This window comes from Phocoena phocoena, chromosome 20 (genome assembly GCF_963924675.1).
Source record: "Phocoena phocoena chromosome 20, mPhoPho1.1, whole genome shotgun sequence".
NCBI lineage: Eukaryota > Metazoa > Chordata > Mammalia > Artiodactyla > Phocoenidae > Phocoena > Phocoena phocoena.
The window spans coordinates 1073606-1142630 of NC_089238.1; the positions used below are offsets into that span (position 1 = coordinate 1073606).

Sequence of the window (69025 nt, forward strand, 5' to 3'; positions counted from 1 at the left end):
GGATCAGACTCTCCAAGCCTGGGTCAGGCAACCTGGGTTTGTAGCCCAGATGTTGGATTCACATCCTGGATCCTGTTGCCTTGACTCACAGATAAATGAGTCACCTACCTTCTCTCCTCCCCAACCCTCTGTAAACAGGGATAAGGAGCGTCTTGTCCCCTGGCCTTTAGATGAGCTGCAGAGCCAAGGCTCCCATTCCCCGTGAGGTGGGTACACCTGTGGTGACACACCGAGCCCAGCCACCCTGCGCTCCTCCTGACTAGCGGCCCGAGCTGATGACGTGGAGCCACCCTCAGGAGGCCAGTGCTGCAGGGCACTGAGGTCTCACGTGGGTTTCCCACCAGAGAATCTTTAGGTGACTTGTTGGAACTCCTTCAGGTTCAGTTCCTGACGGATGTACAGGCAATGATGGCATTTAACTTGTTCTTTGTGAGGACCAATAAAAGGAAGAGACTGGCACTTCCCTGGAGGTACAATGGTTAAGACTCCGTGCTTCCACTGTAGGGCGCACGGGTTTGATCCCTGGTCGGGGAACTAAGATCCGACCTGCAGTGCGATGCGGCCAAAAAAAAAAAGAGACCAAAGAGGCAGACCACTCAATATAAGTAGGTGGCAGTTTTAATGGGCAAGGGAACTTATGAGGCTTGTCTTGGGTCTTGGCTACAAGATGTGTGGTTTTCCCCATACACCCACAAGATCTTTCTTTTTATTCTTCCTTTCCTTCCTTCTTTCCTTCCTTTTTTTTCATGCATGCTGTGCCAGGTCTTAGTTGTGGCATGTGGGATCTAGTTCCCTGACCAGGGATCGAACCTGACACCGTGCATTGGGAACGCAGAGTCTTAGCCACTGGACCACCAGGGAAGTCCCCACCCACCAAATCTTAAAAGTTAGTATGGACGCCCTAACTGGATTCAGCCACATACACTGTCTAGATAGTCTCAACACCACATTTCTGTCTGAAGGCTGTATCCTTGGAGCAGCTTCTGGAAGTGGAGAAGGCAAGTGAATGCACATTACAAGGACAGCAGAGTGACTGAGGGGCCTCCTGTTGCCCAGGTCCAGTCTGGGGATCACCCAGCAGTCACGTCTTCTCAATGACCTCCTCCTACACTACCCACCACCCCGTGACCGGCTCTGCAATCTCCCGAGCTCCCCTCTTCCACAGCTTGCCCACATCCGTCGGCCATGGCTTTCTGTTGCATGGAGGTGGCTCATTTGGCAGATACCTGGCTGTGCTGAAGGCAGATACCTAAGCAGCAGTAGAGGCACAGGCAAGAAGAAACAGACTGACAGTGTTTCCAAACTCAGTGTCATGTTTTTCCACCAAGAACTCGTGAAAGTTGGCCTCTGTCATCGTGTGACTTCAATATGACGTTAGCCGACTCATGGGGTATGAACATGCCACATTCTGTAGTTAATGGTGCACGCGCCTCCTTGAGTGGTAGTAGTAACGTCCATGGCCTTCCTACTTTGGAGGACAGCTTTTCTGTTTAGAGATATTTGAGTTTTCAATGAAGACAGGCTTTGTTGGCTGTCATTTGAGGCTGTCTGGGTGGATTTTCTAAGAGCTGCTATGTGTGCTTTAACACCTTCCAGGCCGATGGAGGCGGATCACACCAGTGGGAAACAGAATGTACCCACCTAGAATTGTGGAGAGGGAGGTTAGCAACTGTTCCTGTGGGGTGGATTCTCCCCTGTGCCCAGGGAAAACCCAGGGTACAGCAACCTGCCACCCAGGTGGAAGCCATGGCCAAAGATTAGTGCCACACAACCATCAGGTCCCATTTAGGGCCACCCAGTGAATACTTGGCCAGTGCAACAAGTCAGTGACAATCTAGTTGCTGTACTTCAATATGATGGAGTGACTGCACAGTTCCAGTGATATCCATCCCCTATCCCTGGCCTCATTAGGTTGGTTCTGTTTAGATTTTTCTGTTCCAGCATAGGGCTGTCTGGGTGCTCAGATGTCCATAACCTGGGGTAAGTCACATAAACCCCTCCCATTCTGCACACAGCCACCCATGGCACTAATAATGTGTTATTGTTGTTTTAAATGATACTTGCAGTCGGTTTGACAGGCTGCCTGTGTAGTTTGACAGAAAAAGAATACTCTTACCCATTGTCATGGGTCGTGTATGCCAAAGTCCAGGTCTCTGAATCAGTATTGATAATGTCAGATTGTTGACCTGAAACAAATAGACTGTCAGATATTTCTTCAATAAAGATGGGATTAAGGACTTCCCCGGTGGTCCAGTGGTTAAGAATCCACCTGCCAATGCAGGGGACACAGGTTCGATCCTGGTCGGGGAACTAAGATCCCACATGCCACGGGGCAACTAAGCCCGTGCACTCTGGAGCCCCCAACACCACAATTAGAGAAGCCCTCATGCTGCAGTGAAGATCCTGCATGCCACAACTGAGACCTGACGCAGCCAAATAAATAAATTAAAAAAAAAAAAAAAAAAATAAAGATGGGCTTATTTGGGATCAGCAGAGAGTTACAAATCAGGGTCCATAACTATGGCAAGGCACATGCTATTTCCTGCATGGCAAGGGCAGGGGAACACTGTTTTAAAAAAATTATTTTATTTATTTTTGGCTGCATTGTGTCTTTGTTGCACATTGTGTGTGGGTTTTCTCTAGTTGCGGCGAGCGGGGGCTACTCTATTGCAGTGTGCGGGCTTCTCATTGCAGTGGCTTATCTTGTGGAGCACGGGCTCTAGGCACACAGGCTTCAGTGGTTGTGGCACCTGGGCTCAGTAGTTGTGGCTTGCGGGTTCTAGAGTGCAGGCTCAGTAGTTGTGGCGCACGGGCTTAGTAGCTCCGCAGCATGTGGGATCTTCTTGGACCAGGGCTCAAACCCGTGTCCCCTGCATTGGCAGGCGGATTCTTAGCCACTGAGCCACGAGGGTAGCCCCGGAACACTTTTATAGACAGGAAAAGGGTGTTGGGAGGGCTGTAGTAAACAAAGAGTCCATGGCTTTTCATTGGCTGAGTCTTTGCCAGGAGAGGAGTCTTTCTTCTTCCTGTTGGACATTGCAGGGCGTGACAGCTCCCCTTTCTGGTCTCCAAACTGTATTTAATTAAGGCTTCTGTTTATTGTTTTACATTTACCTGTTTTTTTATGTTAATTTTTTTATTGGAGTATAGCTTCTTTACAATGTTGTGTTCATTTCTGCTGTACAGCAAAGTGAATCAGCCATACATATACATATAACCACTCTGTTCTAGACTCCATTCCCATATAGGTCATTATAGAGCACCAAATAGAGTTCCCTGTGCTATACAGTAGGTTCTTATTAGTTAACTTTTATATATAGTAGTGTGTACACATCAATCCCAATTTCCCAGTTTATCCTCCTCCACCAGCCCTTTCCCCTTTGGTAACCATAAGTTTGTTTTCTACATCTGTGACTCAATTTCTGTTTTGTAAATAGGTTCATTTGTACCATTTTCTTAGATCCCACATATAAGTGACATCATATGATATTTGTCTTTCTCTGTCTGACTTACTGCACTCAGTATGACAGTCTCTAGTTCCATCCATGTTGCTTCAAATGACATTTTTTCATTCTTTTTTATGGCTGAGTAATATTCCATGGTATATATGTACCACATCTTCTTTATCCATCACCTGTTAGTGATTTAATCTGCTGCTTTAATACTCCATTTTTCCTTTCTACCTGCTGCTTGCGGGTTACAGGGAAGATAGAATCTCCACTCAATGCCAAGTTCTTTTGCTCAGTCTTGCACATCACGACCTTTGAGATGTGACCCCTGATCACCATCTGTTGGATTAGAGTATGCATGCATGTGACTCAGCCCCTCCAATTCCCTGCTAGTGGGCAACTGGTTTCCCTGGCACCAGGAGGCAGCTTGGGTTAAACCCGACACAGTGTCCACACAAACCAAGGTGTATTTAGAACCTTCACTCGCACGGAGGAGGCCAGTGTTATCATTTGCCAGCCACTCCCTTGTCGGCAACTCCATAGACGGCCCCAGACTCCTTTGACAGTTGCCTTGGACGTTGTTTAGAACACTCTGAGAAAGCCCTTCCTTTTTCCTTTCTGTTTCCTCCTGGTTGTCAAAAGAAAGCCTCTGTGTGATGCTGAGTCTCTTATGCGCCCCCCCCCGTTACTAATTTCCCTTTTCAGCAGAGGCAGCAGGCTTAACAAGACCCGTGAGCTCCCTGAGATGGTGGAGCATTATTTTGATTTCATGAGTATTTTCATGGTGAACTTCATTTGTGAGAAGTCAGGCTTGTTTCCCTAATTAACAGAGAAGCAAATATGCTTCTTAGAATACAATCTAAAAAAAAAAAGAATACAATCTATTTAAGACGGTGTACATCAGTTTAAAGAGAATAAAATTAGTAACGATTATCACAGCTAAGGTCTCCTTTTCCTTTCAGCTGTCATACTGTAAACAATGACCTTTCTGTGATCTATTTAGTACCACATTAATGCTTTTTGGTGGTGATTTCACTGTTGAAAATGGCGCTTAAGTGTAGTGTTTATGTGCTGTGTGGTGTTCCTAACCTAAGCACAAGGCTGTGATGTGCCTTAGAAAATAGGTGTTAGATCGGTTTTGTTGAGTCATGAGTTACAGAACTGTTGACTGTGAGTTCAGTGTTCATATGACAACAATACATAGCAAGGTGTCTTTGGATAGGAACACGCATGAAACAATGTTATATATTGATCAGTTGGCAAACAAGCTGTGACCCAAGGTTCTTGGGAACCCAAATTTGTATTTCCTCTAAAAGCAATGGTTTTCGATGCAGAAATCGGTAGTGCAAGCTCTTAATTAGTGCAACGAAAAGACTGCTTTTGAGAACATAACTTCCGTGAATAATGGTAGTTTTATAAAACATAGCTACCATGATAATGAGAAGTAACTGTGCTTTTTCTTTGGCCTCACCACGTGGCGTGCGGGATCTTAGTTTCCTGACCAGCAATCGAACCTGCGCCCCCCGCAGTGAAAGCATGGAGTCCTAACCACTGGACCACCAGGGAAGTCCCTGACTGCACTTTAATACTGTTTTTTTTTTTCTTGGCCACACTGCTCAGGTGGTGGGAACCTTAGTTCCCTGACCAGGGATTGAACCTGGGGCCACAGCAGTGAAAGCGTGGAGTCCTAACCACTGGACTGCCAAGGGATTCCTGCTAATACACTTATTTTTAAAGCACAGGTGATTCTCACCATTTCTTATTCCTAATCGTTATATTGTGTTTTACCATTATGTATGTTCCTGAGGTTTTGACTCCCGAATCAGGGAACAAAATACCAAATTGTGTTTCTGCACATCTCTTTCCAATTCCATGTTGTGTGATGTGACAGCTTGAGATGGGCCCTGGAGGGAGTATTTACATGAGGGATATTGACAAACACTACCAACCCGGGCTTGTTCTATTGATGTTTAGACTTTAGAAAGTGATGAACAATATGTTAATAGAGCAGATTACACTAAAGTGTACGATGTCTGTGGCTGTTACGTTATGAATAGAACAAAACATTGAGGATATAGTCTTCAGTTCTCAAAAACAATTGTTATTTAAAAAAATTGTTATAGACTTGTGCCCCATGGCCCAATATATAGTTGAAGCTTTAACCCTAATCCAACTGTATCTGGAGTTAGGGCATTCAAAGAAGTAATTAAGGTTAAATGAGATCATTAGGGTGGGGCTCTAACACAACATAATTACCATTTTTATAATGAAAGGGAAAGACACTAGGGAGGCAGTCACACAGAGAAAAGCCACGTAAGGACACAGCAAGATGGTGGCCATCTTCAAGCCAAGGAGAGAGGCTTCAGGAGAAACCATCCTCTGTGGCGCCTTGAACTCCGTCTTCTAGCTTCCAGACCCAGAGCCAGTTTCCTCTGTGCGTAGATGCACAGAGAGAGCGCTCTCTGCTGTCTCTTCCTCTCCTTATAAGGACACTAGTCCTGTCAGATCAGGACTTATTTACCCTGAACTACCTCCTTAAAAGCCCTATCGCCAAATATAGTCAAATTGGGCATTAGGCCTTCAAATAAGAATGGTGGCAGGGGAGAGGAGAGAGATAATTCAGTCTATAACACAGTACAGTACTAAGGTAAAGGCCTTTACCCCATGTGAACATTCTGATGTCTTAGGGGGAATTCCCTGGTCGTCGGTTGTTAGGACTCTGGGCTTCCAATTTAGGGGGCACGGGTTCAATCCCTGGTCAGGGAACTAAGATCCCGCATGCCGTGTGGCACGGTTAAAAGAAAAAAAATTGACGTCTTAGGAAACTGGAGTTGGAAGCAAAGGATTTGCTACAATCCCTGCACTCATAGGGCCTTTCTCCAGTGTGAACCCTAGTGTTTAAAACAAATTTAGGCTCTGTTGGGACTTCCCTGGTGGTCTAGTGGGTAAGACTCCGCGCTGCCCATGCAGGGGGCCCGGGTTCGATCCCTGGTCGGGAAACTAGATCCCACATGCATGCCACAACTATTTGGTGCAGCCAAATAAGTAAATATTTTATTTTAATTTTTTAAAATAAATTTATTTATTGACATATGGCCGCGTTGGATCTTTGTTGTTGCGCGTGGGCTTTCTCTAGTTGCAGTGAGCGGGGGCTGCTTTTCGTTGTGGTGTGCAGGCTTCTAATTGTGGTGGCTTCTCTTGTTGCAGAGCACGGGCTCTAGGCACACGGGCTTCAGTAGTTGTGGCATGCGGGCTCAGCAGTTTTGGCTTGCCGGCTCTAAAGCACAGGCTCAGTAGTTGTGGCTCACAGGCTTAGTTGCTCCATGGCATGTGGGATCTTCCCAGACCAGGGCTCGAACCTGTGTCCCCCGCATTGGCAGGCGGATTCCTAACCACTGTGACACCAGGGAAGTCCCTAAATAAATATTTTTTTAAATAATAAAATAAAACAGATTTAGGCTGTATATGCAAGAAGGGCGAATGCCTTTCATATGAATTTCAAACTTTCTGTGCCTCAGAGGGGACAGTTTGATGGTGGAAAATAGGTTCCCAGTTTTGGACAAGAATAGGTTGCTGTTCATGGGTCTCCTGGGAAAGAGGGCTGGGCTTTGTGGTCCTCTTTTGGGGCCTGGATGCCATGAGTTTTAGAAGACTCAGAGGAGGGGTCAGTGTGACAATCTCAAGTGCTTCTGGGAGCAGCATGAATTTCCCCGCTTGTTCACAGGGCCTAACAGCACTGATGAGGGGAATGTCTTCTTCAGGTCTTGCCAAGAGCCGTGTCCCCTGACGTCCAGAGTTTAGCAGGTGATGTTCACTGGTTCTACGATCACAGGGTCATGGGCAACCATAATTGGTACAGCAACAGGGGAATAATAGGGAGTGAAGGAAACTGCAGCCGGTTGGATATAATGAGGAAGATGTGGGTGAAGGTTTTCAAAAGATACAAATGTCCAGTTAGAAAATAAATAATTCCTGGGCTTGTAATATACAGCCTTGTGGTTAGAGTTAGTAACACTATATGACCCAAATGTAAGACTGGAAACCAGAAAACTCCTAGAAGAGAACATAGGTGGAATACTTTGACATAAATCATAGCAATATTTTTTTTTGGATTTGCCTCCTAAAGCAAAGGAAATTTAAAATAAATAAATAAACAAGTGGGGCCTAATTAAACTTAAAAACTTTTGCACGGCAAGGGAAACCATTGACAAAACAAAAAGAAAACCTACTGAATGGAAGAACATATTTGCAAATGATATGACCATTAAGGGGTTAATATCTAAAATATATAAACAGCTCATACATCCATTTCAACATCAAGAAAAGCAAACAGACCGATTAAAAAATGGGCAGAGGACCTGAATATGCATTTTTCCAAAGAAGACATACAGATGGCCAGGAGGCACATGAGAAGATGCTCAACATCACTAATTATTAGACAAATACAAATCAAAACCACAATGAGGTATCACCTCACACGGGTCAGAATGGCCATCATCAAAAAGTCTATAAATAATAAAGGCTAGAGAGGGTGTAGAGAAAAGGGAACCCTCCTATACTGTTGGTGGGAATGCAAATTGGTGCAGTGTGGAGGTTCCTTAAAAAACTAAAAATAGCACTACCAGATGACCCAGTAATTCTACCCGTGGGTATTTATCCAAAAAAAGAAGACACTCATTCAAAAAGATACATGCATCCCTTTGTTCATTGCAGCACTATTTACAATAGCCAAGATATGGAAGCAGCCTAAGTGCCCATCAACAGATGAATGGATAAAGAAGGTGTGGTGCATATATACAATGGAATACTACTCAGCCACATAAAAGAGTGAAATAATGCCATTTGCAACAATATGGATGGACTTAGAGGGTATTATGCCAAGACAAAGAAAGACAATATGTATGATACCACTTATATGTGGAATCTAAAATATAAAACTCAGGAATTCCATGGCAGTCCGATGGTTGGGACTTGGTGTTTTCAATGCCAGGGGACCCTTCTTCAATCCCTGGTTGGGGACTAAGACCCCACAAGCCATGTGGTGGAGCCAATAAATAAATAAATAAATAAATAAAATATAAAACTCACCCTCCTCTTGTTTTCCAGAAATAATCTCTAGTCCCCATGCAGACAACATCATTGTTCTTACAGGTGAAATGATAATCGCTACCCATCAAGGCAGTGATTGTGGAATCCAAAACCTTAACCTCAGTATTCAGACATCCACTTTCCATATCTGCACATATGTTATCACTGCAGCTACCATCCTGGCAGCAAATGTAAATTTGGGAAGTGACCACTTTTCCCAGGTAAGTGTCACATTCTTGGAAGGATAGACCCTATCTCAGAAAATTAAATAATAAATGCTGTATCGAAAAACAATTCAGATTTTTGGATTTGGAACATAAATACTGACAAAGAGAGGCAGAAGGGATGTATTCTGAGGGTCCCGGAGGCATGGCCCCACCTCATCCATTTGCTTTAGGGCTGCCTAGTATCTCTCCTCCATGTTTCCTCTCATAACCTGTACTTTTCTGCCTCTTTTCACTGACTAAACACTGAACCTCATAACATCTATTTATAATAGCTTAATCCCACATGAAGTGAAGAGCGACTGTTTTACTTGTAATTTTTTGTGGACATGCAGTGTCTTTTTAGTAATAGCTGGCTGTGCATATTTTAGTCTTTTGGGTGGATGATTTTCAAATGGATCCTTAGGAGAATTTTAGTAACATGTCTGAAGAATGCAAGAGCAAAAACTTCCTGCCCCATTTTGTGAAAGGAAGAATACACCTAAACATGTGAACAAAAGAATGTAAGTTAAAATAGTAAGGTAAGCAGGGATGTAAAGAATCTCTAAATGTTACCATGTATGAAAACATATTTTATATGTGCATAGTATCTTCATTACTATTAATATTATGCTCCCTTCTCTCTAAAAAGATTTCTGGTGACCCTGAATCAATATAGATTTTTAATGTGTCATCTAGAAATCATGAGATGACTTATTCTAACAAACTTTATTATGATCACTCTCTAATGGGTATCTAACTCCCTAATGGGTATCTTCCTAATCCTTCTTGTGGAAATCGAAATTTTCTCGAGTCCCTTAGAAAATAAAGCACAAATGTCCTAAGGAATCTGTTGTAGCCAATGAATTAATTTATGTTTTATGCATCTCGACTGCAATTTTTTTTATCTCCTAGGGATAATAAGGACAATATTCACTCAGATTAGACCAAATACACAAAGCAACTAATTTCAGGCCTTGAACGGTGGATAGCATAGGGCTGTAACCTTGAGGGCTGTAATGAGAGGTCAGGTGCAGAAAGCCAGTGAATCCTAGCTTTCTCCTCCAGCAGAGGCATCCTCATCACTGGCCTCAGAGGCTGAGTCTCCACTCCTTCCTCCAGCGTTTGATACCCTCTGTGGCACCTGAACAGTGCCAACTCCAATGTCAGGACAACCTCAGAGACCAGTCCAGGACAGAACACAGCCAGGATGATAGGGCTTTTGTTGCTGCCTCCTGGACTTCATGGTGGGCTAGAAGGCCAAATGCAGCCCCGACTTGCATGACCAGATGGATCTGGATCCCAGGTCTTGGGACAGCTTCCTTATGCCCTGGACTTAATACCAGCAATACCTTGTACTGGGATTTGGCCTGGGGGACCTCGCATGCTGAAGAACTGGCCTAGGATGGTGCCAGGTGCCTCAACAGAGTTTCCCATAGCCTAGAAGAGGGACCTTGCAGGGAGCAAGGGGAGATCAGTTCTGGCCTGGCTCCTGCCCTCCTGTAGCAGCCATGGAACATGCGGACAATGAAATGCAAAATAGGGAATTTGAGGTCTACTAAGTGTGGCAACAAGGAGGCATCAAGTGTGAAATGAGGAAGTAGGCTTAGGATGTCTGAGATACATTGCTAAGTGAGAAAAGGAAAGTACAGATCTGTATACAAAATACGTATGACTTTGTTTTTCCTGAGCCAACAACTTTTATAGGAAAATATCTGAACACAGACCCACACAGAATGACACACATAAATGCAGACACAATTCTAAAAGGATAATACTATAGTGCAAACCTCAGCTATTCCATTTATTTTTGCAATCCTCTTTACTCTGAATGTCCTCTTTAACTCTTCCTCCAACTGGGATTTGGTCAATTTGGTTTTCAAGAATGAAGAAGGATCACAGTTTGGAGACAGACTCTTCAGAGTGACCATTCTTGTCGGGTACTGAGCTTAATTCCATGTCTTCTCAGACATCACTGCTAAAACACCTCGGAGATCTTAACTTTTTTCACCATTCATGGATGTTTCACCAGAACTGTTTCTGCTACCATCTTTGAATCACTACTTAATTGTTATTAATAGCTTTCTATAATTTCCATTTTACAGCTGCTTTTCTTTTTTTTTTTTTTTAATTAATTAATTAATTTATTTTTGGCTGCACTGGGTCTTTGTTGCTGCACTAGGGCTTTCTCTAGATGCGGCGAGCGGGGGCTACTCTTCATTGCAGTGCACGGGCTTCTCATTGCAGTGGCTGCTCTTGTTGCGGAGCACGGACTCTAGGCACACGGGCTTCACTAGTTGTAGCGTGCAGGCTCAGTAGTTGTGGCTCACGGGCTCTAAAACACAGGCTCAGTAGTTGTGACGCACAGGCTTAGTTGCTCTGCGGCATGTGGGATCTTCCCGGACCAGGGCTCGAACCCGTGTCCCCTGCATTGGCAGGCGGATTCTTAACCACTGCGCCACCAGGGAAGTCCCTACAGCTGCTTTTCTGAGATAATTTCAATTCCACGTGGAGGTCAGTCCCAGTAATGACTAGAAAAATCATCATTATTTTCCAGCAAAAAGATGAAATCATCTGTTTAAGATATTCCCAATATTTCAGTTGTTAAACAAAAGTCAGCTGAGTAAATTTGAAGATCTAATTGGCTTTATTAGGTGATTCATGTATTGGGTAGCATTCTATCTAGCAACTAGAAGGATGCTCTAAGGGGCTGCACAAAATGGAAGGTTTTTATAGGCAGAAGTGGAGTGGGGCAAGGATGTTGCCAAAAAGAAAAGGATTAAAAAAAAAAAAAAAAAAAGAAAAGGATTATTTTAAGGCTGAAATATCTTTGGTGGGGAAAGGAATGGCACAGGTTTTGTCATGCTCATTGCCTCTTCTTCCTCAGGGGGAATATAGAGAGGGCCCACAGATTACCTCATTGGTGCTGGCCAAGAAATTCCAAACTGGTTGATTATAATTACATTTTTCAGAAAGGTTGAAATTGCAATTAGGTTAGGTATTAAATCTAGTTTTGGAATTATGGTCTTTAGCACAAGTGATGTCATTTTGGGCCTGTGGTTTTTCTCTAACAAGGTGTTGAGAGCATGTTTTGCTATATGTTCCACATTTGTTTCCTTATTCTCTGTTTGAGATTGATTTCATATTCCTGAAGGAATTGAATATGTGTCAGGATATGGATTAAGAGGTATTCAGTAGATAAGTGTTTCATAATTGGATACAATTATTAATTATAATGGAGGAGAAAAATGTTTTATGCAGGAATCACTGATGGGGATCCATCTTTCCACTCCTGCTTCAGGCTGGTGAACATCCCTCTTCTATCCTCCATGTTCTGGCCCTATCTGGAGTTGTTTTTCTCTTGTCCCTGACCAAATGTACATGGACTGTCAAAAAATGAATCTAAAGCTTGAGAGTGCATACCTTTGAACTACAAAACAATAATGTTTATTAGCTTCAGCTTCCAGTGGAGTCATTTCATTTCTTAATTACTGTATGGAATGATACATGCCTCTAGATTTGTGACCACTGAGAGCATCTCAAATGATATTTTTAGATTCTGGGCACATGCTGGGCTGCTTCACTGAGTCTGAAATAATGTCTCCAAATGAAACTGAGTCCCCCTCAAACGGAGTTCCCTTACAAAGTTTATGATTAATTTCTCTATCCAAAACCTTATTCCCTTTCTTATCCCCTATAACCTCAATCCTGGGCTAAGTGAACACTAATCAACCAGAATCAGATGACTAAAATTGCTGTTGTCAATAACATCACCGTAGGCACTAAAAATGCTCTTATAGATATCATTAACATACAAACTCAGGTTGTTTATCTAAAGCAAGATTAGCTAACAGACCCCGGAGCCATGGACCACGTGGCCAGAGAATTATAAACCAGAAACATCCTGATTCCCATATCCACGATTAAGAAGTGTCACAGCACTTCCCTTGTGGCGCAGTGGTTGAGAGTCCGCCTGCCAATGCAAGGGACATGGGTTCATGCCCTGGTCCGGGAGGATCCCACATGCCGCGGAGCGGCTGGGCCCGTGAGCCATGGCCACTGGGCCTGCGCGTCCGGAGCCTGTGCTCCGCAAAGGGAGAGGCCACAACAGTGAGAGGCCCGTGTACCGCAAAAAAAAAAAAAAAAAGAAATGTCACAAGATAATTAATCCTGGCCTCTTCCTCTTCCCCTTTAAAAAATACCCCTAACTCAGGGGCTTCCCTGGTGGTCCAGTGGTAAAGACTGTGCGCTTCCAATGCAGGTACGCTAACAATGCAGGGGGTGCAAGTTCGATCCCTGGTGGGGAAAGTAAAATCCCACATGCCGGGTGGCATGGCCAAAAAAGAAAAACCAAACAAACAAAAACACCACCCCTAACTCAAAGACCGCATGGGAGTGGATCTGAGACCTGTCTTCCACTCCATTCCTTGGTGCCTTGCAGTAAATGCTGTTCTTGCCTTAACCACAACCAGGTGGCAGTAGATTGGCTTTGTGAAGCCAGCGGACTAAGTTCCGTTTGGTAACACAAACAGCAGCACTCCCACAGATTTTAGTATGGTCCTTTTATGAAGAACAAAATCTGTCCGTATAACTGGAGCCACTGTTTTCCTGTTTTCCAGCACCGCTCATTGTGGAGTTTAGAATTTTCTCCTGAAAAACCTGGTAGGTTCGTTCATCATATGAACTACATTACCCAGAATGCTCAACGGAAAAGGGCAGTATGAGTAACCAATGAGTTCTCAGGAAATAGGCAGTTTCCGTTTGAGGCGCAACTTGTAGGGGCGGGACCTCCGGCCTCCTCCTCAATACATTATTGCCCATTTTAACTGCTATGGGTCAGTTCCGGAGATCCGTGTTAGAAACGGGGTGACGGAATTGGGAAGGTCCGAGTGGAGGCATAGTCCCCATTGCACAGAGGCGGGTCTGAGGCTCGGCGACGCCGCCCGTGGGCCCCGCGCCAGGCCCGGGAGAGGGTCCGCCGTGCCCTGGTCCCACTTCTCCCGCGGCTCCCGGCGCCGCTCCGCTCACAGAGTCCGATGGCGGCGGCGGCGGCTCTTAGGCACCAGTCTCAGGTAAACGGTAGTCCTTCGGGCCCTCACCCCATCAGGCACTAAAGCCCCGAATGCTGGGCACCTGCCCATGCGCCCGCAGGCCAGGCCGCGGTGTCCAGGACGGTGAGGCGGTCGTGGGTGGGGCTCTGTTTCCGACAGTGTGATGGCGCGTGGGAGAGAGTGACAGGTGGAGGGACCCGCAGGTGCAAAGGCTTGGCGGTCGGATTGAGCCGGGAGGATTCGGGAAACCTGGGGTCCATCTGATGTCTGCAGGACACAAAGAAGGTGAAGCGGAGTCATACCCGGACTGTCAGGCTGAGGGTTGTATCTTCATTGTGAGGACCTAAGAAGGCATGGAGAATTTTGAACAAAAGGGGAACAGGATTTACATTAGCGTTTTAAATGTTTCCCAAGGCCCTTCAAAGGAAAAACAGATTTGAGGGGAGTGATGAGGACATGGAAGCACTAGGAGGTTGAATCTTTGTTCAAGTCCATACTGCTGGTAAAGGGTGATACAGAGCACCGAGTAACAGGGGTCAGACGACCAACCTGAAGTCGTCTGGCTCCAAAGCCAGGCAAGGAAGAATACAGGGTGGCATGAGCTTCAACGTTTCTAACCCACAGTTACATTCTTATAAGGCCTGTCTCTTCCCACAGAGTCCGAAGGCTGCAGAAGTACTTATGGAAACAAAACAGGTATGGTAGTGGGTGTCCTAGTACCTTACTGGCTCCAACCCTCACTCGGATGCTTTCTGGTTTGTGGTGTCCTGGGACTCTTATGTGCCATTTTCCCAGTCCTTGGGTCTGGGGACCCTAGAGAAACCCCAAGCCCAGGGTTCTGAGTCTATATCAGGGGTGATATGGAGGTGTTCCCATTTCTGGCGACTAGTGTAAACTAGTGTGGAAGGTTAACCCAGGAGCTGCTACCAGGTTATGCAAATACTTAGTGTTAAAACTGAGCTGGGAGTGTTAAGGAACCACAGGTCTCCCTTTCTGGTATGAACAAAGGAAAGGAATATAGGATGACTGCCTGAGAAATGGGGCATCTATTTTGGAGGTATTGGGAGGTTTGGATCAGAGGAGGGAGGTGATATTACCAAGATCTAAAAAGGCTCCATCTGACTGTAAAGTGGAGAACAGACTGTGGGAGTGAGGGAAGAGCAAGGTGGAGGCTACTGACATAGTCTAGGTGAGGGTTACTGGGCCAGGGCTGTGGTTTAGGAGATGTGATTGGAGTCTGGATGCATGTTCTAAAAAGGGGCAACTAGGTTTTATAGTATGGATGATGAGAGAGTGAAACAGAGAACTCAGGGATAACCCCAGGGTGTTTGGTCTTGGCAGCTGTAGGGATGGAAGCTCCAACTGAGATGAGGAAGTTGGTAGTAGGAGTAATAATCACTGGGGGTATCAGGAGCTTTGTTTTAACCATGTTAAGAGTCTGAGGTATTTCAGAGACCAGTAAGTGGAGGCATCAGATTGTCAGCTGGACTCACAAGTTGGGAAATCAAAAGAGGGGTTCAAGTTGGAGACATTCAAAAAGTGGTAGGTACTATGTGGACCCAAGTAAGTGACCTGTGGTCACAGGAGGTATAATCTTCATGTTACGGTCCTAAAGCTGTTCAGGAAGCAGGAAGTGGAGGATAGAGACTGACTACTTATTCTCTTGCTTGAGTACCTGAGTGATGGTTTTGGGTTTCTTAAGTGCAATTGAGGGAGGTATGTGGCCATAAAGGTAGGGTGTATCAGACATGAGAGCCTGGCAAGTAGCCAAGGCTTCCAAGAGAAGAGTAGATATGAGATGGATGTCAAGGCATAGGAGTGTTTGAGGCAAGATGACATGCAGACCAGAGCTATTTCTTATTCACCACACTATGGACTCACCAAGATTCTGTGAGGATTTTGCTGGGGCCTGGAATGTTTCAATTAGCCTGGTGGATATGGTCAGGGCAAGTATGGTCATTTGTGATAATTAATAGGACTGGGGTGGTTGGTAAGTGGGACTGGGCTTTGAATGAGGGTTAGATGGACAGAGAAGGCTGTCATAGCTGAGGGACAGCAAGAGCAGCACAGAAATGCAAGAGGGCCATGGGCATCCAATGTCGACAGGTGGTTCTGTGTGGCTTAGTCTTAGGCAAGGAATAGCCATACAGGGAGGGAGGCCTTCATAGAAGGATTAGACGTTTCCACCCGCAGTGGGAGCCATGGGAGGTCTAAGCTAATATTGAATCTTGTTTGAATTTGCCAGGCAACTCTGGGTGCTTTCTGCAAAGTTGTATTTTTTTTTTTTTTTTTTTTGCGGTACGTGGGCCTCTCACTGTTGCGGCCTCTCCCGTTGTGGAGCACAGGCTCCGGACGCGCAGGCTCAGCGGCCATGGCTCACGGGCCCAGCCGCTCCGCGGCATGCGGGACCCTCCCCGACCGGGACACGAACCCGTGTCCCCTGCATCGGCAGGCGGACTCTCAACCACTGCGCCACCAGGGAAGCCCCAAAGTTGTATTTTTAAGGCCTAAAATAAAGGCCCATTATCATATGCTACCTTGACATCTAATAAAACCTAGAGTGGCTCAAATGGCCTGAGTGTAAGTTCTCCTCTCGAATTGGTGATCTTGGATAGGGTCTCTCATTTTATCAAGGGGACCAGAGCAGTTCCTTCTCTTAAGAAAAACTCAACTCACATTGGCGGAAATTCCCTGACGGTACAGTGGTTAGGACTCAGCACTCTCACTGCCGGGGCATGGGTTCGATCCTTGGCCGGGGACCTAAGATCCTGCAAGCTATGTGGCAGGCCCCCCAAAAAAGAAAGATCAAATTAGCTTTATTCAACAATTCATGCTTTGGGTAGCATCCCATCTGGCAAATAGAAAGGAGCTCCACTGAGCTGTAGAAAAGGAAACGTTTTTAAATGTGGAAAGGGTGTGGAAAAAGGAAATTATTAGCAAAGAATGCATTGTCTCAGGCAAGGTTGCCCTCCAGTGGGGAACGAAAGGGGTCTATTGGGTGTATTACCTCACTAGTTCTGACCAGGAAATTCCAGGCTGATTAGTTAAAGGTTACTTTCCTGGAGGTTGAAACCGCAGTTAGGTTAGGTATTGAATACTAAGTCTTGGTTTGCTTATGTGGGGTTTAGCACAGTGATTCTGTTTTCACCTTCCATCTCCTTTTTAACATTGCTAATCTTTTTTGAAGTGGGTTTCAGTTCTCTACTGGCCTGCAGAGTTACTCAGAAAAGCCATTTGCATCGTCCTCTAGGAACCAGATTGTACCCCGACCTCTTGATCCTAAAAAACTTCCGCCGCACAACCCCTGGTGGGGTTTTTTCTTTTTTCCAGCGTACAACATTCATGTGGCCCTGTATGGTATGTGATGTCCTCCTCTCCCAGGCTATATCTCTAATTAATAAACTGTTGTTGATCTCATCTGTCCAGTGTCAGGTGTCGTGTCTTCTGCATCGCCATAACCCTAAGACAGGAATTCCAGTGGGGTAAAGAGGAGGTGATTAAAACAAAAATAACATATAGAGAGGCCAGGGAGATGCCTGTGCGCTGGGGCAGTGAGGCGTGGTGGCCATGGGCATGTGGCTGTGGTGTTGAGGGATGTGCAAGTCATGTGTACTTGGAGAGGGAGTGTGTCTGATGGCCCCAGGGCTCTGGTGTTGAGACTTCTGTGTCTTTGGTTGTATTGGGAATAGCTTGACAGGAGTGGGTGGATGCATCTTCCCCAGGCCCACAGCTTAGACACCTGTTTCTCCATCTGCCACTTGTTGCTGATTGTTGGACTTCATGACCAGTGAGCCCATAAGGAGACAACAGCACAAGTTGCACCAGGGCCTGGTTTGTCCCCTGAGTTGGGGGGCTTGGGAGAAGGATGGGCATGGGGTAGATGTGTATGGGATGCATTGTGGGTACTCAGAGAAAAGTTGTTTATGGTTTTATCTGTTCAGCACCATGAAAAGGCACTGTGACCTTTGAAGATGTGGTTGTGTACTTCTCCTGAGAGGAGTGGAGTCTCCTTTATGAGGTTCAGAGACACCTGTACTGTGATGTGATGCTGGAGAACCTTAAACTTAAAACCTCCCTGGGTAAGGTCCTCACACCCACCTCTGTACTGTGAGGTATTCCCTGCTCTCTCTTTTTATCCTAGAGCCTGATCTGCCCTTCCTACATCAGAACCACAGAAACTGCTTCCTTCCACAAGTCCTTAAGTAGGTGCTGTGGTTGGTTGGGATAAGGTGTGTGCACTGCCCTCTTTTCTCCTTGAAAAGCCGCAACACCTTCCCTGCAGCTTCACAAAGAATGATTCAGGGTCAGGCATCTACTGGTCACTATAATTGATCCTTTTTTTTTTTTTTTTTTTGCGGTATGCGGGCCTCTCACTATTGTGGCCTCTCCCGTTGAGAAGCACAGGCTCTGGACGCGCAGGCCCAGCAGCCATGGCTCACGGGCCCAGCTGCTCTGCGGCATGTGGGATCCTCCCGGACCGGGGCACCAACCCTTGTCCCCTGCATCGGCAGGCGGAATCTCAACCACTGTGCCACCAGGGAAGCCCAATAGATCCTATTTTGCTTGCCTTCTCCCTGGCCAGGTAACTGTCCAGATCTAAGGCACCCCTGTACCCCAGATCCTATTTCTTTCCTCTAGCTGACATTTCCTCATGCCTGCTTATGCCAGGAATTGCCATCACTGACGTGGTTACTAATTACGTGGACCATGATCTTTTCTTGCAAGACTCTCCAAAGTTTTCTGTAATAGTTTTCTTTCCTGTGGCCTGTTGTGTGCTGAGTTGTTCTGGCCTAGTACTGGCTGCACTTTTGTAATGTCTTTAAATACTTGCATCACGTGGTTGCCATGTATATTTGCTCATCTTGGGAGTAGGTTAGAGAGCCTTCAGTGGTTCACAAATGGCTATTAATCCAGCCACAACAAGATGGGTCAGGAGGCTGCTGGTTTTGAGTGACACCTTGGGGGGGACATGACGTCAGGGCTGTGTTCAAGTTATAGGAGAAACTCAACTGTGTTTGATTAGTATTTTGTGCCAGTTCTAGTGGCCACACCTCATTTCTGGTGTTCCTTCCCCATTCTTGACACTTCGCTGACTTGTCAACTCTACTTGTCACTTCTACTTTTACCTCCCATGCAGGAGTAATCCTCATCTCTCTGGACTGTTACCTGCTTTTCTTACTGCTCCGTCTGCAGTGTTCTCCAACATTGAGCTTTACATATTGTGTCATGGGTGAGGTGTGCATATATCTTTAAATAGTCCTTGAACACAGGCTACTCTATTGCAGTTGGATATTCTTGGTCCTGGACTTACCCTTCTATTTAGTGGTCATGTGTCACCAGCAAATAAGAACCTGTTGGAAGTTATTTGCAGAGAAACCAGTTGTAGGCCCTGCTGTCCTCCAGATATCCCATCCCACAGTTGTATCCTTCACCTTGTGAGACCTTCCCCATTCTGTGCTCTTTATTCCCTAGTACAGCAAAGTAGCCTGATCCTCAACATGCATCACCTCCCTTGTCCTGCAAACAATCCCATGGACTTGTCCTGAGTTTGTTAAAGACACTCTTGTGTTCTGGTGGCCCTCTCCAGCCACATACTGTGTTATCTACCATCATCTACAAGAATGCATTATAAAAATATACATGGCTCTGCAGTGTGAAGAGGCAACATGAGGTTTGCAGAAGGCAGCTGGAAGAGCAGAAGACAGAAATACAACTGCCCTATAAATTTTAGGTTTCATAACTATCAAAACACATATCCCTTCTTCTGGGTTCCACTAAATAATATGAAGTACAAAGAGAGAGAGAGAGAAGATGACATCTAAGACCTGTCTTGACTTCAGCTCAGTAACATTTCCTCTTCATTTTGCCAGGAGTAAATCCATATGGAGAAGATTCCAAGTCTGGGAAGCCACTCTAGATGGCTCATCATTCTCCTGTGTTCCCTTTTCATGGAAGTTTAGTACAAGGTCACTGCATACATTTAGTAAATTATCTGTGGCCAGGTATGTTCTTGGATCAGAAAGATAGAGAACAAACACATGGGGTAAAGCCAAAGAGAGTAATATAGCAAACAAAGGAGAGAGAAGTGGGAGAGAGAGAAAATGAGCTATGATTTATGGTAGAAATCACACATAGATGTCAGGAAGTGGCACAATTCTGAAAATGAGAGACTGTTAGAGTTATATATATGGTTTTTGAACATGGAAAGCATTAATGTATAATATTTTAAGTCAATTACTTCCTCAAGGTGTAGAGAATGAGAAGCAGTTCATTAGCAAGAATAGGGAGGAAGCTATATAGAGCGAAACTACAATCTATATTCATGAAAATCCAGATTCTTAGACAGATGGGACAGTATAATGTCTTCAACAACGAAAATTAAGAACTGACATAACTGCAAGTCAGGAACTGAAGGAAAGTACATTTTCTAACACAATTGAAGTGAGATGGACTTCAAAGGAGGATAATCAAAATAGAATTCTAATAGAGGTTTATTTTGCTAAGCCAACAAACTCTCCCTGGGCCATGATATTAGGAGAATTGATAGGAGCAGTGTTTAGAAGCAGTGTGAATTCACAAAGAGAAGAAAGTTCATTCAAAAACAGCAGTAATAGGAACGACCTGACACTGCTGTGTTCCATGATGGGGTGTTACTCTCTGAATCCCAGTCCATGTGGGCTGTAAACCTGGCATTCCCCCTTCCATCAGGACATCTGAGGTTCTTTTACTGTACAGAAGACATGGCAGGGCTATGCACTGGGGATCTCAATGTATGTGACTAGAATCCTCTTGCACCTTCTTTCTAGAATCATGAGCTTATATTCTAAAACTCTTCTTAGATTCAGCATACACTTGGATGACAATATTGCACCTTCCTGTCCATGAACATGGAATGTCTCTCCATTTATTTAGTTTTTCTTTGATATCTTTCATCAGAATTTTATAGTTTTTCCCAAATAGCTCTTGTATATGTTTTGTTAGGTTTATACCTGAGTATTTCATTTTGGAGAGGTGCCAATGTAAATGGTAATGTATTTTTAACTTCAAATTCCATTCATTCATTGCTGGTGTATAGGAACAACCTTGCTATAATTGCTTACTGGATTGAGGATTTGTGTTGTTTTGATTCAGATTTTATACATAGACATTTGTATCATTTGTTTACAGAGACAGTTTTATTTCTTCCTTCCCAATCTGTATACGTTTCTATTTTATTTTCTTGTCTTACTGAATTAGCTAGGACTTCCAGGACAATGCTGAAAAGCAGTGGGTAGCAGGACATACTTGCCTTGTTCCTGATCTTAGTGGGGAAGTTTTGAGCTTCTCACAAGTAATTATTATGTTAGCTGTTACATTTTTGTAGATTTTCTTCATCAAATTGAGAAAGTTCCCCTCTATTCCTAGTTTGCTGAGAGTTTTTATCATAAATCACTGTTGGATTTTCTCAAATGTTTTTTCTACATCTATTGATGTGACTGTGATTTTTCTTCTTTTAGCCTATTGATGTGATGGATTACATTAATTTGTATTTGACTGTTAAACCAGCCTTGCATACCTAGGATAATCCCACTTGGTTGTGGTGTATAATTCTTTTTGCACATTGTTGGATTTGCTTCTGTGCTCATGAGAGATATTGGTCTGTAGTTTTCTTGTAATGTTATTGTCTGGTTTTGGTATTAGAGTAATGCTAGCCTCATAGAATGAGTTAGGAAGTATTTCCTCGGCACATTTCATCTGGAAGAGATTGTAGATAACTGGTGTAATATCTTCCTTAAATATTTGGCAGAATTCACCAGTGAACCCATCTGGGCCTGGTGCTTTCTGCTTTTGAAGTTTATTAATTATTGATTCAAAGTCTTCAGTAGAAAGTAAGAATAGACAATCTGAATAGGTCTTTTTATTTTATTTTTAAATTCATTTATTTTTCTCTTTTGGCTTCATTACACAGCATGTAGGATCTTAGTTCCCCAACCAGGGATTGAACCTGTGCCCCTGCATTGGGAACACAGAGTCTTAACCACTGGACCACCAGGGAAGTCCCCAGCCTATATCTTTTAAATAAGTTAATAAATGCCAAAAAAAGTATTTGAGAAAATCCAACACCCATGCTCTCCTGTTTTCAATTTCATTAGTTTCTACTCTAATTTTTATTATTTCTTTTTCTGCTTTGGATTTAATTTGGATTTCTTTTTAGAGTTTTCTAGGATGGAAGTTTAGACTAATGATTTTGTATTTTCCTTTTATGCTGTAAATTTTCCTCTAGGCACTGCTTTCACTGCAACCTACAAGTTTTGACAAGTTGTGTTTTCATTTAGTTCCAAATAGTTTGAAATTTCTCCTTGACGTATGTGTTATTTAAAAGTATTTTTTTAAATCTCCATGTATTTTGGGATTTTCCAGCTATCTTTTTCTTTTTGATTTCTACTTGAATTCCATTCTGGTCTGAGAGCAGACATTGTATGATTTCTATTCCTTCACTCCTGACTGCTGGAGTTGTCCATTTCTGGTAGACGGGTGTTGAAGTCTCCCAAATATAATAGTGGATTCATTTATTTCTTTTCATCTGGAACTCTAGGTCCGCTTTCACACTCACAAAGCAGAATTTATCTCCTCATAGTTTCCATCTGACTTCCTCTATATTCAAGCCGCAACAGGAGATTGTCAGTTGCAGTCTTTCTTCTTATACTTCAGATCTGCCTGACTTCCACTTCTGTCTTAGCCAGAACAAGTTCTCTACTTTTAAGAGTGCATGTGATTACATTAGGCCAACCTGAGTAATCTCTATTTTAAAGTCAAACGATTAGCAACTTTAATTACATCTGTAAAGTTCTTTTACCATGTAACATAACATATTCATGGGAGTAACCCCAGGAGTCAAAGTTCACAGCCATCAAAACTCTGCCAACCACAGTCTCTTTTCCTAATTCACCTTTGGGTTTTATAGCAGATTTCACACTTTATCTTCTCAATAGTAAGTCTGACATTATTTTATTTATATAAATCTACTCATAATTTATCCACACAACTCAACCATGAGATAAATATCCACATATAACTGCAACTACCATTGTATGGCACAACTTGACTTAAACTCCAGGTTTTCCATGTTCAACACAATGTGATTAAGCAGCAGTTTGCTTGTAAGTACATCTGATGATCTCTGCTTTTGTTGTTTTGAAATTAAATGTATCATTTTGAGTAAGGTCTTTATTTTGCTTATTTATTTTCATTTTATAGGCTAATCTTTTGCTCTTCTCATGATATTAACCTGGGGGCTCACTCTCTGGGTCTGTGAAGAATTGATACTGATGCTGCCTGTGTGTTTAGGTCTTACTCTTGCCCCTCATGACAGGGACCTCATTAGGAAGAGACCTAGCACATAAGCCTAATATCTACCAATGTTCTACACGATGAATACTTAGGCGATGATGATGATGACACAAAAAAGTCTCCTACAGTTCTTGCTGTACAGTTATTAGATTTTCACACAGACACACATACATACACAACAGCTAGGTTTATTAACTGTACAGCATGATAGTTATTTACTATTCATTAAGTGGAAGTGGATTATCATAAAGGTCTTCATTCCTGATGTCTTCATGTTGAGTAGGGTGAGGAGGCGGAGGAAGAATCAGTCTTGCTGTCTTGGAGTGGCAGAGGTGATAGAGGGGGAGGAGGTGGAAGGGGAGGCTGGAGAAGCAGGCACACTCAGTGGAACTTCACAGAAATACATCATTCCTGTCTGACAAATATTGTATGATTTATCATTTCACTTTACATGAGGTCCTGGGAGTCATCAGAAAGTAGAATTGTGGTTGCCGACATCTAGGGATATGAGGAAATAGGAAGTTATTGTTTCATGGGTACAGAGTTTCAGTTTGGAATGATGTAAGAATTCTGGAGGTGGATAGTCTTGATGGTCGCGAAGCAATGTTAATGTACTTTCTGTCACCAAATTGTATATTCAAAATCGTTTAAATGGTGCATTTTTCATTATGTATATTTTACCATAATAAAAAATGTAAAAATAATAATTACTCAAAGATGACTTTCTAAAATGTGTGTGTTATTTACTAATGAAGTTCAGGGATTTCCTGATAATACCATTTAGGAAATTTTCAGTGTTTTGGAGTTCTGAGTTTGGAAGTGTTGTGGAAACATAATTATAAATAAAATGTCCTGTTAACCCAGAAAACCTCTGCACATAAATAGAAGAGAAAGAAAACGTTGTTTTCTGTTGAATAAGCATTAAAGCAGAATGTGATGTGCATTACAGGCAATCTAGTAAGGAGACTGTGAATTAAGTAAGAAATCTCATCCTTTTATATAGCCAGGCAATACAATCCGTTACATAGGTGTTTTTGAGATAAATGAGAACTAGTTCTCAAGTTAGAGGATTTTTGACAGTACCAGTTTTCATATAGTTCATGATAAATTTACCATGTAATTGGGGTGGCCATTGGCATCTGCTAAGTGTCTTTATCTAAAAGAAATATAAATTTCTTTTACCTTTATGACAGGAGGCAGTTTTATAAATTAGACCCAGGCACCTGCTGAAGTTAGGCTCCTACTCTTCCACAAAAACTGAAACATAAGGGTGCTGTCTTCCGTGATGGTTGAATTTCAAAGAGCTGTCTCTCTCTCAGGTCCTGGAGAGAAAGATTCCCAGATTGTAAAACTGACAAAAGGCATATATAGCCTTTAAAAATATTTTCTTATATAATAATGGGCAAAGGAAAAAAAAACAAGTTTTTTCAAGTAAATGCCCTAAGAGAAAGTGAATGCGGTGATGAAACTCTCCTTTTTAGCCTCAGCGGATTTATTTTTCTTTTATAAATTTGTATTTACTGTTACAAAACTCACTGCTAATTTGAACTTTAAGCTGATCCCCAAAAGATTTATTTGCATTTTCTTTTTATTAAAATTTATTTTTAAAAATTTGGGTGTGCATTGGGTCTTTGTTGCTGCACGTGGGCTTTCTCTAGTTGCGGCGAGCAGGGGCTCTAGGGAGCGGCCTTCAGTAGTTGTGGCTCGCGGGCTCTAGAGCGCAGGCTCAGTAGTTGTGACACATAGGCTTAGTGGCTCCGCGACATGTGGGATCTTCCAGGACCAGGGCTCGAACCTGTGTCCCCTGCATTGGCAGGTGGATTCTTAACCACTGTGACATCGCCACCGGGGAAACACCTATTTGAATTTTCTAAGCATATTGGTTGGATGAAGTTCCTTTCAAATGCAGAGGAAAAAGTCCTAGGGATATGCGGGCTTCTGGAGGCTTTTTTTTTTTTGCGCGGTATGCGGGCCTCTCACTGTTGTGGCCTCTCTCTTTGCGGAGCACAGGCTCCGGACGCGCAGGCTCAGCGGCCATGGCTCACGGACCCAGCCGCTCCGCGGCATGTGGGATCTTCCCAGACTGGGGCACGAACCCGTGTCGTCTGCATCGGCAGTAGAGGCTTTTGAAGACTGGAAGAACTGAAGCAAATTCAAGAATTGTGTGTGTCCCCATGTAACCCATTTTCTTATTTTTGAAACTGCTACCTGGCCAAATGCTCAGTACTGAGAACTACAGTAGTAGTTGTAGTAGGTGAAAGGTGAGAAATTTTTCAGAGGAGACCTAATGGGTCACTTGAGTGTTTATTTATGTAGGAGAAATGATAAGAGTCGTTAAAAAATTCAATTAAAATAAATTATTTTTTAAAGATTGTATTTTTTAACCATTTAACTTTAGTTTTAAGTACTAAATGAATATTTTTAATGAAATATAAGTAATTTTTAGCAAAATTTGACAGCCATTAGCACCTAAGAGCAACTTTCAAAGACCTACATTTTCATGTAGTCTTTATTGTCCATATTTAATAATCATTTGTCTTTTATTATGAGTAACTTATAAACAGTACTTGGTAATTGAAAAATAGTCTTACCTGTGGCTAAATGTGTAATTCTGCAGTTCTGTGGTGTCTGCTTTACTTCAAATTGATTGGAAAATTGTTTTAATCTTTTTATATTTAATCATGTAAAATGCTTTTTAATGTGTGCAGATATGAAGCACATAACTTGTCTAAATATTATTTCAATCTAGAATATTTAGGTAATGTGGTTGTTATTAATGATAAATTTTGCTGAAATAAGTTATATTTATTACCACTAATAAAGCATCATAGTAACATTACCTCCCAGAATGAGTTTTTCTTTTCAACATTAGTTTATATTCCTGTAGTAAATTAAGACGCTGCATGGATTTTTTTTCAATATTTTAATTTGACGGTTTCCTATTATTTACAGACTCAAACTTTTTAGTAATTGCTCAGTGACTTATTAGATGGTCTCTTGAATGTGGTGCCATTACCTTGAAATGTTGAGTCTTTTTATTCTTTTCACCAACAAATGTTGACTTTGAAATCTGTCCTAATTTAAGATCCTCAAAATTATCTGTTGTTCCCTTACCATATTTTTCAAAAGCATAAATATTATGTGAACTTTTTTATGCCTATTATAGTGCAGTGATCTGTAAGGGGCCTCATCCTCTCCTGTTTCCACAACTTTACATGGTATTTACAGTGAGAAACTTGTGGTCACTTAAATATATGCGAATTAAAAAATCAATGTCAAAACTCATTACTGCAGAGACTGAATATCATCTTTGGTAATGATTCATTCTTCAAAATTGTTTTATGATTCTATATCTTAATAGATGTAAAAGACATCTGAAGAAAATAAAGCAATTTCCTTCACTCTTTGATCTGAACACACTCAATACTTCAGTATAGGAATGAACACAGCTCATAGTGCTTCTAACTCTCCATTATCTGTTCTTTGCAATCCTTGCACGTGTTTCTTCTTACACTATCTGTCAGTGGGTTCTACATTAGCAACAAAATGAAAATTAAAAACGTTCACCTTCAGAGGATATGGCTAGCGTCCTGATCAGTGTCACTTGGGAAATCTCTCATAACTGTAAGTCAGCTTATTATTACATAACGATAAGGAAATTGGGTTTGGAGATGTATATTTTGTGATGCGTCTGTTAGAATCCAAAACCTAACTCCAATTTGTAAAAGTGTTTAATAAAGTCCTACACTGAGTTTTAGTTTTTGAAACCCTCAGAACCACTTTGGGTTTTTTCAAGTGTGTTGTAGGTTCTGGTTGTGATACAGTAACAGACTGACTCACACCCCTACCATAAACGACTATAAAAGTGGCAAAATACGCAGAGTTCCTGCTTTGAGGAGTGGGATGGCACACAGCACAGGGCTGTGAGCTTGAGGGAAGGACGGCACAGTGGGTGAGGTCGCATCCTCCCATCCTCCTGCCAGGGCACTTTCTAAATCTGCACGGGGAAATGGAGCCCAGAAAGCAGAGGTGGAGGGACCAGAGCTCAGAGCCCAGGGCTGCAGAGGCAGCTGGAAATTCCGTGGCTGCATCTTTTCAGGGGGCCCTACCCAGGGAGAGGTGTTCTGAAACCTCAGGCCGGACCTCCCAGGAGCAGAGACCCTTGCTCTTGAATCAGAGGTCAGGTATGGACAGGTGCCACCAGTCACTGCATCCCAGCTTCCCCCTCCAGAGACAATGTCCTCACCTCTGGCTCAAAACTTGAGGCCCCACTTCCTCCTACTCCAGAAGCTGATTCCCCACCTGTAGCACCTAAGCAATGCTGGCCCCTCTCTTGCACACGTGTCCATGCCATCTCAGGGGCCTGCCCTCTGGTCAGGGGGTGGCTTCTTGGACTCCACATTTGTAACCTCAGCTGGACCTGACTCCTGGGACATAATTATCAGCCTCTAGACCTTCAGGCCATCACTACTTGGTCTGGTTTTTCTGCCCATAGGGAACATCATTGGGATTGGACTGGCACTTGAGGACTCTGGTCACCTCTGAAGAATTTTCTTTGGCCTTGGAGAAGGGCCCATACAGGGACTGAGAAGTGAGAGTAGCCACGAGCCATGAGCTCACAGCAGCTGGCCAGCCATGGTACATGCAGAAGACAAAATGCAAGGCAGTCTTTAAAAGGAGGTAGCTTTAGGTCTACAAGGTTTTGAGAGAAGGAAGTATCAGAAAATATTGGGTGTAAAATGAGAAAGTAGCTTTACATTACATTAGTTCCAGATGTACAGCATAGTGATTCAGGGGGACTTCTGTTATTGCAAGAAACACAGTGACCTGGTCCACAGAAACTTCAATGGTGCAATGGAATATTCTTGAAAATGTATCAGAATCACCCGGAAGATTATTAAAACACAGATTCTAGAGCCTGACCCACAAAATGTCTGCTTCACTAGGTTGGGTTTTGAAATGAAAATGAGCGTTTCATGGTGAAGGTCCAGGGATCAGACTTGAAAACCAGGGTTCGTTGAAAAATTACGCTTCCTGGTTCCACGATTCAATCCACCATAGAGGAAGTCTGCAGACGCCCAGAGGCGGAGCCAAGGTTTCTCACACATCCCCTGAGTGTCTTTGCAGTGAGCAAGTCCGGCTAATGGCCAACTTGGCTAAAGTCCTAGCCAGGCCCTCCACTGCCAAGAAGCCCTATGAGGCTCCACCCACCAAAGCTATCTAGCCACGTGCTTATTCTGGCTAGAATTTATTCCCAAAATTCCCATATAGTTCTTCCTCATCTCCTTCACGTTTTTGCGCAGTGATTACTCAGCTCTGTAATCTGCATACCACACTCTATCCCTAAGTACATTTACCTTATGTTCTTTCCATTATGCCTCCTACACTGAACATACTATATGACTTAACATTTCTGCTTTCATGATTCCTGTGTCCTCCTGAATATAATATAACCCCTAGAAGGGCAGGAGTCTTTGTCGCTTTTGTATCCCAATGTCTCCCACGCATCTACAATAAGTTCTTGAAGCCAAATATTTACTCATTTATCATTTACCAGAACAGTGACTAAACAAGACACTTTGGCTTCAACTTCCCTGTGTATTTTTGCAATTCCATGTACTCTCAATGTCCTCTTTAACTTTTCCTGAACGCTCATATTGCATAATGACTTCAAGCATGAAGAGGAATCACATTTTGGAGACAGTGTTCAGAGAGATTGTTCTAGTCACATGTTCAGCTTAATTGTACCTCTTCTCAGACATCACTGCTAAAACTTCTCTAAGATTTTCACCTTTTTACCATACACTGATACTTTCTCTGAGACGTTTCTGACACAATCTCTGAATCACTACATAGTCATTAATAGCTTTCTATAATTTGAATTTTATAACTTTTTCCCAGATAATATCAATTCCTCATGCAGAACAGTCTCTGTAATCACAGGGGAAATGATAACCACTTCCCAACAATGATATGAGATCATGGTTTAAGTTACCCCATTTATTTTGGGGTTCAGAACATCTTTTTCATACATGCTCTACCTGTGAACACCGCACCCATTGTCCCATATCAATACAGCATATCTTTCATTGTTCTATTTTTGAGATTGATGTCAGATTCCCAAAAAGAAGTTAACTATCAAGCTATCCAAAAATTTACTAAATGGATAAAAATATTGCTTACTAAATTGGGCACAATAATTTACTATGCTGTTAGAAGTATTTTCTGAAGTGACTACAGAGATCCACCTGTGTACTCCTGCTTTGAGTAGCCCAGCATCCCTCTACTGTCTTTCCTGTCATGGACCATCTGGAGTGTTTTTTCTCTTCTCCTTGACCAAACATACAGAGACTGTTAAAACTGAGTCTAACACTTCATAGTGTATAGATTTAATTCCAACATGGTAATGTTTATTTTTCATTATTAATTTATTTTTATTGAAGTATAGTTGTTTTAAAATATTAGTTAGTTCCAGGTGTACAACATAGTGATTCAATATCTTTATAGGGATTCCCTGGGGCGCAGTGGTTAAGAATCCGCCTGCCAATGCAGGGGACGTGGGTTCAAGACCTGGTCCGGGAAGATCCCACATGCCGTGGAGCAACTAAGCTCGGGTGCAACAACTACTGAGCCTGCACGTTAGAGCCTGCGAGCCACAACTAATGAAGCCCGTGTACCTAGAATCCGTGCTCTGTAATAAGAGAAGCCACTGCAATGAGAAGCCGGCGCACCGCAATGAAGAGTTGTCCCCACTCTCTGCAACTAGAGAAAGCCTTCACGCAGCAACAAAGACCCAATGCAGCCAAAAATAAATAATTAAAATTAAAAAGAAATATTTTTATAGATTATACTCCATTTAAAGTTATTAAAAACAGTGGCTATACTTCCCTGTGCTATACAATATATCCTCGTTGCTTATCTATTTTATACATAGTGAAACTGAGCAGGACCCTGTTGGGCCTTCCCTGGGGCAGACACCCCCAATCCCCATGTCTCCTGACTTTCCTCCCCACCCCTCCTCCAGTCTTGCTGCACAGCTTGTGGGATCTTAGTTCCCCCGACCAGGGATTGATTGGACCTGGGTCCTCAGCAGTGAGAGCGTGGAGTCCTAATCCCTTGACTGCCAAGGAATTCCAGACCTGACTCTTGTTAATAGAAAAGTTTTAGCCTCCTAAGCCTTTCCCGAATTCCAAAAAGCAAAATCAGAGAAGTGAGAAAATGCAGAAACAAAGGAAAGCAGTCAAGCAAGACAAAATAATAATAGTTTAGCCATAAAACAAAGCCAAGGACCTTTAGTTCCTCCTCAAGGGCTATAGATAATATCTTGAGCCATATCCTTGAATTGTTTTGCAGAAACTAAAACCACCACCAGGTGGAAGAAGTTAACTGCGTGCTGACAACCAGCACATAGACTCCAGACCAGTTGGAGCCAGAAAACTGATAATTGAGATTCCGAAAATATCACCATTACCTCATCATCAACCAGAGAATTGTGCACAAGCTGATCATACATCCTGCCACCCTCCCTCCTCACACTGTCTTTAAAAACCCTTCTTTGAAAGCCATTGGGGAGTTCAGGTCTTTTGAGCATGAGCTGCCTGTTCTTGCTGGTGCCTGCAATAAGCCCTGTACTTTCCTTCACCACAACTGAGTGTCAATGGATTGGCTTTGCTATGCATCAGGTGAACAGCCCAAATTTGGTTTGGTAGCAATAGCAGTTTGTGTCTCTTAATCCCATACCCCTATTTTGCCCATCCCCCATGAAATGATTATTAGCTTCTGCTACCAGTGGACACATTTTGTGTCTGAATGACTAGGAATGATATGTGCATTTGGATCTCTGTCCTGTGGGAGGCTTCTGTAACAATATGTTTAGTCTCAGGGAGCATGATGAAGTTCACAGGGTCTGAACTAATACATCAACCTTGGCTGAACGTCTGCAGGCAACACAACATCCCCCAGAAACCCTGAGATCTACCCCTTAAGAATGGACAAGTCCCTGGGTCTTCCCTGGTGGCACAGTGGTTAAGAATCCACCTGCCAATGCAGGGACCATGGGATCGATCCCTGGTCTGGGAAGATCCCACATGCTGCGGAGCTACTAAGCCCATGCACCACAACTATTGAACCTGCACTCTAGAGCCCGTGCTCGGCAGCAAGAGAAGCCACCGCAATGAGAAGCTCGCGCACCCAAAGGAAGACCCAAAGCAGCCAAAAATAAAAATAAATAAATAAATTTATTTTTTTTAAAACAAGGACAACCGCCTTCTAAGTCCTTTGGTCCGCTGACTCCATTTCCCAGAGCCCCGCAGGGGTCTAAGTCCACGCGCAGGTTACCCCAAGTGTGGGAACTACATTACCCAGAATGCTCTGCGTCGACCAGCCGCCTTGTTGAGCCAATGAAGGCTCAGAACAGAGGCGTTTCCGTAAGGGTTGCCTAGCGTGGGCCGGGACTTCCGGCGTCCTCCTCCGGGCGGTCATTTTGGCTGCTCGGGTGTGTTCATACGGACAGAAGTTCTGGAGCGTTTAGTGGGGCTGACGGGACAGGACCGAGAAAGTGACGGGGCAGTCGTTGTTCCCGCTGCACAAAGGCGAGTCTGAGGCTCGGCCGCGGCGCCGCCCGAGATGATCCGCACCAGGGCCGGTTTAAGAACCGCCGGCCCGCTCCTGGCCCCGCTCCGCCCACAGGCCTGGATGGCTGCGGCCGCTCGGAGGGACCCGCCTCAGGTAAACGCTCGTCCTCGGGCACTCACTCCACCAGACACTAAAGCCCCAAATGCTCTCGTCCATGCAGCCCAGGCCCCGGTGTCCAGGACGGTGAGGCGCTAGTATATGGACTCCTGTTTCTGACAGTGGTCAACACCTCAGCTTTCCTGTTTAATTTTACTATCGGGGGTGTGATTAGATATGGGAGAGGGTTACAGGCACAGGAACCGGCATGTACAAAGGCTTGGAGTTGCGATTGAGCCGTGAGGATTCGGAAAACCTGGGCTCCGTTGTGCCTGGCGAGGAACAAAGTTTGAGGCGGAGTCGCGCCTGGAATAGCAGGCTGAGGCCTCTGCCTATATTCTCAGAACTCTGATCGCTGCGGAAAATTTTAAACCAAGGGGGGACACAGACTACATTAGGATTTTAAAAGTTTCCCAAAGGCTGTTCAACGGAGGAACAGACTGAAGGAGGAGGATGAAGTATTAGGGCACCAGGAGGTTGGATCTTCGTTCAAGCACACAGAGCTAGTAAGGTGAGACACTGAGGCACGGAGGTTAGGTATCCAGCCCTAGTTCACCAGGCTCAAGGGCCAGGCGTGGGCACACAGGGCCCTGAACCCACTGAAACCTGACATGGTTATATTCATTCATCTGTAATCTGTCTCTTAAAACATGGCTGTAGAAGCGCTTATGGGGCCTATACCGGTACGTGTAGAGTGTCCCAGTCCCTTACTGATCCCTACCCCCACCCATATATTCTCTGTATTGTGGTGTCCTGGTATTCGTTAAGGACCCAAGCTCAGGATCCCGAGTCTACGAAGGATTATATTGAGGTATTAACATTTCTGGCACCGAATGTAAACGGATGTGGAAAGGTTATCTCAATACCAGGATGTAAAAATGTTTAGAGGTAGAGCTGAGTTGAGATCATTAAGATAAGATCTCCTTTCCATCAGGTGGGAAGAAGGAGCAGGAAGACAAGATTCAGGACTGGAATGGCTGCCTAAGAAGTTGAGTATCGGGCTTCCCTGGTGGAGCAGTGGTTGGGAATCTGCCTGCCAATGCAGGGGACATGGGTTCGAGCCCTGGTCTGGGAAGATCCCACATGCCGCGGTGCAACTAGGCCTGTGAGCCACAACTACTGAGCCTGCGCGTCTGGAGCCTGTGCTCTGCAACAGAAGAGGCCACAACAGTGAGAGGCCCGCGCACCACGATGAAGAGTGGCCCCCGCTCGCCGTAACTGGAGAAAGCCCTCGCACAGAAACGAAGACCCAACACAGCCAAAAACAAATTAATTAATTTTAAAAAAAATAAAAGAAGTTGAGTATCTATTCTGGAGGTGATAGGAAGTTTGGATCAGAGGAGGGGAATGATCTTACCTAGGTTTTTTAAAAATAAATTTATTCATTTATTTATTTTTGGCTGCATTGGGTCTTCATTGCTACGTGCGGGCTTTCTCTGGCTGTGAGCGGTGGTTACTCTTCATTGTGGTGTGCAGGCTTCTCATTGCGGTGGCTTCTCTTTGTTGCGGAGCATGGGGTCTAGGCACGTGGGCTCAGTAGTTGTGGCTCGTGGGCTCTAGAGCGCAGGCTCAGTAGTTGTGGCTCATGGGGTTTAGTTGCTCTGCAGCATGTGGGATCTTCCCGGACCAGGGCTCGAACCCATGTCCCCTGTATTGGCAGGGGGATTCTTAACCACTGCGCCACCGGGGAAGTCCCTTACCTAGGTCTTAACAGGCTGCATATAGCTGCATAGTGGAGAACAGATTGTGAGACTGAGGGAAGAGGAAGGAAAACCAGGGTGGAGGCTATTATATTGGGCCACTTGAGGGTTCATGGAACAGAGTGGTAGCTTAGAAGTGGCTGGATTCTGAATGTGTTTTTATTAAGGATTAACTAGATTTCTTAATGTGGAAGGAAAGTGTCTTGTTCTGCTTGGGTTGCTATAACAAAATACCGTAAGCTAGATGACATATAAACAGCAGGAGTTTATTTCACACAGTTTTGGAGGTTAGAAGTCCAAGATCAGGATGCCTTTATGGTCAGGTTCAGATGAGGGCCTGCTTCCTGGTTCATAGACACCATCTTCTCACTGTGTCCTTACATGGTGGAGAACAGAGAGAGGAGCAAGGTCTCTCGTGACATTTATAAGGGTGCTAATTCTATTCACGTGGGGCCTGCCTTCATGACCTCATCTAATCCTAATTTCCTCCCAAAGGCTCCGGCTCCTAATACCATGAGATTGGGAGGTTTTGTGTCAACTATGAATTTTGGGGGGACATAAACATTCAGTTTTATAATAGAGAGTGAAACAGAGGATTCAGAGATGAATCCAAGTGGGTTTTTTTCCCTGAAATATTATATAATTGATTTCTATTAGTTTCAGTTGTACAGCATAGTAATTAGATATTTTTGTACATTCCAAAATGATGACCATGATAAGTCTTGTTGCTGTCACCATTCAAAGTTATTACAATATTATTGACTATGTTCCCTACTCTGTACACTACATCCCTGTGACTTACTCATTTTGTACATGGAAGTTTGTTTTGCTGTTACCATGAGGTTTTGATATAGCAGTCTATATATATATATATATATATATATATATATATTGTTTTAAGTTGCTGGTCTCTTAATGTCAAATGCATTTCCAATATCCTGCATTTGTACTTTCTGCTTCTCATGATTGCTGGTTTTGATATCATATTTGTGTGTGGATGATTTCCTACCTTGACTGTATGTTTACCTTTACCGGTGAGCTTTCCCATTTGTAATTTTCTTGTTTCTAGTCCTGGCCTTTTCTTCTAGAGAAGTTCCTTTAGCATTTGTTGTAAAACTGTGTTTGGTGGTGCTGAATTCTCTTAGCTTTTGCTTGTCTGTAAAGCTTTTTTTTTTTTTTTTTTTTTTTTTTTTTTTTTTTTTTTTGTCTGTAAAGCTTTTGACTTCTCTGTTGAATCTGAACGAGAGGCTTGCTGGGTAGAATATTCTTGGTTGTAGGTTTTTCCCTTTTCTTGCCTGCAGAGTTTCTGCTTGAAAATCAGCTGATAACCTTATGTGGATTCCCTTGTATGTTATTTGTTGCTTTTCCCTTGCTGCTTTTTATTTTTTTGGCTGCAGCTTGCAGGATCTTAGTTCCCCGACCAGGGATTGAACCTGGGCCACAACCATGAAAGAGCTGAGTCCTAACCATTGGACCACCAGGGAATTCCCAAGTTCTGTATATTTTAGTGATGTATTTATGTTATATATGCTCTCAAAAGATGCTGAATTGTACATTAGAAAGAGTACATTTTGCAGTATGTACTACAGAAAATTAAGACAAAGGTCAGAGAGTTATTATTATTATTATTATTTTAAATAGGGTTGTCATGAAAGGACTCTAATAAGACATTAGGCCGGTAACTTGAAAGGATTGTGCAGCAAGCCATGTGGCTATTTGAGAACAAAGAAATTCAGGCAGAGAGATCTGAAATTATAAAGCTCTCTGGTGTTTGCTTAGGTAACATCAAAGTAGTCCCATTTGGTTTTGTTAAAAAACAGAATTCAGCCAAGTAAATTTTAAAGATCTTATTGGCTTAATTCAGTAATTCATGAATTGGGCAGCATCCCATCTAACGAATAGAAAGGAACTCTGAAGAGCTATGAGAAAGTTATACTATAAAAGAGCTTATTGTTTGTGGTAAGGTTACCTTTCTTTAGGCGACAGCAGGCAGGGGTCTATCAGGCAGATTACCTCACTAGTGCTGACCAGGTTAATTCCAGATTGACTGATTTAAGATTCGGTTTCTAGGGGAGGCTGAAACTGTAATTAAGTTAGGTGTTAAGTCTTGGTTTGGTGAGTGAAGCTCAGTTCGAGTGACTCCATTTTGGACTAGTTTTTTCTTTTTTAAAACAGTTTAAAAAATTTTTATTTTTATTTTATTTTTAATATTTATTTGGTTGTGCTGGGTCTTAGTCATGGCAGGCAGCCTCCTTAGTTGTGGCTCACCAGCTCCTTAATTGCGGTATGTGGGCTCCTTAGTTGTGGCAGGTGGGCTCCCTAGTTGCAACTCAGGGGCTCCTTAGTTGCAGCCATGGGCTTCTTAGCTGTAGCATGTGGGCTCCTTAGTTGTGGCATGCAAACTCTTAATTGCAGCATGCATGTGGGATCTAGTTCCCTGACCAGGGATTGAACCCAGACCCCCTGCATTGGGAGCATGTAGTCTTAACCACTGTGCCACCAGGGAAGTCCCTTTAATTTTTATTTTATATTGGGGTATAGTTGATTAACAATGTTGTGTTAGTTTCAGTTGTACAGCAAAGTGGCTGAGTTATACATACACATGTATCCATTCTTTTTCAGATTCTTTTCCCATATAGATTATTATAGAATATTGAGTAGAGTTCCCTGTGCTATATAATAGGTCCTTGTTGGTTATCTATTTTAAATATAGTAGTGTGTATATGTTAATCCCAAACTCCTAATTTATCCCTCTCTCCCCGCCCCCACCTTTCCCCTTTGGTAACCGTAAGTTTGTTTTCAAAGTCTGTTTCTGTTTTGTAAATAAGTTCATTTGTATCATCTTTTTAGATTCCACATTTCAGTGATATCATATGATATTTGTCTTTCTCTGTCTGACTTCACTTAGTATGATAATCTCTGGGTCCATCCATGTTGCTGTAAATGGCATTATTTTGTTCTTTTTTATGGCTGAGTAATATTCCATTATATATTTACCACATTTTCTGTATCCATTCCTCTGTTGTGAACATTTAGGTTGCTTCCATGTCTTAGCTATTGTAAACAGTGCTGCAGTGAACATTGGGGTGCATGCATACATGTATCTTTTATTCCTTCCTCCCTCCCTCCCTCCCTCCCTCCCTTCCTTCCTTCCTTTCTTCCTGCCTTCCTCGGCTTTCGTGATCTCACTTGCCCCACCAGGAATAGAACCCTTGCCACAGCAGGAATCCTAACAACTAGGCTGCCAGGGAACTCCCCTGCATGTATCTTCTCAAATTATGGTTTTCTCCAGATATATGTCCAGGAGTGGGTTTTTAAACAATTTTAAGGAGAATACATTTTGTGAAACAGAAGTAGTCTTCTCAAATTTACAATATTTTGATTTGACATCCATAATGCTAGGGCTTTGGGAGATCTTTCTTTTTTCTTTATACACAACCACACTTCAATTTTAGATGGATGCAGTATCATCTCCATGGTATATCATAAGCTGTTTGCAGCAGATGTCATAATTCCTATTTATATTTCTAACTGAAACTCTCCTTATACCACAACCACCAATTAGGGGAGTAGAATTGCATCCTACCCCAGTGACTGTTGGCAAAGTTTCACTTACTGCCTGGAGCATATGCTGGCTTAAAGAGAGAAGACTTTCAGAATCACCATCTCGGGTCTCAGACACATTCTCTGCTCTTTAGAGATGTCAGGTCCTGGGTTCGACCATCACTGTTCTAAGATTTCAGTGTTCCCATTGACTAAAAAGACTCCATATGGAGATTTCCTTTTTAGCCTTACCACCTTCACTTAGTTGGGGAACATTTGGAAAATCTAGGACATCTTCCCCTGAACTGTCTTAATAATTATAAATATTTCAGTACTTTCAGGGAAAAGAGCTCAGTCATTATAGATCTGTCATTTAAAACGTCCCAAACCCTGCTCACAGATTTCACTTGAACTCCTGTGCACATATGTTGTCCCCTGGACCAGCAGCCTTTTTCATCTCCTGTTATTTTCCTCTCCAGATTGCAGTTCTTGGCTCAACATGTTTGTTAAACTTTTGGCAAGACCAGTACATCTTAATTGTTAGTTCATTAAGTTCCCCAGTATTACTCCCCTCTATCTTGATATTCCACCCCTGCCCCCCTCAGAAAGAAAAAAGAAATCACCATTTGAAAACACTTTCTGCCTCCTAACCTAAAACAAATCATTTAACTCTAATGCCAGTTAGGGACCATGCCCCCATGTCTTAACTTCTCTGTGGACTGGTTCTTTATCAAATCTCATGACTGGTGACCTGTTTATTACTGCTGTCTCTCTCAGTCTCTTTTTAAACTAACATTATAAACACTTATACCTTTTAAAAATAGTTTCTTCTGGGACTTCACTGGTGACACAGTGGTTAAGACTCTGCTCCCAGTGCAGGGGCCCAGGTTCAATCCCTGGCCAGGGAGCTAGATCCCATAGATTTGCTTAGCTAATGCAATGTTCAGATCCTAACTTTAAATAAAAGTTGAGTAAAAGCAGAAAATTAAACCTCAAAATAAAATTTCAGAATTAACATTGAGCAATTAATTCTTAATAATAGAAGTGAAATAATTCACCCACATGCATGCCGCAACTAAGAGTTCGCATGTCACAACTGGGGAGCCCGCCTGCTGCAACTAAGACCCAGCACAACCAAATGAATGAATGAATAATTTAAAAAAATAAAAATCGTTTTTTCTCTCTTAGTGATCCAGTACATTTCCTGTTCTACTGTCTCTTTCACCTTTTACAACTGAACTTGTAAAGAGCTTTTTTTTTTCTCTCTTCCGATTACCTCAGCTATGTAGCTCTACTCACTCAGGTTTGGTTTATTAGCCTCACAGCTGCATCGTCATTAACAAACTCCTACGTCCAATGGTAACTTCTGAGATTTTGTTTAAATGTCCTCTCAGAAGCTTTTGCCACAATTGACATTTTTATTCTTAATTTGAATTTGTTGGGTCCTCTTTTTCTCCCATCCCTTTAATATGGGACTGCCCAAGAGCTCAGTCATGTCTAAATTCTCAATCTTCACTCACATTCTATTGTGATTTCATACAGTGTCATGACTGTAAATAGCACTATAAGCCCCAAACTTGCAAGTGTACATGTCCATAACATACCTTACTTTGAAACTCCACAGTTATCTGTATAATAGACCTTTTCTTGGAATTCTAGTAGACATCACGAACTCAACATGTTAAAAAAAAATTTATCCTGAGCGTTTTTCCAATCCTTCCTGGTCATAGCTTTCCCTATCTCAGTTGGTGCCAATTCCGTTCTTCCATTTGCTGAGGCAGGCCAAAAATCTAGATATTATCCTTGATGCATTCTTTTTCTGACACTCCATATGCAGTCATAAGAAATCCTATTGGCTCTGCTCTCAAAATTTATCCAGAGTTTGACTACTTTCCATAACCACTTCTGCTACCAGCCTGGTCAGAGCTAACATCCTTTCTTACCTGGATTTCTTCAATAGTAGTCTCTATGCTCCCACCCTTATTCTTCTGCAGTCTTTTCTCAGCTTACCAGACAACACGGCCTTTCAGTGGATGAGATAGAAAATGTCAGTCTTTTGGTCAAAATTCTGTAATGACTACCATTTTCCTAAGAGAAAATTCAAAATCCTTACCAGGACCCTTTGGAGCTTCATGTTCCTTTCTGACCTCTCTCTCTGTTTTGTTTGTTTATTTGTTTATGTTGTTCTTGTTGTTTTGGCTGCACCGCACTGCTTGTGGGATCTCAGTTCCCTGACCAGGGATTGAACCCAGGCCCCCTGAAGTGGAAGTGTGGAGTCCTACCCACTGGACAACCAGGGATTTCCCACTGACCTCTTCTCTTAAACTTTCTGCCTCACTCAACTGATTTCATGTACATGGGCACCTGAGTTTGCCTGGGACATGACATGACCCTGGCTGTTTCTTTTGCTTGGATCATATGCCCAAAATATTCACATGGATTATTCCTTCACCTCTTCAAGTGTTGTCTGAAATATCCAACTGTCAATGAGATCTTCCCTTACTAACATTTAATATTGCATCCCTTCCACTAATTGGGCTCCTTTTTTCTGCTAAGGTACCTTTATCTTATTACATATTGTATATTTTATTTTTTTAAGTACCTTTTTAAAAATATATTTTATTTAATTTAGTTTGGCTGTGCTGGGTCTTAGTTGCGGCATACAGGATATTTGTTGAGGCATGCAGACTTCTTAGTTGTGGCATGCAGACTCTTAGTTGCACGCGCAGACAGGATCTAGTTCCCCGACCAGGGATCAAACCCGAGCCCCCTGCATTGGGAGCATGGAGTCTTACCCACTGCACCACCATGGAAGTCCCTGTTTATTTTAATTATCAAATGTCCACCTTTCTTAGCTATCTTGGTTCTCTAATTATGAGTCTAATTTCCTGACATAGCTCACCTACTGAGAATAATTTGACATAATTTAGGTGCTTAACACATATTTATTGAGGCAGCGAATATGGGTTTGACCCCCTTCTTCATATTCAATTCTAAGACTGGCAGGTTTTACTTAAATGGTTTTTTCTTTTCCTCTCCCTTCCAGACTATAATTTTGCAAGGTTTTCCAAAATGAAAACTGAATAATATTTAGGGGAAAAACTCCTCAGATTGGCCTTAAACAGAGCCAGACCTTTTGCACAGATTCCTTCTCTCACTACTCAGACCTCACCTGTCATTTTCACCTGATCTTTTCAGGCATGTCATATTTGGTGGTACGCAGCATTATGTCTTATTTCAGAACAATTTGCACATGCTTCTAATATTTAACCATGATAATACTTTTTGAAAACCTGTAATTTTGGAAGGAACAAAAGTTATACATGAGGTGCCATACTGCATTTTTATCCATGAATGATATCAGATATTGAGACAGTTTTGGTATATTGGAAGTCCGTAAGCTTCTCCTAATAATAGATATATATTTGCCTGCAAGGTGTTTTAATTGAAACTCTATTAAATAAAGTTGTTATTTTTGATGTCTGAATTTTTAAAAAAATTTTATTTTATATTAGAATATAGTTGATTAACAATGTTGTGTTAGTTTCAGGTATACAGCAAAGTGATTCAGTAATACATATACATGTATCCATTCTTTTTCAAATTCTTTTCCCATTTAGGTTGTTACAGAATATTGAGCAGAGTTCTCTGTGCTATATAGTAGATCCTTGTTGGTTATCTATTTTAAATATAGTAGTGTGTATATGTCAATCCCAAACACCCAGTTTATCACCACCACCACCACCACCCTGGCCACCTTTCCCCTTTAGTAACCATAAGTTAGTTTTCTTAATAGGTGAGTCTGTTTTCTATTTTGTAAGTAAGTTCATTTGTATCTTTTTTTTTTAGATTCTGCATATGAGTGATATCCTATGATATTTGTCTTTCTCTCTCTGACTAACTTCACTTAGTATGGTAATCTCCAGGTCCATCTGCGTTCTGAAATGGCATTGTTTCATTCTTTTTAATGGCTGAGTAGTATTCTATTGTATATATGTACCACATCTTCTTTATCCATTCCTCTATCAATGGGCATTTAGGTTGCTTCCATGTCTTGGCTGTTGTAAACAGTGCTGCAATGAACATTGGGGTGCATGTATCCTTTCAAACCATGCTTTTCTTCAAATATATGCCCAGGAGTGGAATTGCTGGATCATATGATAACTCTATTTTTAGTTTTTTAAGGAACCTCCATACTGTTCTCCATAGTGGCTGTACCATTCTATTGGGTTGGCCAAAAATTTCATTCCGGTTTTACAGAAAAACCCTAATGAACTTTTTGGCCAACTCAATACATTCCCACCAACAGTGTAGGAGGGTTCAATAACAGTCTGAGTTTGATGACCTGGTGGTAATAGAAGTGAAAACTTGGTGAGAACTGTGAAATAACCCACAGAGTTGGGTCTTCTCTTCTCTACTTTACACCTCTGCCAGCTAAGAGGTGACTAAGGTCAGCCTCTCCTGAGGTTGAAGGGATTCAGTATTTTTAATTTTGCTAAGGAAAAATGATGAGAAAGAATAATATTATTATAATCCAATGTGATATTATCTGAACATGAGAGGTTTTGAGATATGTTATACTCCAGAATAAACGGAAAACATAGCAAATGGAAAACAAACTCAACATGACTAATTGTTAATATAAAACTTTTTAAAATAATAGTACAGAATATTAAAAAATCCTAGAAAAGTGAGGAGGGTAATAGGAAAAAAACCCACAGGAACTAATCAAACAGCTACAAATGGACTGACTCACAGCTGAAATCATTTCGTCTATAATCCTGCTCCATCTCCCTCCAGCAACTGTTTATGCTAAGACAAACTCCAGAAGTCGTATCACTACATCCCTAAATACTTAAGTAAGGGAATTCCCTGGCAGTCCAATGGTTAGGACCCCACGCTTTCTCTGCGGAGGGTGTGGGTTCAATCCCTGGTCAGGGAGCTAAGATCCCACAAAACATGTGGTGTGGCCCCCCAAAAAAGAAAAAAAAACCCTTAAGTATGTGTATCTAATAGACAAGAACTTTTTTTGTTTAACTTAATTGTAGTATTTTATCATATGTAACTATAAACAATAATATTTCCATATTATCCAGTACCAAACAGTATTCAAATATTCCTAAATGTTTATATTTTGACAGGTTCGTTTAAAGAAACATGAAATCATTTCTTATCTGTTATTATATTTTACATCTCTTGATTTTATAATCCTCTATGGATAACTCCCTTTTTTAAATTATTTATTTATTTATTTTTGGCTGCGTTGGGTCTTCGTTGCTGTGCGCAGGCTTTCTTTTTAGTTGAGGCGAGCAGGGGATATTCTTTGTTGCTCTGTGCAGGCCTCTCATTAAGGTGGCTTCTCTTGTTGCGGAGCACAGGCTCTAGGTGCACGGGCTTCAGTAATTGTGGCACATGGGCTCAGTAGTTGGGGTTCGTGGGCTCTAGATCGCAGGCTCAGTAGTTGTGGCACACCGGGCTTAGTTGCTCCACGGCATGTGGGATCTTCCCAGGCCAGGGCTCAAACCCATGTCCCCTGAATTGGCAGGCAGATTCTTAACCACTGCACTACCAGGGAAGCCCAATAACTCCCTTTTATACATTAATTTTTTTTTGTTTGAAAGAGATCATAATCCATGTAGAATTTTCTGATACTCTGATTTGGCTTACTGCATTCTCATGCTGTCTTTTAATGTGACCTCCCATGCTTAATATTTCCTGCAAAAAGGTAGTTATTTTAGAGATGAGATCAGATTCAGAATTATTCATTTTTCTCTTTTGTAGGATTATGATCAATGTAGTCAGTGTGTCAACTGCACCTGAGTCACTCTGTAATCTAAGAGCTTTAGCAGCCATTGATAATTATTGCCTGTACCATCAATGTAGGTCATGGTTCTACCCTCCCTTTTCCTGTATTAGGTGGAACATGTTTTTTACAGACAAGAAATGTATTGGAGGAGAAGTTCAGATAGAAAAAAAAATATGCAAAAATATCTGGATTCGGGCTTCCCTGGTGGTGCAGTGGTTGAGAGTCTGCCTGCCAATGCAGGGGACACGGGTTCATGCCTTGGTCCGGGAAGATCCCACATGTCGCGGAGCGGCTAGGCCCATGAGCCATGGCCGCTGGGCCTGCGCGTCCAGAGCCTGTGCTCCTCAACGGGAGAGGCCACAACAGTGAGAGGCCCACGTACCACAAAAAAACAAACAAACAAAAAAAAAACTGGATTCTTTTTATCTCTCCTTTCTCAGTGTGATGATTTGATCCTTTGCCCTTCTCCAAATTGAGGGTTTTTTTTTTAGTAGTAGTAAGCGTAAAGGATTTTTACAAATTTATTCTTTAATGCATTGTAGAGATACAGTTGACCCTTAAACTGTGGGGGTTAGGGGTGTCGACCACCTACACAGTCAAAAATTTGAGTGTAACTTTTGATTCTTCCAAAACGTAATTACTAATTGCCTACTCTTGACCAACACATATTTTCTATGTTATATGTATTTTATACTTAAGGGTAGAGAAAAGAAAATTGAGACAATCATAAGGAAAATAAAATACATTTACAGTATTGTACTGTATTTATGGATGGCCAACAGGCATGTGAAAAGATGCTCAACATTGTTAATCATCAGAGAAATGCAAATCAAAACCATAATGAGATAACCCTTCACACCTGTCAGAATGGCTATCATCAAAAAGACCACAGGATTTCCCTGGTGGCGCAGTGGTTAAGAATCTGCCTGCCAGTGCAAGGGACACAGCTTCCAGCCCTGGTCTGGGAAGATTCCACATGCTGCGGAGCAGCTAAGCCGTGCACCACAACTACTGAGCCTGCACTCTAGAGCCCATGAGCCACAACTATGGAGCCCATGTACCACAGCTACTGAAGCCCGAGCGCCTAGAGCCTGTGCTACACAACAAAGAGAAGCCACCAATGAGAAGCCCGCACACCTCAACGAAGAGTAGCCCCAGTTCGCTGCAATTAGAGAAAGCTCATGTGCAGCAAGAAAACCCAATGCAGCCAAAAATAAAAATAAATAAAAAATTTAAAAAAGACCACAAATAGCAAGGATGTGGAGAAAAGAGAACCCTCCTATGCTGTTAGCGGGAGTGTAAATTGGTGCAGCCACTGTGGAAGAGAATATGGAGGTTCCTCAAAAGAACTAAAACTAGAACTACCATATGATCCAGCAATGCCACCCCTGGCTATTTATCCAAACAAACAAAAAAACCTCACTAATTTGAAAAGATACATGTACCCCAGTGTTCATAGCAGCATTTTTTACAGTAGCCAAGATATAGAAGCAACTTAAGTGTCCATCAAAAATGACTAGATAAAGAAGATGTGGGATATATAAATGTATATATCTTTGATATATGTATTATATATATTATGTGTATATATTTAATAGAATAGAATACTACCCAGCCCTAAAAAGAATGGAGTTTTTCATATGCAACAACATGAATGGACTTGGAGTGTATTATACTTAGTGAAATAATTCAAAGAGAAAGGTAAATACTGTATGATATCACTTATATGTGGAATTTAAAAAAGAAGACAAACTGGTGAAGATAACAAAAAAGAAACAGGGACTTCTCTCGTGGTCCAGTGGTTAAGAACCCGCCTTCCAATGCAGGGGACTCAAGTTTGATCCCTGGTTGGGGAACTAAGATCCCACATGCCACGGGGCAACTAAGCCCGCTCATTGCAACTACTGAGCACTTGAGCCCACGTGCCGCAACTGCTGAGGTCTCAAGCCACAACTAGGACTTGATGCAGCCAAAAATTAAATGACTAAAAATGTGTTTAGGGCTTCCCTGGTGGCGCAGTGGTTGAGAGTCCGCCTGCCGATGCAGGGGACATGGGTTCGTGCCCCGGTCCGGGAAGATCCCACATGCCGCGGAGCGGCTGGGCCCGTGAGCCATGGCCGCTAAGCCTGCGCGTCCGGAGCCTGTGCTCCGCAACGGGAGAGGCCACAACAATGAGAGGCCCGCGTACTGCAAAAAAAAAAAAAAAAAAAAAAAAAATGTGTTTAAAAGACTCACAGATATAGAGTACAAACTAGTGGTTACTAGCGAGGAGAGCGAAGGGGAGGGGCAAGATAGAAGTAGGGGATTTAGACGTACAAACTACTACGTATAAAATAGGCTACAAGGATATATTGTACATAAGGAATATAGGCAATATTTTATAACTGTAAATGGAGTATAACCTTTAAAAAGGGTGAATCACTATGTTGTACACCTGAAGCTTATTGTAAATCAGCTCTACCTTAATTAAAAAATAAGATAATGTGAAAAAGAAATTCATATTTATAGGTATAATAATTCATGTGTTAATAATAAAGCAGCAGTATGATTGCTTCATGATAGCCTAGCCTGTACACTAATGAATGATCATAATATTTTTATGGTATACAGTATTACAGTTCTATTCATACGAGTTACCTGTGATGACAGGTTGATATGCAATTTCTCCAATTAAGAGAAAAGGAGAGAGATACTATATAATAATATAATTCTTTGAAAGCAAAGTTATAAAACAGTAAAAAAACTAACACATTATTAATTTTATATTAAATATCACTCACCTTATTCCTATGTAAGGATGGGCTATCCACTTCAATACAAGTCTTTTTTTTTTTTGGCTGCCCCACGCATCATGTGGGATCTTAGTTCCCTGACCAGGGATCGAACCCATGCCCCCTGCAGTGGAAGCGTGGAGTCCTAACCCCTGGACCGCCAGGGGATACCTCAATACAAGTCTTGAACACAGTTTCTACATGATGAATACTTAGGCAATGATGATGATGACGCAAAAATTCTCATACAGTTCTTACCATACAGTTATTAGATTTTCACACAAAGACACACACACATACACAACAGATAAGTTTATTAACTGTAAGTCATGATGATTATTTACTGTTCACTAAGTGGAAGTGGATCATCATAAAGGTCTTCATCCTTGGTGTCTTCATGTTGAGTAGGCTGAGGAGGGGGAGGAAGAGTAGGGATAGGTCTTGCCGTCTCAGGGTGTCAGAGGCGATAGAGGTGGAGGAGGTGGAAGGGGAGGCCGGAGAGGCAGGCACTCTTGGTCGAACTTCTCAGAAATACGTAATTTCTGTCTGACTTCTTTACTTTTTCATTTCTTTAAAAATGTTTCTGTATGGTACCAATCCTTCTTCCACTGTCTGCCTTAGTTTCAGTGTCTGTATCATACAAGGGTCCATGTTGTAAAAGAAGTCAAAAGCAGTCTTGAATAGTCAGAACCCTTCTGCTAGATTGTCTAATGTCAATTTATTTTCAGGCCCTGATGCTTCTACATCATCTTCCTCGTCATCTGGCACTGGTTCGGAAGTACTCGTCTCCATCAGGTCATCTTCGTGAATTCCTCTGGTGTGGTGTTCAGTTAGCTCTTGAATTTCTCCAAGATCCATATATTGAAACCCTTCACTTTCACACCCTTTTTTTTTGGTCAGATCCACAATATCTTTCATGATTTCCTTGATTGGCTTTGTTTTATTTATTTTAACTTATTTATTATTTTTATTTTATTTCTGGCTGTGTTGGGTCTTCATGGCTGCGTGCGGGCTTTCTCTAGTTGCAGCGAGTGGGGGTTACTCTTCGTTGCGGTGCGCGGGCTTCTCATTGCGGTGGCTTCTCGTTGCAGAGCATGGGCTCTAGACACATGGACTTCAGTTGTTGCAGCACGCGGGCTCAGTAGTTGTGGCGTACAGACTTAGTTGCTTTGCGGCATGTGGGATCTTCCTGGACCAGGGCTCGAACCTGTGTCCCCTGCATTGGCAGGCAGATTCTTAACCACTGCGCGACCAGGGAAGCCCAATTGGCTTTGTTTTAAATCCTGTGAAGTCATCTGGACACAGTTTTCTCCAGTATGAATTTATTGTTTCAAGCTTTATGGCTTTCACAGCTTTTTCTATAGCAACAATAGCATCTTCAATGGTGTAAACCTTCCCAACGTCCATGATGATTTCTTTATCAGGATTCTCTTCCATAGCATTGATAATCTTTCCATAGAGTACTGTATGTAATGAGGCTTACAGGTTGTTATGATCCCCTGATCTAGAGGCTGAATTAGAGGCATGTGTTTGGGGGCAAGTAGACCACTTTAAGGCCTTTGGTGTTGAACTCATTGGTTTCTGTGTGACCAGGGGCATTGTCCAATTTAAAAGAACTCTGGGGCTTCCCTGATTATGAGGATGCAGCATGATTTATCCAGTCTCCCATTGATAGATACTACGTTGATTAATCTTTGTTATTATAAAACAATCGATACTAAATAGGTTTGTTATTACAAAAGACTTGCTCTTCTTGTTAAATTAAAACAATTTGCTATGTGAGCAAATCAATTTTCTGGTAGATTCAAATAAAATCAGTCTCTAACATACTTTCTAAATTGATGGAGTAGTTTCTACTAACGTTACTTTGCATATTATCTTCATTCAGACTGGGTTGGGATCCTTGGAAATTCCTCACTCTTTATAGCTTTGTAACTCAAATTGGGGCATGGGTTGAGACCTCTGTGGGTCAGTTGGTCTTTGCTAGCAAGTTGGTTCTTTCTCTAAAGGGATCATCTACCAATGGCATGTTTTGGATTGAATGATGCTGGAAGTCAACATGTCTTCTGTTTACACAGAAAGGGCATGGAGTTTTCCCCCAGCATGACTTGCTTCCTGAGTAGTTTCTAGGCCATTAACCTTTGTCTCAGTACCTCTTTGGGGATCAAATTCTTAGCTTCATCCACTGAGTACATTGGCTTCTCCTATTTCCTCGACTGTATCCTGAAACTCCTGGTATATATTAACATTCCTGTGAGAGTAGCGAGGAGCAGAAACAGAAGTATGGGGGCGGGGGGAAACATATGCATATCTTCCTGGGATATTCCAGATAGATTGAGAGGAGATATCGTCTGTATCTGTGATATTGATGTAATGTGTTTGAGCCTTGTGGTCTGGGCTAATGACTCTATTGTCTTTGTTCTTTACAGATACAAGCAGTAAGTCCAATACATTCTCAGCAATAGACCACCTTCTGGACCTTCCTATGAAGCCAGAACCACATGCACCATCCTGATCCTGGTGAGCATGTTTGGCTTTTTTACTTATTCACATCAATTTTGTCCTTTTAGATGGCCGTAGTTGTAAACCCAAGCTGTTGGCTGATGAAAACGTTTCTTCACTTGCGTCTTTGTTTCTCAACTTTTTGTCCCTTTGTGCTGGTTAGCAGTGACAACCCTGTCTCTAAGTTCTGTTTGTGTGCTGGGTAAGGCAAACACCTTTTTTCCAAATACGGCCTCTGGGCTCTAAGTTCCCTCCAGGACATTCAATCGTGTATTTAATAAATTTTTCTTTTTATGTTTATAGTCTTATAAACTGTGTCAGTTAATCTGTTGGGAATTTTGCATCCACTATTGAATAATAATTGAAATAACTCATAGTAGTTGTAGGATACAAAAGAAACTGTCGAGGAAAGGGGAACCCTTCCAAGGCCGAAGAGTGGGCTCTTGTCTTACACTAGGAAGTGAATTGTGCGAGGAGACACCTGTGCTGACAAAGCAAGAGACTTTATTGGGAATTGACGCCTGGGCCGAGAGCGGCAGGGTGAGGGAGCCCAGGAAGAACTGCTCTGCCACGTGGCTCACAGTCTCAGGTTTTATGGTGACGGGGTTAGCTTCCAGGTTGTCTCTGGCCAGTCATCTCGCTTGGCCCATAGTCTGACTTAGGGTCCTTCCTCGTGGCTCACACATCTCTCAGCCAAGATGGATCTAGTGAGAAGGGCTCTGGGAGGTTGGTCGACTCCTCCCTCTTTTGGCCCCTCCCAAAAGAAGGAGGAGTCGACCAACCTCCCAGAGCCCAGTTAGTTTTCGGGTTAGCTTTCTGCTGCCGCACCTTGTTCCTTATCAAAACCTCCTGTTGTGAGACAGCTCAGGCAAGCGGGCCTGGCCAAGGCAGGTGGTTTTGGTCACCGGTTCCCTAACGAAACTATTGTGTAAAGAGTTATTCAAAGATGTTACTCTAAAGTAATGTATGGCTTTTTCAGGTTTTGGGAGTTTGATGGTAGAAATCCCATGCTGATTTGAATTTTTTTTTTTAAATAACCCCAGTTCTTTAATTATTAAGGGAAGGGCTCTGAATCTATTCCTTTATCTTTTTTTTTTAATTGTAGTATAATTAGTTTACAATGTTGTGTTTCTACTGTACAAGTGAGTCAGCTCTATGTATACATATATCCCCTCCCTCCCTCCCTCCTAGGTCCCGCCCATATAGGTCATCACAGAGCACCGAGCTGAGCTCCCTGTGCTTTATGAGCTCCCTGTGCTAGATGAGCTCCCTGTGCTATACCGCTGGTTCCCACTAGCTATCTGTTTTACACATGGTAGTGTATTCATGTCAAACCTAATCTCTCCCAGTTCATCCCACCGTCCCCTTCCCCTTCTGTGTTCACACACCCATTGTCTATATCTGCATCTCTATTTGTGCCCTAGAATTATGTTCATCTGTACCATTTTTTTAGAATTGCACATACATGCATTGATATACAATATTTGTTTTTCTCTTTCTGATTTCACTCTGTATGACAGATTCTAGGTTCATCCACATCTGTACAAATGACCCACTTTCATTCCTTGTTATGGCTGAGTAATATTCCATTATATATATGTGTGTGTGTGTGTGTGTGTACCACATTTTCTTTATCCATTCATGGATAAAATGTCAGTGGACACTTAGATTGTTTACATGTCCTGGCTATTGTAAATAGTGCTGCAATGAACATTGGGGTACATGATTCGTTTTGAATTATGGTTTTCTCAGGGTATATGCCCAGTAGTGGGATTGCTGTGTCATATGGTAGTTGTAGTTTTAGTTGTTTTTTTGTGTGTGTGGTATGCGGGCCTCTCACTGTTGTGGCCTCTTCTGCTGCGGAGCACAGGCTCTGGATGTGCAGGCTCAGCAGCCATGGCTCACGGGCCCAGCCACTCCGTGGCACGTGGGATCTTCCTGGACTGGGGCACGAACCCGTGTCCCCTGCATTGGCAGGCAGACTCTCAACCACTGTGCCACCAGGGAAGCCCATAGTTTTAGTATTTTAAGGGACCTCCATACTCTTCTCCATATAGTGTAGGAGGGTTCCCTTTTCTCCACACCCTCTCTAGCATTTATTGTTTGTAGATTTTTTGATGATGGCCATTCTGACCACTATGAGGTGATACCTCATCATAGTTTTGACTTGCATTTCTCTAATAATTAGTGATGTTGAGCATCTTTTCATGTATTTGTTGGCCATCTTTGTCTTCTTCGGAGAAATATCTGTTTAGGTCTTCCACCGATTTTTTGATTGGGTTTTTTTTTATATTGAGCTGCTTGAGCTGTTTGTATATTTGGAAGATTAATCCTTTGTCAGTTGCTTCATTTGAAAATATTTTCTCCCATTCTGAAGGTTGTCTTTTTGTCTTGTTTATGGTTTCCTTTGCTGTGTAAAAGGTTTTAAGTTTTATTAGGTCCCATTTATTTATTTTTGTTTTTATTCTCAATACTCTAGGAGGTGGGTCAAACATTTAGGTCTTTAATCCATTTTGAGTTTATTTTTGTGTATGGTGTTGGGGAGTGTTCTAATTTCATTATTTTACATGTAGCTGTCCAGTTTTCCCAGCAACTCTTATTGAAGAGGCCATCTTTGCTCCATTGTATATTCTGGCCTCCTTTGTCATAGATTAGGTGACCATAGGTGTGTAGGTATATCTCTGAGCTTTCTATCCTGTTCCATTGATCTATATTTCTGTTTTTGTGCCAGTACCATACTGCCTTGATTACCGTAGTAGCCCTGTAGTGTAGCCTGAGGTCAGGGAGTCTGATTCATTTTTTGTTCTAATTCTGTGAAAAATGCCATTGGTAATTTGATAGGCGTTGCGTTGAATCTGTAGATTGTTTTGGCTAGTATAGTCATTTTTACAATATTGATTCTTCCAATCCAAGAACATGGTATATCTCCCCATCTGTTTGTGTCATCTTTGATTTCTTTCATCAGTGCCTTATAGTTTTCTGAGTACAGGTCTTTTACCTCCTTAGGTAGGTTTATTCCTAGGTCTTTTATTCTTTTCGTTGCAATGGTAAATGGGAGTGTTTCCAAAATTTCTATTTCTGTGCATTAATTTTGCATCCTGCTACTTTACCAGATTCATTGATTAGCTTTAGTAGTTTTCTGGCATCTTTAGGATTCTCTATGTACAGTATCATGTCATCTGCAAACAGTGACAGTTTTACTTCTGCTTTTCCAATTTGTATTCCTTTTATTTCTTTTTCTTCTCTGATTTCTGTGGCTAGGACTTCCAAAACTATGTTGAATAATAGTGGCAAGAGTGGACATCCTTGTCTTGTTCCTGATCTTAGAGGAAATGCTTTCAGTTTTTCACCATTGAGAATGATGTTTGCTGTGGGTTTGTCATATATGATTGTTATTATGTTGAGGTAGGTTCCCTCTATGCCCATTTTCTGGAGAGTTTTTATCATAAATGAGTTTTGAATTTTGTCAAAAGCTTTTTTTGCATCTATTGAGATGATCATATGGTTTTTATTCTTTAATTTGTTAATATGGTGTATCACATTGATTGATTTGTGTATATTGAAGAATCTTTGCATCCCTGGGATAAATTCCACTTGATCATGGTTTATGATCCTTTTAATGTGTTGTTGGGTTCTGTTTACTAGTATTTTGTTTACGATTTTTGCATCACTGTTCATCAGTGATATTGGTCTGTAATTTTCTTTTTTTGTGATACCTTTGTCTGGTTTTGGTATCAGGGTGACGGTGGCCTCGTAGAATGAGCTTGGGGAAGAGTTTGAAAAGGATAGGTGTTAACTCTTCTCTAAATGTTTGTTGGAATTCACCTGTGCAGCCACCTGGTCCTGGACTTTTGTTTGTGGGAAGATTTTTAATTACAGTTTCAATTTCATTACTTGTGATTGGTCTGTTTATATTTTCTAATTCTTCGTGGTTCAGTCTTGGAAAGCTGTATGTTTCCAAGAATTTGTCCGTTTCTTCCAGGTTGTCCATTTTATTGGCATAGAGTTGCTTGTAGTAGTCTCTTATGATCCTTTGTATTTTTGCGGTGTCAGTTGTAATTTCTCCTTTTCATTTCTTTTAAAAAAATATTTATTTATTTTTGGCAGTCTTCTCTCTAGTTTTGACACGCTGGCTTGAGTGTGTGGCTCAGTAGTTGCAGCGTGCGGGCTTAGTTACCCCACAGCATGTGGGATCCTAGTTCCCCAACCAGGGATCGAACCAGCATCCCCTGCATTGCAAGACAGTTTCTTTATTTTAAAAAAATTACTTAATTAATTTTTTTGGCTGCTTTGGGTCTTTGTTGTGTTCAGGCTTTTCTCTAGTTGCAGCAAACAGGGGCTACTCTTTGTTGTGGTGCTTGGGCTCTAGGCGCACAGACTTCAGTAGTTGTGACCTGTGGGCTTAGTTGCTCCGCGGCATGTGGGATCTTCCTGGACCAGGGATCGAATCCCTGTCACCTGCGTTGGCAGGCACATTCTCAACAACTGTGCCACCAGGGAATCCCGTTTGCTCTTTAGTTCTTCTAGGTCCTTGTTAAACATTTCTTCTATTTTCTCAATTCGTGATTTTGGATCATTTTTACTATCATTATTCTGAATTCTTTTTCACATAGGTTGCCTATTTCATCTTCATTTATTTGGTCTTGTAGGTTTTTACCTTGCTCCTTCGTCTGTGACATATATTTTTTTGTCATTTCTTTCTTTTTTTTTTTTTTTTTGATGAGTGGGGCTGTGTTCCTGTCTTGCTGGTTGTTTGGCCTGAGGTATCCAGCACTAGAGTTTGTAGGCTGTTGAGTAGAGCCAGGTCTTGGGGAGCTCAGGTCTGACTCCTCATTCCTCCAAAGGATGTTCTTGGAAGATGTCTTTCTGCATGTGTTGATTCTTATCTGCCTCCAGCTCAAGATAATCCCTATGCCAATGTGGCATATTTTGGTCCCCTGCCTTTGTATCTGATAAATTCAGCAGGAACACTCTCTCTCATAGTAAGAGTTGCTTCTTTGCAGGGAGAGTCTTATCATCTCATCAACTGAGGATCTGAATGTTTTCTCTGTGGGGTTTATCTAATGTTCAGTCTTCAGAGGCTCTGTGTAAGCACTTAGTGGCTTACCTAGATGGTCCTTTGAATAGGGCTCCATTATGTGGAATATAAAACCTGTTGTTTCCCCAAGAAAATTATGAGCTTTGTAATGTTTTCTAAATCAAGATCCCAAAAGTTTTCCTTGGTGCAGTTATTGTATTTTTTCAAGAATTCACATATTTTGGAAATGTTCTTAGTGTTTATGAAGTCACACAATTGTTTGTGCACGCACTTGTAGGGAGTGCTTGTTCCTTGTCAGTTTACATGGTATTTTTAGTTAGAACTTCTTAGTATCTTTCATACCAAATGATTTATATCCATGTAGATTAGCAAGTCATTGTCACTAAATCATTCTCACAGAGAGGGGGTGTGGTCTTTGGCAGCTCAATTCAAGAGTGAATACCTCAAGGGAGTTCCCTGGTGGTCCAATGGTTAGGACTCTGTGCTTTCCATGCCATGGGCGGGGGTTCCAGCCGTGGTTGGGGAACTAAGATCCTACAAGCTGCAAGCCATGGCCAAAAAAGTAAATACCTCAAAATATCCTTAAAGATTTTATATTTTCATCTATTTAAACTCATTAAGTAGATAAAATATACAGAGGAGTTTTATTAACTGTTTTAATTCAGTGTTTTATTTACTCTTTAATTCAGTGTTTTATTCACTGCTGTGAGAACTACATTGACCAGAGGACCCTGAGCCAACAAATTCACGTCAGTGTGGAGCCAATGAAGGTCCAGGACTGGGGCATTTCCATGTGTGCCATCGTGTCAAGGCGGGATTTCCGGCATTCTCCTAGTGGCAGTCTGTTTCCTACTCAGAGGTTCCACAGCTCTGTGTCTGGTCCGAGGTGACCAAATTAAAGAGGAGACACGACCAAGAGGAATTGTCCTTGCTGTACAGAGTCGGATCTGAAGCACTGGGTTGCTCCACCCACAGACTCCGATGGCGGCGGCAGTGCTGAGGGACACGCCTCAGGTAAACGCTCATCCTCCAGGCCCTCACCACCCTCACTCCACAAGACACTAAAGCCCCGAGTGTGGGGCACTTGCTCCTGTGCCCGCAGCCCAGGCCCCAGTGTCCAGGATTGTGAGGCGGCCATGGGTGGGGGCCTGGGGCCCTGTTTCTGACAGACAGTTTGATGGTGCGTGGGAGAGGGTCACAGGTGGAGGGATCAGCAGGTGTATAGGTTTGGAGGTCAGAGGATTCGGGAAACCTATTTCTTTAGGGAACAGAGCATTGAGATGGAGTGGCCCCTGGATTGGCAGGCTCAGGGGGTTGTTTCTTCATTCTGAAGGCCCTGGGAACCATGGGGAATTTCAACAAAGAAGACAAATGAAGTTTTTCAAGAGGATTTTTAAAGGAAGAACAGACTGGAGAGGTTTGATGACAGTGAAGCACAGGGAGACTGAGTCCTTGTGCAGGTCACATAGCCGCTAAGAGTCAGCACTGAGGACTGAACCCCAGAGTTTAGACAGCCTGAGGTCTCTTTGCTCCAGTGGTGAGCAGAGCTATAATGGAGACCAGAGCCCACTGAGCTCCAGCATGGTTGCCTGCCTCCACTGACCTCTGCCCAGTGGTTCCCATAACAGTTGAAGTGCTTTTAGAATCTACACAAGTGGGGGGGGGGGGGTGTCCCAGGGTCTCACTGATCATGACCCTATGCATGTGGTATCTGGGGTTGTGGTATCATGGGACCCTTCACCTGCCATTCTCCCAGCTCTTAGTCTGGGACCCTGGAGAAACGTCAACCGAGGCTGGAGGTTATATGGAGGTGTTCCCAATTCCAGAAATTAGTAAAGTCGTCAAGGGCATAGGTACCAGTATGTGCCAGATGCTTGAAAATGAGGCCAAGCTGGAAATATTCAGGGAAATGTAAGTCTTCTTCTGATGAGAACAGAGTAGGGAGGTAGGACTCAGGCCTGGAATGTCTCCCTGATAAGTGGGTGTTGATTTTGGAGGTGGTAGGAGCAGTAGGGGAGATTGGGTCATAAGATGTGAACTTACACATGCCTTAACCTGTTCCATCTAGCTGCAGAAAAGAAAGGTCTAGAAATTTGAGACAGAGTTCAGCATTAGACACACATGGGTGGTGACTGGTGGATTGGGTGGGGCTTTCTGTCACGTTTAGGATGGGGAATTCTTGTCCTGGTGGTAATATTATTAACAAATCAGGAAGAAGAGAGTAGGTGTCAATTCTGGGTGTCTTTCTTGGGCACCAGGTTGGAGGAAGTGGTCTCTTAGACATAGGTAAAATGTTTTAAGAGAGGTAGCCATTGAGGGAGGAGAGGATAATCTAGCAGCCACGGTTTCCAAGGGAAGAGTGGACATGAGGTGAATGCAGAGGCTTAGGAGTAACTGAGGCAGGATGACCCTGAGGATGGGGCTGCTGCTTATTCACCATTCTTGACTCAACAGAATTTTGTGGTGACCTTTTGTGGATCCTCCAAGGCTGGTTGATGAGCTTAGGGATGAATAGGACACCTGTGAGTTACTCGGCCTCATGTTACAGGCGGAATTATGACCCCCTAAAGTCTTATGTTGAAGTTTTAATCCCCAGTAACTCGGCCTGTGACTATGTTTGGAGATAGGGTTTTTTATTAATATGAACCCTCATCCAACATGTCCAGTGTCCTTGTAATAACAGGAAATTTGGTCTCAGACACAGAAGAAAGACCAAGTTAAGTCACAGGGAAATGACAGCCATCAATAAGCCAAGGATTGAGGCTGTAAACGCAACCAACCCTGCCAACACTTGAACTGTCAGAAAATGAATTTTTGTTGTTTAAGCTAGCCACTGTGTGGTACTTTGTTGTGGTAGCCTTAGCAGGAGGTGGGGTCCTGCAGAGGTCTGTAGTAGCAGGGCACTCTTAATGCTGTATGATGAGTAACGGAGAGACAAATGGAATCCCTGTGGCTGTGGGGATGCACTTATGGCGTGCACAGATGCAAGAGGTGCTAAGAAAGATGTGCACACAGAGTGGGAGCATGAGCTGATGATTCTACATCTTTGGTATTAGGGACTTAAGAGTGCAGGTTGAGTCTACATTTGGTTGTACCTGGCAGGTATGCTCTGGGGTATCCCAGGGATATGGCCTGGCTGGGGGCTGGTGGGGCCCTGCAGGCAGGACCATGAGGAGAGAGTGACATTAGTGGCACCAGGGTCTGGTGTCGCCTCCGAGTTGGAGAGCTTGGGAGGAGGGTAAGCATGGGGTAGATGTGTGAATGATGGGTTGTGGGTCCTTGGGAGAGAGGCTTTTTGTGATTTCATCTCTCCCCATCATGGCAGGGTAGTGTGACCTTTGAAGACGTGGTAGTGTACTTCTCCTGGGAGGAGTGGGGGCTCCTTGATGAGGCTCAGAGATGCCTGTACCACGATGTCATGCTGGAGAACTTTGCACTTGTGACCTCACTGGGTAAGGCCCTCACACCCATCCCAGTACCTTGGGCTAGACTCTGATCTTCTCACAATTGAACAGTAGGTTCTGTCTCCTTTCCCAGTTCCCTGGCTGGGTGCTGTGGTCGACAGGGCTGGGCTGAGCGACTTCCCTCTTCTTGAACCTGCAGCCACTGGTGTGCTGCCCCAGTGAGCCTGATGGATCACACCTTACTTGCCCTCTCCCTGGCTGGGTAACTGTCCAGATCCATGGCTCCTGCCCAGGTTTTTCTGTCTCCTTTCTGTTGACATTCTTCCTGTCTGTGCCAGCAGTTGCCATTGATAATACGTTGACTACCTTTGGGGATGATGGGCTTTTTTTTTTTTGGCCATGCCCCATGGCTTGTGGGATCTTAGTTCCCCAACCAGGGATTGAACCTGGACCCTTGGCAGTGAAAGTGCAGAATCCTAACCCCTGGACGGCGAGGGAATTCCCATGGGCTATTCTTATAATATGCAGAATTGCTCTGGGCCAATGCTGGTCCATCACCTGTCCTGTCATTCCTTAGGACTCAGGTCCCAGGCAGTTGTTCAGCGGGGGTTCAGAAAGAAGAGTGCTGGGATGGACATGACTCCAGCCATGGCGAGATGGGTTCAGAGCAGGTCTCTCTTTGGTGAATGGCAGCTGACGGAGGGCATGACATCAAGACTGTATTCAGATCATATGGAACTTGTCCTGTGTCCACCAGTGTGTTGATGGTGATGTCAGTGACCACACCTCATTTCTACCTTTCCTTCATTACTGTGGACACTTGTATAACTTCTGATTCTTCTCTGGCTCCCTGGCTGTCCCCACCTTTCTACTTTCATGTGTCACCTTTTCTCTACTCTTACCCCTACAATGTTCCCCAAGATTAGGTCCCACATAATGTATTGCAAGGCATGCACATATCATTAAATAGACTGTGAATACCATGTAGTCAGTTGCAGCCATATCTTCCTGGGCCTGGATACTTGAACATAGCACTCAAATATCAGCAGCAGCCAAGGCCCTCCAGAAGGGTGTTGGGCAGAGAAGTGAATTGGAGATGTTTCTTCCTGTGCTGCATGCCACCCTGACAGCCTCCATCTTGCAAGGGGGCTCCCTACTTCTTAGGGCTTTCAGAGTCCCAGTACTGCAAAGCAGCTCTTTCATCAACCTCATATTAAAAACAATCCAATGGCCTCATTCTTTGGTGTGTCTGACACATTTGTGTTGGGGCTGCCCCACCACCACCAAAGACAACATGCATTTCACCAGCATTTCTGTGCTTTCAGGTTGTTGGTATGGAATGGAGGATGAGGAAGCATTTTCTGTGCAGAGTGTTTCTGTAGAACCAATGTCACTGGGCAAGACTCCAACTCCAGATCCATCCATTCAGAAGACTCACCCCTGTGAGAAGTGTGTCATGGCCGGGAGAGACATTTTGTATCTGCCTGAGTACCAAGGATTGCCTCCTGGGCAGAAGTCATACCCCTGTGAGGCATGTGGAAAACAATTTTGGTTCAGTCCAAACAGTCACCAGCACCAGAAGCACAATGATGAGAAACCATTCAAAAGGGACATAGATAGGGCCTCATTTGTGACGAGCTACAGGTTCCATGTTTCAGGGAAGACCTTCACCTGCGAAGAAGTCGGGAGGGACTTCCTGGCTATGTTGAATCTTCTTCAGCATCAGGCCACTCTCAAAGGGGCAAAGCCACAGAGCAGCTTCAGGTGTGGGGAGTCCTTTCATAGCGGAAAAAGTCATTACAAATATAGTGAGTATGAGAAATTGTTCAGCTATGAATACACACTTTTTCAGGATGAGCAACTTCACACTAGAGAAAGTTACTATGACTGTGAGAAACCCTTTAACCAAAGCTCCATCCTTATTAATTGCCAGAGACCTGACACAGGAGCAAGGTCTTATGAGTGCAGTGAATGTGGGAAATCCTTTAGCCAAAGCTACAGACTCATTCAACACCACAGAAGTCACACTGCAGCAAGGCCTTATAAGTGCAATGAATGTGGGAAAGCCTTCAGCTACAAATTAAGACTTGTGCAGCACCTACAAATTCACACTAAAGTGAGGCCTTATGAGTGTGGCGAATGTGGGAAGTCCTTTAGCTACAGCTCCACTCTCATTAAACACCAGAGAGTTCACACTGGAGCAAGGCCTTACAAGTGTGGTGAGTGTGGGAATTCCTTTAGCCAAAGCTCCAACCTCATTCAGCACCAGAAGATTCACAGTGGAGCGAGGCCTTACAAATGTAGTGAATGTGGAAAATCCTTCAGCTATAAATGCAAACTTGTGCAGCACCTGCGAATTCACACTGGAGAAAGGCCTTATGAGTGTGGGGAATGTGGGAAATCCTTTAGCCACAGCTCCACTCTTAATCAACACCAGAGAATTCACACTGGAGCCAGACCATATAAGTGTGACGAGTGTGAGAAATCCTTTAGCCAAAAGTCCAACCTCATTCAGCACCGGAGAGTACACACAGGAGAAAAGCCTTATGAGTGTGGGGAATGTGGGAAGTCCTTTAGTCAAAGCTCCCACATCATTCAACACAGAAAACTTCACACCAGATAACCTCATGAATGCAGTGACTGGGAGAAAATCAGTTACAGCCAATGGTCTGTAATTAAACAAGTTCACAGCCTGGATAAAATTTATTTGTGCAGCAAAGTTGGGGAAACCTTCATCTAAAGGTCTCTGAGACCTACAGGGAACATGGGTTTTCAGTGTACTAGAACTAGAGTGTTTTTGTGAGGGAGCCATCTGCTTGACGTTGAGCCTTATACAGCTGAGCATCCAGAGTGGGAAGGTTCCCCAGGAGTTCTAGGTTTGTGGAAAGCTTTTAGGATCCTCTTTGCATATTCTACTGCTGGCTCTGTTGCCTGAATTATGTTCCTTCCAGTTTCTGTGGCAGAAGCCTCACCTCTACCACTTAGTAGTTTTCCAGGTTCCAGTAGTATGTATGTCCCTTGCAGTGATCAGGGAAGGCAGATGTCTCTGTCCCATTCTCTACAGAACAGTAAGGAGGAGTAATTTTTAAGGGAGGAAGCACCTCTAGTGCCTCTGTGAGAAGTATAAATCAGTTCCCTCTTCCCAAGGATATCACATAATGCTGAGCACTACTGTGGGGAAGCTGTTCCCCGGGTACTGCAAAGGAATCACGTGCCTTCACGTCTAGAGTTGGGTTTTCTGGTGTTGGTTGTAAGACGGGTGAGGCTGGAACCTAAATTCACACACAGTGGATGTGATTCATATGCACTGGAGGAGGCTGTGGAGGTGAGAGAGGTGTGCCTCTTCTAAATGTGCCTCCACAATATTCAGTGACTGTGGCTACATTGTGTTGGATGAGGTGTACATGCCATGTGTTCTTCCTGTAGCTGCGGTGATTGTCAGAGCATATAAAGCTTTGTATATTTGTGTAGCCTCCGGGCTGCTCACTCTAAGGATACTGCTGCATGGAGAAGAAAATGAAAATAGAAGGGAGATCTTGAAGCCCAGAGATAACAGTTTTTGTGATCTAGCAGCTGTTCCTGCCAACTCAGAAATGATCTTTATGAATACTTTCTGCCCTGTTGGAGGGCTGCATCCCAAGCTTTCTAAACATCTGGTTATGAAAAAAAAATGAATTAGATTTCTATTTAAACAAATTCTTACAAAGGTTTATTGACATATAATTGATTTAAATTGTACAGTGTGGTTAGTTTTGACATAGTGTAAAAACCATGAAACCATTAAAAATAATGCTGATGGTTATCATATCTGTAATTCATAGTTACTTCCCTTGTATTTTTGGCCACACCACACAGCTTGTGGGATCAAGCCTGGGTCGTGGCAGTGAAAGCCCAGAATCCTAACCCCTCGGCTACCAGAGAATACACTTTTAAAATCTTTCTGCCCTCACAACTACTGATTTACTTTCACAGTAAATTAGTTTGTTTCATAGACTTTTGTTCACTTTTTAAAAATTGTGTTTTCCCTCCATGCTGCATAATTATTTTCTGATTCATAAATCTTTGCTTATGTAAATACTTCATTCTTTTTATAGCTGAGTACTATATATCCTGTCTAGATGAACCACAATTTGTTTACCCACTTTTCTGTTAATGGCCATTTTGGCTTGTTTCCAACTTTCGGCTGTTACAAATAAAGCCTTATGTATATACACAGTGGAAAGGCACAGGCGATGAAGCCTCTTTGTTTTGTTCATGTTAGGGGTACTTGTTGCATCTCGCCACACTATATTACTGAATTATGTAACACGTTTTCTAAGATGTAAACCTTTCAGAGGTCCAATATCGGTGCTCAGACATCCCACTTAGTTTCATAAAATCTCTTAACCTATAGGTAGGTAGCTATTACATCTCTGAAGTTCCCCAATCATTCCACTAGAGTTTGCAACATGTTTGCAACTCTGTATTGGTTTGTTGGGTCTCTCAAACTATTTAACATGCTGACCATCCCGCCAATTTGAAGAGATTAGGGTGGGCAAGTTGAAGTGTGTCTTGATGGTGCACATCTGTGGCATTGTTTTTACTACCAGAGCTCCACACAGCCAGGAAATTTTTCAGGTACTGTATGTGCAAGAGTGTGAGGAACTGTCCTTCCTACACCCTAATTAATTCCCAACTCTTCTGGTGTAAATTTGCGAAGGAAGGGTGAAACCGTGGAACACCCCCATCCTTCCTTGGACCCTAACAAAGGCAGAGCTTCAGGTCCATGCTCCCTGCACCCACAACCTCACTGTGGCATGCCCCCAGGGTGCCCCTCCAGGTTCTGTGAATTATGTTCCTCAAGCTTGATAGTTTCGAAGTGCTTCCTACCACCTCTTGCAGTTCTCTTATCAGGATCATAGATAGGAAGCACTTCAAAAAACTAAGATAACTGCAAGGGGTGGCCCAACCACAGTGTTGGTTGGCCCTGATGTAGGTATAAGTGTCTTTTCCAGGTGAGCCTTGGGCATTCCCAGCTGAGTCACTACTGCCACTAGGATGGGAACCAGAACATACTAGCCTCAAAAGTGACTTGAAAGGAGTGAAAAAACCTGTCACTTCATGTGGTACTAAAAAAGTACCCCCTCAGAGAGCACTCCACAACTATAAGCAGAAAAAAACCAATCTGTATGTAATTTTTTGTAAAGCACAGTAAGTGCACCAAGGGAAATATTTGAACCCTGACTTTTGCAAGACTTTAACTGTAGTGGTAAAGTGGAATAGAATCCGACATAGGAAACTTCTTATGGAATATTTCTATTATTGTCACATTAACAGTATTCTTAGTCACCCTAGAATGTTTTCTTTAAAACACTCTTCACCCTGTTATAGGTATAAATCCACTTCACTTGGGAAACTTTGGAATTTTGATAAATAAACATTTGTTAAGAGAAATATCCCTAAGCAAATCACAATATCTTTGGCAGGATACATAATAAATCGATGACAAAGTTTAACTTCAACTCCATCCAGTGATATCTTTGAATGAGGAGGAAGGGGGATTGGGAAAGTACAAGGGGGAAAAACGTACGTTTTTATATGTTTGCTTTAAAAAGTGCCCTGGGGATTTGATAGATGGATTTAGTCAGCCAGGATTAGCTAGGGGAAAACATCTAATCCCTGAAAACTACTTGGTGTCAGGGAAGAGTCATCAAAAGATGCTGAGACCTGAGAAGTAACCCCACACATGGCTGTGTTGAATTTCCTTCAGCCCTCAAAGTTTCTTAACTTGTTCAGTAGAAACTTGGAAGGGAGAATAAGAAAAAAACCAGCTTCATGAAACTGGCCCAAAATGGGGGAAATGCACATCAAAATATTTGTCGCTTTTGAACACACCTACTTAAAAATCCCTACTGTGTGTGCCACACATTATTGTAAAAAAATTTTTTTAATTATGAAAATAAAATTGTTAATAGGATAAAAGTTTCTAAGTAGAAAGGCTGACTTAGAGTAACAAGTGCAGGGGATTGGGCTCTAAATTAAACTTTGGGGGGGGTGGTGGAAAAAAGCCTCATGTGTAGGGCTTCCCTGGTGACATAGTGGTTGAAAATCTGCCTGCCAATGCAGGGGACACAGGTTCAATCCCTGGTCCGGGAAGATCCCACATGCCAGGGAGCAACTAAGCCCGTGTGCCTCAACTACTGCACCCACATGCCACAACTACTGAAGCCTGTGCGCCTAACAGCCCCTGCTCCACAGTGAGAGAAGCTACGGCAATGAGAAGCCTGTACACTGCAAGGAAGAGTAGCCCACGCTTGCCATAACTAGAGAAAGCCCACGCAAAGCAACAAAGACCCAACACACAGCCAAAAAATAAATAAATTTATTATTTTTTAAAAAGCCTCATGGGCAAAGGATGTTCCAAACCCACATTTGATGAAGATGAGGGCATGAGATTTGGGGGGTGGGAGGAAACACCATAGTAACATGCCTGAGGCCAAAATATACTTTCAGCTGTTCAAGGAAAAGAAGGCCAGTGCAGAGGTCAGAGATGTCACTGGGCCACAGATAAGACACTGTTCCGCTGCAAGGATTCAGATTTCGAAGAAAAGAGCTTTATTTTTGGCTGGGGTCATCGTACTTTGAGAGCACATCCTGTCAAAGGGAAGCACACAATAGGGAACCCAGCTCACGAACCGTTAAACGCAGGAAGGGGCGAATTGCCAAGGGGAAGAGAGGGATGCCCCCTTACCCAGAGGTGGTGGAATAGGCCCTGTGGCAGCACCGCCACACGGGAGTTACGCCCCACAGCAACGGATCGTCAAGCAACGCTCAGAGAGGCATAGCCCCAGGAGGAAGCCGGGTCCACAAGTGAGTTCAAGCTGTGAGTGACCACCAGAACCCGCAATTCACGTGAATTTTCGCAGTTAGGGACGTTGTTCATAACTTCAACAGCAGAGGGACCCCACCGCCAAGAGTCAGACAAACTTCGTTGGCGGGGAACCCCCAGCCCCGCCCCAGAGGCTGCGGGTCAGGAGGTGCGAGGAGACCTCTGAGGAGTCATAGGGTTTGAAGCCGGGGTGTGCAGCACGACCTTAGGAACCAGCCGAACAGCCCACAGTCGCCCACGAGTTCCCGCCTCCCCCGCGACGCAGAGCGCACACTGCCCGCCAGCCGCCACAGTGTCCTGGCTGCGGGAGGGAGAGGTGGGGCGGTGTCCACCTACCGGAACCTCACGCGAGCCCACTGCCTAGACCGTGGGGCCCTCCGTGGGCCTGCCCGCACAGCCTAGTCTGGCCCGGTTCCCACCTCCAGACCCGGGAGACCCACTCCAGCTCCCCTCAGCAGCCGGAGCAGCCCCGGCGGAGGCTGGTCGTTCTGGCCGGGCGGCCGCGGCCTCTTCCCCGTTAGTCTGCAGGTACAATCTCCGGAGGAAGCACGAGGCGCGCCCGCCCGGCAGAACCGGGACGATCCCGCCAGTCCCGCCGGCCTCCCGGAACTCGTCTGCAGGCACCGCGGCCGAATCCCATCCCCTGAAGATGTTGCCCGAGCTCCGGAAGGGAAGGGACAATATAAACGTGGCTGCCAAATGGCGCCCGACAACCGGCGCCAAAGTCAGCGGGACGGATTCGGATCCCGGACCGACGAGGGCGCACCGCCGGCCCCCCGGGGTGCTGGACCTAGTCCAGGCCTACCTCGGAGCGCATCTCTCAGCCTGGGACCGTCACTCGGGCTGCCCAGAATGGCACCAGCGAGTTCCCGGGAGGACTTAGAAAAATTCTGCAGCAGGCAGTGTACACCGAAAACCATACAAAGATTCATGGAGAACAACGGGTGAAATTTTTTTTTTTTTTCTTTTTTTGGCTGAGCCGTGTGGCTTTGCGATCTTAGTTCCCGGATCAGGGGGATGAGTCCGCGTCCTTGGCAGTAAAAGTGCCGAGTCCTAATCACAGGACTGCCAGGGACTGCCCGAATATTTTAATTCTATCATTTTGAGCAGAGGTCTTTCTAAAGCAAAAAAAAAAAAAAAAAAAAAAACTCAGAAGACATGAAGGAAATAATTTATAACTTGACCACATAGAAGTTTAAACAAAATCTGTCTCTGCATTGACCATAAAAAAGTTCAAAGACAAAAAATGGATGTGGGGAACACTGGTGCTAATGTACATGGAGTGATAAGAATACTGATTTCATCATTACTTACCATAAAAAACAGGGGAGGATTAATAGCCTTTTACTAAATAAACTTCCAGCATATCTGTACAATGCAACAGTATGAAAGAGAGAGACTGTGTGTGTTTGAAGTGAGGTTAATGTTGATGGTGAACTGTTCCATGAAATTTTTTTTTAAGGTGTAGAATTTCCTTTGGTTTGGTTTTTTTTGTGTGTGTGTTTTAAGTACATGTATTTCTATTTTAAAAGATAGATGGACAGGCAAAGGAACTAGAACCGCTACAGCAATTTCAAAATCCAAGAATAAAGTTGCCCATAATTTAAAGCTTATTTATAGAGCTGATAGAGACCATGTGATGTTTGCAGTTAGACACGTTGATCAATGGAACACAACAGAGATTCAAACAAATATGCCTAAGCCCAAGTGATTTTTGGCAAATGTGCAAAAGCAATTCACTGGAGAAAAAATGGCTTCTCTATGATATGGGCAATCGGACATCCACAACAAAACACAAAAGCAAGCATGCAAGCAAACAAAAAAACCTTAACCTAAACACCTTAACTTCACACCTCCTACAAACAAATCCAAAATGGATCACTCACGTTAATGTAAAATTTAACACTAGAACACACTTCAGAGGAAAATATTCCAAGAAAAAAAAATGGGTATCTAGGGTCGGGCAAAGAGATTTTAAAATCTGACACCAGAAGTGTGATCCATAAAAAGAAATAGAGACATTGGAAGTTTTCAAAATTAAAAACCTAGGCTGTGAAACACCTGAAGAGGATGAAAGGACCAAGGACTGAAGCAGGGCGAAAACATAAGCAAACCACACATCAGATATGAATATGAAAGAACTCTCAAAACTATTATCTTTTTTAAAAATATCCAAATACAAAATAGACAAAACACAGAACAGGCATTTCACCCAAGAGGAAGAGATACGATTGGATGGCAAATAAGCACGTAAAAAGATATGAGGCATTTCCTGGGAATGCAAGTGAAAATCATAGCGAGATACCTGGACACATCCATCAGAACGCCTTAAACAACATACAGAACGGTAATAAAATGCTGATGAGGTAGAGGAGAAACCCAGTCATTCACCCATACTGGTGGTAATGTAAAATGGTACAGTCACTGTGGTGGCTTCCAAACACACAAATAACAAAAAACAAAAAGCTTTGCAAGTACCGTACAATCCAGAAACTCAACCCCCAGTCAAATAAAAATAGATTGTCGAGTAAAGGATTGACTCAGCAGGTCTAGAATGTTCAGAACCAGCACATTCCAAAGAAACGTCGGGCCTTGCCAGGCTCCTGGGAAGCCCTTGGAATGCCTGATGAATGTCCTTATTTAGTTAGGGACTTGGATAGTTGAGGCTAACAGTGTGATTTATGGCAGGGGCCTTGGGCCACGCGGTTATCAGTTTGAGCTCCAGGAAGTCAGCTTTATGGGGTCCTGTGAGTCCTTCTAGGGAGCAAAGCATCAAATCGGAGGGTGGTCTGGAGGACGCCACCTATTCCCCCGCCGGACAACACTTATGTTCACGAAAAATCCTAGACTTGAATGGTCTCAGCCCCTCTGTTCATCAGAGCCCCAAACTGGAAACAACACGGATTCCTTCAAGGAGTGACTGGTTACAGAAACGGTTGGTGGCAGGGGTAGTCGTGGAAATAGAAGTGTTTGGATATACATAGCGAAGGAAGAATGGACAGGACTGGACAATGAGTTGTCTACGACATGGGGACATACAGGATGAGGAAACGCTTTTGGAGTTTGGAAAAGACTCAGTACGTGAACAGTGGTAAAATCCATTCAGACAGGGGGAAGTCTGGGGCGTGGCCAGGGTAAAGAAGAAGCGGAACAAGATTTTAGGGTTGGACCACTTTTAATATGTCATTTCTGTGAGGTATCCAAGTCAGAAAACCAACTAGGTGGTCGTACATCTAATTCTGGAAAGAGTTGAAATATGGGGTTTATAAGCATAGAGTTCTTAATGCCTTAGAAATGGACTAGACCACTCAGAGGTTATTTATTTTTTTAATCATATCGGTAATAGACTGTAGGGCGCAGCGTGGAGCAACAGATGTGCTTCAAGTTAACACCCATGCAGAGGAGCCTATGCTGGTAAACAGTGCTGTGGAGGAGCATCAAGGAAGGTAGTAGTGAAATGAGAAACCTCTGGTTGTCAGGAGCCAGAGATAACAGCATTCCAAGAAACCAAGATAAGTGAGCCACTTACCTGAACTGCTTTGAAGGAAACCAGGACATGTCACCCCAAAATATCACCCACTGTTTGGCACATCAATTATTTTGAATTCCAGGCACTTATGACACAGCAGATGCAGGAAGGATGCTCTGACACAACTTTTTCTTCCTGAGAGCAGGAGATCAAACTCCCATGTGAAAGGTACCCTCCCTGTACCAGGAGGAAGACATTCTTAATCACCAGAGACAGGAAATGTGAGTGGGAGAATTGGGGACTGAGCAGTTTGTACCAACAAAACCTGACTAATCTCATACCTATCTTCCTAGTTCACTGTAAACTACCCACAGCCCAGACCCCTTTGTCTTGTCAATTCTTCACAAATTGATTCTTTGTCTAAAAGATATAAAAGCTTCCTGTTCTTGTCACATCTTTGGGTCTTCGATCTCTCATGAAATCTCCCATGTACATGTAAACATTTAATAAAATGTGTGTGCTCTTCTTCTATTAATCTGTCTTTTGTCAGTTTCAACCTTAGGCCCAGTCAGAGACCCTAAAAAGAGGGAAGAGGAGAATTTTCCCTTCCCTACAGCTGTTAGAATGTCCAGTAAGGTGATAAATGGAAAGTGAGCATTAGATGTTCACCAAAGAAGTCACTGGTGTCCATGGCAAAAGAGAGCAGTATTTGGAGCCATCTGGTGGGAAACTGTGTATACAGTGAAATAAAGAGGTGTGAGGTGAAGATATTGAAAGGTTATATGTTAAACAGGCAAGTGTTCACAAAAGTTCAACTCTTTATTGTTTGTTTTTTTAAAGAGCAGTTTGGGTTCAGAGCAAAACTGGAGTACAGTTTATTCCAATATGCCCCCTCCTCTGCCATCGCTGATTCCCACCAACCCCACAAATAAGAGAGAGAGAGAGAGAGTGACCTCAGAGCCTTCCCCTTCTCTACTATCCTATCAACATTCCACATCAGTGTGTTGACTCTACATGCATTAGGGTTCACTCTTGATGTACATTTTGTGGGTTTTGACCAATCTATCTCACCATTATAGTATCATAGAGAATAACTTCCATCTTAAAAATCCTGTGCTCTCCCTATTCACCCCCACCCCCAACCGCCAACCCCCTACAACGCCTCGCAACACACTGATCTCTCTACCCTCTCCAAACTTTTGCCTCTTCTGTAATGTCATACATAGTTGGAGCCATAAGGTATGTAACCTCTTCAAATTGCCTTCTTTCAGTGAGTAACATGCATTTAAGGTTCCCCTTCTGTCGCCTCACAGTTCCATAGCTCGCTCACTTCTTTTTAGCACCAAATAATTCCTTTGCATGAATGTATCCATCTGTGTCCGTTCAACTCCTGAGTGACATCTCGGTTGCCTCCCAGTCCTGGTAGCTATGAAAAAAGCCACCGTTAATGTCCACGTGCAGGTTTCTGATGTTTTTGGCGGCGGCGGATGTGTGTGTGTGTGTGTGTGTGTGTGTGTGTGTGTATATATATATATTTAAGTGTCTGTAGCTCAAAACAAGACTAGTTCCTCCTACACTTATGTCTTTTACCTCATGTTTGGCTTTTGACAGAAAGAGGGACATTTTTCTGAAACGATGGGGCTGGGGAGGCTGAAGTATAAGATGGGTGCAGGCCCATGCATATTCCTTTCTTATGTGGTGGGAATATGACTCTTGCTGTTTGAGATCTAATTTCTCCGTGAACGATCAGGGAAGATACCAGGCGTAAAAAGGGAAAGTGAAGCTTAGAAAAACATGGAGAAGATTAGTTATAGATGCCGGGGTCTCCAGCATATGAACCTAAGATTTCTGGATGTGTACGGCAGATTTGGTGTGTAGGACTTTGAATTTACAGTGTTATCATCTAGCCACTTTTGGCTGTCACACACCACCTCGTCACCACTAGAAAGAAGAAGGAAGATGGATAAACATGATTGAACCCCACAAATGGCACCCCTGAATCAAGACGGGTGCTCTCTTTGGGCAAATTGTGACTCTAAGTTGTGATCCCAGGGTTTTTAAATTTTACTTTCT

At 43.0% G+C, this 69025-nt stretch overlaps 1 protein-coding gene across 1 annotated transcript; it reads left to right on the forward strand.

Annotated features, from left to right (window-relative positions):
• The first annotated feature begins 13776 nt into the window (after nucleotides 1-13776).
• On the forward strand, nucleotides 13777-59238 carry LOC136141315 (zinc finger protein 211-like). The gene is made up of 4 exons (XM_065899508.1): nucleotides 13777-13812; nucleotides 56537-56663; nucleotides 57941-58492; nucleotides 58562-59238. The coding sequence occupies exons 1-4, from the start codon at nucleotides 13777-13779 to the stop codon at nucleotides 59236-59238; spliced, it is 1392 nt and encodes a 463-aa protein (XP_065755580.1).
• The last annotated feature ends 9787 nt before the right edge of the window (nucleotides 59239-69025 follow it).

Coding starts and splice junctions, on each gene's coding strand:
- LOC136141315 (XM_065899508.1), top strand. CDS start 13,777: ATGGCGGCGGCGGCGGCTCTTAGGCACCAGTCTCAG. Junction 13,813..56,536: donor CTCTTAGGCACCAGTCTCAG/GTAAACGGTAGT, acceptor CCATCATGGCAG/GGTAGTGTGACCTTTGAAGA. Junction 58,493..58,561: donor GCAACTTCACACTAGAGAAA/GTTACTATGACT, acceptor GACCTGACACAG/GAGCAAGGTCTTATGAGTGC.